Source organism: Daucus carota, chromosome 4, assembly GCF_001625215.2.
Source record: "Daucus carota subsp. sativus chromosome 4, DH1 v3.0, whole genome shotgun sequence".
Lineage (NCBI taxonomy): Eukaryota > Viridiplantae > Streptophyta > Magnoliopsida > Apiales > Apiaceae > Daucus > Daucus carota.
The window spans coordinates 16,632,295-16,698,025 of record NC_030384.2 but is presented as its reverse complement, the minus strand read 5'-3'; the positions used below and the strand labels follow the sequence as shown (position 1 = coordinate 16,698,025).

Below are 65,731 nucleotides of genomic sequence, written 5' to 3'. Positions count from 1 at the left end.
TTGGAGATCAAGGCAAGGCCATCCATCAGCAAAATCGCGATTTCTAACAACGCCTTTTTGTTGGGACCATTTTTACTAGTAAGATGTTCATAGATTTTGCAAGCAATACTATTTAAATGTGGACACATTAAGCATTTTAAAATGAGTTGCCCAAAACTTAAAAAGAATTTTTGCAGTTTCGAAACTAATATATTATGAATAACTTCTTTTGCCTTCTTTGTTTCAATTGAAATTGTACCTTTGTGCATGTTCAAAAAAGTTTTACCATCTCCCATCATAATTTCTGGTAAACTCGTAGCTATTTTTTCTATGACTTTTTATTGGGTGATATCTTCACCTATGTACATAGTTGATTAACTAATTCCATCATCATCAAAACAATCTCTTGCACATCTATGCCCCATCTCGAAATTCAGGGCTCAATGATTGGAGTTTGATGCTCGAAATTCTTGTAGTTTTCTTACTGAAATTATAATTTGTTGCTGTAAATTAGAATTAGAACAGAAAGAAGTGTGATAAGTCAGAATAACAGAGAGAAGATAGCAATGCTAAGATACATCGCACACAAAGACATAGTGAAAACAATCACACAAAACTTGAAAGACATCTTTTCTTCCTAAGCTTTAGGCTCATGATCAGTTATTTTTTTATTTAATATATTTAAAGTGCATGTTTCTATTTGTTGTTCAATATATACCGTTTATATTAAGATGTTAATGTTAGTTATAAAGAATACCTATTTGCTTATAAGAATTTGTCTTACGTTTTAAAATTAATTTGAATTTTAAAATAATAATTAATATTAAATGGATTGTTGTAATGTTTTATTCTTGTTTTCAAATTATTTTTTAGAAAAAATTATGTAAAAAAATAGAATTTTTTAAAGTAACATAACTTATTCCTCTTTAATTTAATTTTACTCCCTAAATAACATTAGATATCATTTAATTAAAATAATATTTTTATTGAATATGTAATATTACTGTGAATTTCTAATGCTGCAACATTATAATTCACTGTCTATATAATTTATTAACTTTGAATAATTATAATTTTATCATATAGGATATAATGAACATGAATATTAAATTTTTCCAACAAAACAAACTAAACACCTAATAAATAATTTTAAAGTGTTTTTTATTTTAAATTATTAGTTTTATCATCCTGACCGTTAAAATCGTAGAAAGATCTAGAATTTGTAATGGACGGCTAAGATCATAAGTAGTAGCTTAAATTCCAGGATTTCCTGGATTTCTCCTATGTCCCTGTGTAGACTATACAAACGTAAATTGTGTGCGGCCAGTGTAGTCATCTGGTGCCAATAAACCCAAATTAATTTTCCAGAACAATTCATTCTTTGTAATTCAATTCATGTAAGATTTTACTAAGAACTCATAAAAATTTTGTTATGATTTTTATTGTAAACTTTAGACGCATTATGTAACCATCTCGTTGTTGTAGATGAGTATTGATGCAAGTCTTCTCACAACAGCGGGTGAGAATGGGGAAGGAGATGTCCCTGATATGTTTGGTTGTGGAGCAGGTATGAACATAGTTGACTATAATTTTTTCGCTAAAGGGATTAATAAATTAATAGTAATAAAACTTGATCCAAAGTACTTTTTATTCAATTATAGATGTAATTGAGAATTAGAAAATTATATATCTAACCATGATTTTTTTTGTTTTGCAAGTGTGTTGATATCATTAGAAATAACTTGGTAAACAATGAAGATTGTGCTCCAATTAATTCAGAGGTATGTGAGATAGATATGACAAAACAAAATATTTTTTTCCACATTTTGGTTGAATCTTATATATCACATGCTTCCTAGTAGTCAGCTTCCAGAATTAAGATGGGTGGTTCAACATCATCTTCCTCCAAGGTTATTGACCACTACTATTAATTGAATACGAGGCAACTAGATCTTTTCCCTTAAACTTGGTCTATTTAAAAACTAAAACAGAATTCATCTACTACATTAAGAATGCAATAGTTTTCAATATCTCAGCATCTGTTTTATTGTTAGTTTTTAAGATTATACTTGGGGACATGTTCTTTAATTTTGAAAGAAATGCTAGTAAATCTCTTGTTGAGAGCATTTCCAAAAAACTTATGATACATGTTCTTTAGAATATAATTTGTTAGTGTGATATTAGAGCTACAAAAGATTCTTAAATGAATAATTCAAAAAATATAGAGCTATTTTTATCACATTGAAATCATGTGCCATGCCAAATTTTGTAGACTCAATCACTGTAGCCGCTCTGCTTAGGCAACGAGTAGAACATCTTGTACCTTACAGCTGCAGGGGAGCTAAAAGTAATGGCAAATGTTGCGGAATAGTGGCGGCGTCCCGTCAGTGCTGCAACTAGGAGGCTCATATTTGAAGTTTCGGGCCATACAGATACGGTCTCACTCCATTCGAAACAACTGCTCAATATTCTCATGGATGGATGTAAGCTTTTACATGTATCTTGTATATAAATTGTTACATGTAACTTGTATACAAATTTTGGTTAGTGTAATATTCTATTATCAGAAATTAGCTAAATTCGTACTCAACCACAAATCATCATGAACATCTCCTTCCACATTCTCACAAGCCTTTGGGGCTATACTGCATCAACAATTATCTATAATAACCATTGAAAATGATGGTTATAAAATTAATCTAAACTTTACATGATAAATCATAACACTTAACATTATTTTGTATATCCGTTTCAATCTAATAACTTTTTAGGATTTTGGACATTTTACAACTTCTCATGTTTAATTTTTCTCTATCAGTTTGATCTCTTGTTCCATGCCTTCCACCAAACTTCTTGCTTTACTTCTTCTTCGAACACTGACAAAATTACATCTCTTATACACATCATATATGTTGACTCTGGGTGTCAACCAAGTCCAAAATAAAGAGTCAAAGTACTCAATTAATATGAAGCCTTTTGGGAGAAGTCCAAAAACAAATCCGTGCACATCAATGATCTGCAGTTGGGGCGAATGACCTGTTGGAGATCAAGGCAAGGCCATCCATCAGCAAAATCGCGATTTCTAACAACGCCTTTTTGTTGGGACCATTTTTACTAGTAAGATGTTCATAGATTTTGCAGCAATACTATTTAAATGTGACACATTAAGCATTTTAAATGAGTTGCCCAAAACTTAAAAAGAATTTTTGCAGTTTCGAAACTAATATATTATGAATAACTTCTTTTGCCTTCTTTGTTTCAATTGAAATTGTACCTTTGTGCATGTTCAAAAAAGTTTTACCATCTCCCATCATAATTTTCTGGTAAACTCGTAGCTATTTTTTCTATGACTTTTTATTGGGTGATATCTTCACCATATGTACATAGTTGATTAACTAATTCCATCATCATCAAAAACAATCTTGCACATCTATGCCCCATCTCGAAATTCAGGGCTCAATGATTGGAGTTTGACGCTCGAAATTCTTGTAGTTTTCTTACTGAAATTATAATTTGTTGCTGTAAATTAGAATTAGAAGCAGAAAGAAGTGTGATAAGTCAGAATAACAGAGAGAAGATAGCAATGCTAAGATACATCGCACACACAGACATAGTGAAAACAATCACACAAAACTTGAAAGACATCTTTTCTTCCTAAGCTTTAGGCTTCATGATCAGTTATTTTTTATTTAATATATTTTAAGTGCATGTTTCTATTTGTTGTTCAATATATACCGTTTATATTAAGATGTTAATGTTAGTTATAAATAATACCTATTTGCTTATAAGAAGTTTGTCTTACGTTTTAAAATTAATTTGAATTTTAAAATAATAATTAATATTAAATGGATTGTTGTAATGTTTTATTCTTGTTTTCAAATTATTTTTTTAGAAAAAATTATGTAAAAGAAATAGAATTTTTTAAAGTAACATAACTTATTCCTCTTTAATTTAATTTTACTCCCTAAATAACATTAGATATCATTTAATTTAAAATAATATTTTATTGAATATGTAATATTACTGTGAATTTCTAATGCTAGCAACATTATAATTCACTGTCTATATTAATTTATTAACTTTTGAATAATTATAATTTTATCAATATTAGGATAATAATGAACATGAATATTAAATTTTTCCAACAAAACTAAACACCTTAATAATAATTTTAAAGTGTTATTTATTTTAAATTATTAGTTTTATCATCCTGACCGTTAAAATCGTAGAAAGATCTAGAATTTGTAATGGACGGCTAAGATCATAAGTAGTGTAGCTTAAATTCCAGGATTTCTCCCTATGTCCCTGTGTAGACTATACAAACCTAAATTGTGTGCGGCAGTGTAGTCATCTGTTGCCAATAAACCCAAATTAATTTTCCAGAACAATTCATTCTTTGTAATTCAATTCATGTAAGATTTTTACTAAGAACTCATAAAATTTTTGTTATGATTTTTATTGTAAACTTTAGACGCATTATGTAACCATCTCGTTGTTGTAGATGAGTATTGATGCAAGTCTTCTCACAACAGCGGATGAGAATGGGGAAGGAGATGTCCCTGATATGTTTGGTTGTGGAGCAGGTATGAACATAGTTGACTATAATTTTTTTCGCTAAAGGGATTAATAAATTAATAGTAATAAAACTTTGATCCAAAGTACTTTTATTCAATTATAGATGTAATTGAGAATTAGAAAATTATATATCTAACCATGATTTTTTTGTTTTGCAAGTGTGTTGATATCATTAGAAATAACTTGGTAAACAATGAAGATTGTGCTCCAATTAATTCAGAGGTATGTGAGATAGATATGACAAAACAAAATATTTTTTTCCACATTTTGGTTGAATCTTATATATCACATGCTTCCTAGTAGTCAGCTTCCAGAATTAAGATGGGTGGTTCAACATCATCTTCCTCCAAGGTTATTGACCACTACTATTAATTGAATACGAGGCAACTAGATCTTTTCCCTTAAACTTGGTCTATTTAAAAACTAAAACAGAATTCATCTACTACATTAAGAATGCAATAGTTTTCAATATCTCAGCATCTGTTTTATTGTTAGTTTTTAAGATTATACTTGGGGACATGTTCTTTAATTTTGAAAGAAATGCTAGTAAATCTCTTGTTGAGAGCATTTCCAAAAAACTTATGATACATGTTCTTTAGAATATAATTTGTTAGTGTGATATTAGAGCTACAAAAGATTCTTAAATGAATAATTCAAAAAATATAGAGCTATTTTTATCACATTGAAATCATGTGCCATGCCAAATTTTGAAGACTCAATCACTGTAGCCGCTCTGCTTAGGCAACGAGTAGAACATCTTGTACCTTACAGCTGCAGGGGAGCTAAAAGTAATGGCAAATGTTGCGGAATAGTGGCGGCGTCGCGTCAGTGCTGATGACGCAACTAGGAGGCTCATATTTGAAGTTTCGGGCCATACAGATACGGTCTCACTCCATTCGAAACAACTGCTAAATATTCTCATGGATGGATGTAAACTTTTACATGTATCTTGTATATTAATTGTTAACTTGTATACAAATTTTGGTTAGTGTAATATTCTATTATCAGAAATTAGCTAAATTCGTACTCAACCACAAATCATCATGAACATCTCCTTCCACATTCTCACAAGCCGTTGGGGCTATACTGCATCAACAATTATCTATAATAACCATTGAAAATGATGGTTATAAAATTAATCTAAACTTTTACATGATAAATCATAACACTAAACATTATTTTGTATATCTGTTTCAATCTAATAACTTTTTAGGATTTTGGACATTTTACAACTTCTCATGTTTAATTTTTCTCTATCAGTTTGATCTCTTCTTCCATGCCTTCCACCAAACTTCTTGCTTTACTTCTTCTTCGAACACTGACAAAATTACATCTCTTATACACATCATATATGTTGACTCTGGGTGTCAACCAAGTCCAAAATAAAGAGTCAAAGTACTCAATTAATATGAAGCCTTTTGGGAGAAGTCCAAAAACAAATCCGTGCACATCAATGATCTGCAGTTGGGGCGAATGACCTGTTGGAGATCAAGGCAAGGCCATCCATCAGCAAAATCGCGATTTCTAACAACGCCTTTTTGTTGGGACCATTTTTACTAGTAAGATGTTCATAGATTTTGCAGCAATACTATTTAAATGTGACACATTAAGCATTTTAAATGAGTTGCCTAAAACTTAAAAGAATTTTTGCAGTTTCGAAACTAATATATTATGAATAACTTCTTTTGCCTTCTTTGTTTCCATTGAAATTGTACCTTTGTGCATGTTCAAACAAGTTTTATCATCTCCCATCATAATTTTCTGGTAAACTCATAGCTATTTTTTCTATGACTTTTTATTGGGTGATATCTTCACCATATGTACATAGTTGATTAACTACTTCCATCATCCTCAAAAACAATCTTGCACATCTATGCCCCATCTCGAAATTCAGGGCTCAACGATTGGAGTTTGATGCTCGAAATTCTTGTAGTTTTCTTACTGAAATCATAATTTGTTGCTGTAAATTAGAATTAGAAGCAGAAAGACGTGTGCTAAGTCAGAATAACAGAGAGAAGATAGCAATGCTAAGATACATCGCAAACAGACATAGTGAAAACAATCACACAAAACTTGAAGACATCTTTTCTTCCTAAGCTTTAGGCTTCATGGTCAGTTATTTTTTATTTAATACTCCCTCCGTCTCAATTTATAGGTCCATTTTGGAAAAAAAATTTGTCCCAAAACACTTGTCCCTCTCTTCTTTCAATACAAATTTACATATTAATTGTGACTTTTTTGAAAATCAACATTATTTTCATTTCTCAATGCACTAAATCCCTATATTTATCGTGATTTTTTTGAAACTCAACTATATTCTCACTTATCAATGCACTAATTAATGATACATGAGATAAGATTCTACCTAACCAACTTTTTTCTTAATATGCGTGTTTATTCCAAATTGGACCTATAAATTGAGACGGAGGGAGTATATTTTAAGTGCATGTTTCTATTTGTTGTTCAATATATACCATTTATATTAAGATGTTAATGTTAGTTATAAATAATACCTATTTGCTTATAAGAAGTTGGTCTTACGTTTTAAAATTAATTTGAATTTTAAAATAATAATTAATATTAAATGGATTGTTGTAATGTATTATTCTTGTTTTCAAATTAAATTTTTATAAAAAATTATGTAAAAGAAATAGATTTTTTTAAAGTAACATAACTTATTGCTCTTTAATTTAATTTTACTCCCTAAATAACATTAGATATCATTTAATTTAAAATAATATTTTATTGAATATGTAATATTAATGTGAATTTCTAATGCTAGCAACATTATAATTCACTGTCTATATTAATTTATTAACTCTTTAAATAATTATAATTTTATCAATATTAGGATAATAATGAACATGAATATTAAATTTTCCAACAAAACTAAACACCTTAATAATAATTTTAAAGTGTTATTTATTTTAAATTATTAGTTTTATCATCCTGACCGTTAAAATCGTAGAAGGATCTAGAATTTGTAATGGACGGCTAAGATCATAAGTAGTGTAGCTTAAATTCCAAGATTTCTCCCTATGTCCCCGTGTAGACTACACAAACCTAAATTGTGTGCGGCAGTGTAGTCATCTGTTTCCAATAAACACCAATTAATTATCCATAACAACTCATTCTTTGTAATTCAATTCATGTAAGATTTTTTCTTGAGAACTCATAAAATTTTTGTTATGATTTTTATTGTAAACTTTAGACGCATTATGAAACCATCTCGTTGTTCTAGATGCGTATTGATGCAAGTCTTCTCACACAGCGGGTGAGAATGGGGAAGGAGATGTCCCTGATATGTTTGGTTGTGGAGCAGGTATGAACATAGTTGACTATAATTTTTTTCGCTAAAGGGATTAATAAATTAATAGTAATAAAATTTTGATCCAAAGTACTTTTTATTCAATTATAGATGTTATTGAGAATTAGAAAATTATATATCTAACCATGATTTTTTTGTTTTGCAAGTGTGTTGATATCATTAGAAATAACTTGGTAAACAATGAAGATTATGCTCCAATTAATTTAGAGGTATGTGAGATAGATATGACAAAACAAAATATTTTTGTCCATTTTTGGTTGAAACTTATATATCACATGCTTCCTAGTAGTCAGCTTCCAGAATTAAGATGGGTGGTTCAACATCATCTTCCTCCAAGGTTATTGACCACTACTATTAATTGAATACGAGGCAACTAGATCTTTTCCCTTAAACCTGGTCTATTTAAAAACTAAAACAGAATTCATCTACTACATTAAGAATGCAATAGTTTTCAATATCTCAGCATCTGTTTTATTGTTATTTTTAACATTATACTTGGGGACATGTTCTTTAATTTTGAAATAAATGCTAGTAAATCTCTTGTTGAGAGCATTTCCAAGAAACTTATGATACATGTTCTTTAGAATATAATTTTTTAGTGTGATATTAGAGCTACAAAAGATTCTTAAATGAATAATTCAAAAAATATAGAGCTATTTTTATCACATTGAAATCATGTTCCATGCAAAATTTTGTAGACTCAATCAATGTAGCCGCTCTACTTAGGCAACGAGTAGAACATCTTGTACCTTACAGCTGCAGGGGAGCTAAAAGTAATGGCAAATGTTGCGGAATAGTGGCGGCGTCCAGTCAGTGCTGATGACGCAACTAGGAGGCTCATATTTGAAGTTTCGGGCCATACAGATACGGTCTCACTCCATTCGAAACAACTGCTCAATATTCTCATGGATGGATGTAAACTTTTACATGTATCTTGTATATAAATTGTTACATATAACTTGTATACAAATTTTGGTTAGTGTAATATTCTATTATCAGAAATTAGCTAAATTCGTACTCAACCACAAATCATCAGGAACATCTCCTTCCACATTCTCACAAGCCGTTGGGGCTATACTGCATCAACAATTATCTATAATAACCATTGAAAATGATGGTTATAAAATTAATCTAAACTTTTACATGATAAATCATAACACTTAACATTATTTTGTATATCCTTTTCAATCTAATAACTTTTTAGGATTTTGGACATTTTACAACTTCTCATGTTTAATTTTTCTCTATCAGTTTGATCTCTTCTTCCATGCCTTCCACCAAACTTCTTGCTTTACTTCTTCTTCGAACACTGACAAAATTACATCTCTTATACACATCATATATGTTGACTCTGGGTGTCAACCAAGTCCAAAAACAAATCCGTGCACATCAATGATCTGCAGTTGGGGCGTATGACCTATTGGAGATCATAGCAAGGCCATTCATCAGCAAAATCGCGATTTCTAACAACGCCTTTTTGTTGGGACCATTTTTACTAGTAAGATGTTCATAGATTTTGCAGCAATACTATTTAAATGTGACACATTAAGCATTTTAAATGAGTTGCCCAAAACTTAAAAAGATTTTTTGCAGATTCGAAACTAATATATTATGAATAACTTCTTTTGCCTTCTTTGTTTCCATTAAAATTGTACCTTTGTGCATGTTCAAACAAGTTTTACCATCTCCCATCATAATTTTCTGGTAAACTCATAGCTATTTTTTTATGACTTTTTATTGGGTGATATCTTCACCATATGTACATATTTGATTAACTACTTCCATCATCCTCAAAAACAATCTTGCATATCTATGCCCCATCTCGAAATTCAGGGCTCAACGATTGGAGTTTGATGCTCGAAATTCTTGTAGTTTTCTTACTGAAATCATAATTTGTTGCTGTAAATTAGAATTTGTTAGGCCGAATAAACTCACTATATAAGATAATATAGTGAACACAATCAAAAACAGAACACCAGTATAAGAGAATAATTCAACTAAACTCTTATTCACAAATCACAGTAGCTTACAAATAATCTCTTGGTGATTTATATTTTATCACTAAGAGCTGCTAGGTTACACGAATGATATTCAATTGATAACTCATATAGAGTAAACCCTAAGCTGTGTTTATATACACAGTTTCATGATATCTACTGATTGATTTACAATTATCTGCTTCCTAAAATAATCTAATCAGTAGCTATCCTTCTGCTGTCCTGATCCGCACAATCTCTCTTGATCTTTATCTTCCTTACTTAGTCAGATATGCTCCTGAAAATCAGCCGCCTGCAAACTCTGATCATTGCTTAAACTCTGATTCAGCTGGCAGTCGTTAAACTCTGATTTCCAGCTAAACTCTGATATTTGCTTCTGCACACTAAACAAGTTAGATACCTGTGACATCATCAAATATGTAACAATCTCCCCCAACTTGTGCATTAGTCAGAATGAACAAGTTCTATATATTTACTGATGATGTCAAAAACAATCAAGGACAAATGCATAACATAAATAATTCACAGACTATTTACAACTTACAGAACCAGCAGAACTATCTATCAAATCAACCTATATCCATAGCTTTCTCTGACAAACTGGTTGATCAGATTTTCTTCCTTCAGCTTCAAAGTCTGGATCATCTGGGCTTTGACATTTCTGAGTTCTTCAGTTTCATCCCCAGTCTGATAGATAGCTGCTCTCAAAGCATTCACTTTGCTTCTCTTCATTGCTTCTCCAAGCTGAATAACTCTAGGCCTGTCTGCTTCATTGTTATAACCCAAGATTCTGGTGTTTGCAATAGTCTCCATCACAGAGCTATTCTTTTCCATGCTAATTTCAGAACCATCATCTTGAGCTATTTGTGGAATATATTCATCATCAGACTTTACTCCATAGAATCTTCTCTTTTCACTGATTGTTCTCTTCATCAGATCTGACCACCTCTGAGTAGCTTCATTCTTGATCTCCAACATGTAGTGAAAATGTTCCAGCTCTCTCAGAGATTTCAGCAATAAATCAGCTTCTGATATTCTATACACTCTGCCAGATTCCAGAAATATAGCAATCTTTTCTTTATCTTCTGGCCCATCATGAGTGTCCATCAAAATCTGTACTGACTCAACTTTGTCAAGATCCTTCTGTGTAACAGCTTCTCCTACTTTTTCAGTCAGGGGATAAGGATCTCTGAAAGTAGTTGCTGAGCCTGTTTGAATCTTTTCTTTTCTGTGACCAAGACCAGTTGAGTCATAAGCTTCTTTCCCTCTGGTACCATGAGTTCTTACTCTGGTGAGCATTGGACTTTCCTTGTATAAATTTGTACCAAGACTCCCATATAAACTCTTTTTCTTCTGATCATCTTGAGTCTTCTCAGAGTTTAATTTCAACCAGGAAACTTTAGTGTCTTCAATCCTTTCTTGAGTTACTGGAACTTTAACTTGAGCAATGTCAGAGGTTAAAGTTTTCTCAGGAATTGACTTGAATTCACCTTTTCTTCTTCTGACCAATCCAGCTTCCTTTCCTTCTGCTTGATCAGAGACATTAGCAATTATGTGTATATTCTTGCTCAGCTTGATCATCCTCTTAGTAGGATTCTCTGGTGCTAATGTGATTATTGACTTCTTTGGCATAGTAGGAACTGGAGGAACTACATCAACTGGTTTCTTTCCTTTGTCTTTTGAGTCAGACTCAGACAGAGTTTGAGATCTGGTTCTTGGTCTGTTGATATCAGTGTAGTTCACCTCACTGATTACTATTCCCTTTTGCTTTGGAATCTTCTGTTTCTGAGAGGAATCAGTAATCTGTCTTTGCTCATCAGACTTTGTTTTGCTGATCTTCTTCTTCTCAGCAGCCAATCTTTCTTCTTCAAGTCTGATGGCCTCAATATCTACTCCTGGATTTTCTTTTTCAAAGATTTTCCTTGCCATAGCTTCATCAATTGCTTGCAAGGAAGGAGATTTATAGAAGAGAGTGGTTTCTCTGCCTCTGAACTTCAGAGTTTGACAAAATTTCTGAGACTCAGGGTCTGCAGCTTCAATCAACTTTTCAGCTTCAGCAATCAATTTTTCTTTCTTCTTTTCCACCTCAGAGTTCACAAGATTTATCTCTTTAGATATAGCATCTGAATCTCTGACTGCTTTGCTTATACTCTGAGCTTGAGTTATAACAGTCAATTTCATAGATTTCTGTTTTTGAGATTCTCTGAGTGGTGGTCTCTCAGAGCTTGCTGCTTCTTTACTACTGTTCTTCTTTGTTTCTTTGATCTGCAGCAGCTTTTGCTGTTTGTTCATCTCCCCTTTTTCTTCCTCATCATCATCTGGCTTTTTCCTTTTTATTTGCTGATCAGGTTTGCATTTGTCTTTGGATGTTTTCTCCCCCTTTTTGACATCAGCAGAGGTGAGAACCTGTACCAGTTGTGCCCCAGAAGCACTCAAATCTGCTAGAGTATAATGCATTGAAGCCTGAGTGGCTTCAATAGAAGTAAGTCTGTCTTCAACAGAAGGTGATGTGGTTCTGCACATCCTGTGATTATAAGATAAGTGGCAGATTCTCCTTCTGGCAGGCTCAGAGGATGGAAGTGGAGAACCTGGAACTGCAGGAGCTATATAAGGAGTGGATTCCCTGACTAGTGACAGTGCCTTGATTGGGGAATCAACCCTTTCTGGTGTAGTTTCTCTGACTGGCTCAGAGATTATAGAGTGTAGACCAGGAGCTTGAAAGGGAGTTGATGTAACTTCTGTTCCTTCATCATCATCAATGTCTGCAAGAAAAACACTCAGAGTATGTGACTCCAGAGCTTCAGTAGCTGCCTCAGAGTTTTCAGCCATGGGAATCTCCTGAGCAGGAGCTGCAATAATATCTTCAGGTTGAACCAGAGAATCCTGGATTAGCTGGAGTACCATTTCTATTTGTGCATCCTCTGATTTGCTTGGTGCATCAGAGGGTTTTTCTGATATATCAGTATCAGCTGCAATTCTTTCTTCAACAGACTTGTTTCCCTCTGTCTGATCATTGTGATCAGAGGTTGACTCTAACATTTGTTTGTCAGCTGCAGCAATATCAAGTGGCATTGCAGAAAGAGGTTCAATCAATAGGGGCTCTGCAGATTGATCAGAGAATGGAATCAAGGCTTGTTCAGGATCCTCTGACTGAGGTGGTTCCACAGTCAGATCAGTAATAGAGGTTGGCTTTATTTTCTTTCTCAGTTTCTTTGCTGGTGGAGGAGGAGGAATATCTTCATCTGATTTAGAGTCTGAAATTTTCTGTAGAAATCTTCTTTTTCTAGGAGGAGGGGAGGGTTTGGTTGGGGTTTTGGTGGATCTGAGTATCCTTTTTGGTGAAGATTTTTCAACTGGTCCTTGTTGAGAAGAACCAGAGGTTGGTTTGGGATCAGATTTTGCTACTGGTTCATGAGCAGGAGATGGAGGCTGTGGGATATTCTCATCAGAGAATAAAGCTTCATACTTGTCGGGTAAAGCTACTTTCAGTTTATCCTGTACAGTCACAGGAATAGCAAATACAGGTACATTGGTTTTCTTACTGTCCTTCTTAATCAGATCAGTAAAAGCTCTTTTGGTGATCTTAAATGGGAGTTCATTTCCATTTTCAGGAATGGGCACATCAGGGAAGCAGTAAGAAAATATGAGCTGACAAAATCTTGAATAATAGACAATATTCATATTTTCTTTTCTCCTATCACCAATAAATCTCAATATAGATGTGGCAATATCAAATTTGAGATTGTGGATTAGAGAATACCCGATCTGCTGACTGAAGATGGGAATGGCATCAAAATTGCTGCATTTGTTACCAAAAGCCCTGGTTATGCAGTCATAGAAAAAGCTCCACTCCTTGCAGAGGTGTGGACGCTTAAGTTCCCCCATCTTGTCTGTACTAGCAGAATACCCAAGAAAAATCATCATGTCTCGCAAGGTCTGAGTGGGTACTGAAGCATCATACTTCTTCTCTTCAGGAAGATGAAGAGCCTTCCTAACAGTCGCTGGTGAGACAACATACTCTTGACCTTCATAATCGCAGGTGAGAGATGGAGAACCATTTTCACCTCCATCATCGTAATTTGTTGTCCTCCAGAAGGTGAGAACCTCGGAAGGAGAGATTAGCTCTGGCTGGGTCAGAGCATACATCAGCTCACTGTGAGCCAAGAAATCTTGAATAAGATGAAACTCTTTGGGGGCTTCATCGTTATCCAGGATGGCGGAGTAGTTGTTGGTGACAAACTTTGCTCCATCGAACTCGAAAGCAGTTGTTGACATGATTTCTGAAAAGAAAATGAGAGTTTGAGGTTATGCAGGTATGTTGTTTGACAAAGTGTTGGAGAGAAAATGAGAAGAGGGTTTGAGAGAGAGAGAGTAAAAATCGTGTGTGAAAAGTGAAGAGTTAAAAATTCAAAATCGATATATATATGAGTGTAAACACGAAATTCTGATCTCTGAGTTAGTGGGGCACGTGGCAGATGCACAGTGGTCAGAGTAAGCGGTAGTGGAGTGTAATCATGACAGGCGTGATAGTGGAGTGTACGCATGTATTACTGTGCACCAATTACCGAGAAAACATAATTATTCACCGTGTTTTTCTCCACTCAGGAATTCAAATGGATTTTATACCGTTTGATAATAAAGACTAATATTTACTCAACCAAAGAATTATTTATTTTAACTCTGACTTCGATCAGAAGCTGACCATTGACCAGAGTTTAAATAAATGACTTATAATATGACAATCCAAAGAGTGATCATAGAATCTTGTAATAATGAGAGATAAATATTCAAGGTCTACATGACACTTGTTCCTCAGGGTTTGCAAATATTTATTTAACTCCAGTCAAAAATTACTCGAAGTCAAAAAAATTGTTAATCACAGAAGTGGAGTGAGGTGTGTGTTAACATGAATTCTCTTGTGTCACAGAGATTGTCAGATTTCTTAAATAATATTAGAAAGAATCAGATAATCAGAAAATGTTTTAAACACCTCATAAGCCGAGTTTCTCATAATATGGATCAGAGTAAACCATTTCTTCTCTTTTGAATCGCACCTGTCTTTTGGAAGGAAACTCCTCATGGTAAGTGAGTCATAACCTTTATCAGACTTTTGTTTTCTCAGAGTATTTCTCCAGTAATCAGAGAATGTGAAAAGTCCCCAAAAATTATTTTAATTTTTGATGCATTTGCTTAATACCAGCAGTGCACTTGGATCTTTCCTTTCACAAATTTTCTAAGATCTCAAAGGAGTACCTGAGATTGTTTTCTATTGTTTTCTTTTTCTGAGAAGAAATATCTTGAGGATCCATAACTGAAACTAATTAACTCTTAGCTCATAAGAGGAGTAAAACAAGTTCTTTACTGAGTACATGTCTAATATTTAAGAAGTAAGACAGTCTAAGTAACAAATTAAATCATGTGTTGTGTGTCAAAAGTTTCCACAGCTGTAATATCACAAAAATCAGACTTTAGAGACGTTTATGACTTAATTCAGGTATTTGCAACATATTCTGCACAGGAGTATCTTTCATCATGAAAAATTCAAGTCATCAGAGTTTGTCGGGTCAGAGTTTAAATATCAGAGTTTATCAAATCAGAGTATAATTATCAGAATCTGATCAGAGAACAACAGATGCAGTTGTAGATCAGATTTATAATAACAAATACTAACAGATAAGGTATCATGCAATGTATCAGAGTTTAGAGAGGACCAGAGATCATCCCTAATTCGTTTACAAGCCTTGTAAATGTTGCTTCAGCCAGAGGTTTGGTGAAGATATCTGCCAACTGCTGATCTGTTGGAACAAAGTGAAGCTCTACTGTTCCTTCCATCACATGTTCTCTGATAAAATGATACCTTATGCTGATGTGCTTGGTCATGGAATGTTGTACTGGATTTCCTGTCATAGCAATAGCACTTTGGTTATCACAATAAATAGGAATTTGAGTCAGAGTTAACCCATAGTCCAGTAGTTGATTCTTCATCCATAAAATCTGAGCACAACAGCTTCCTGCAGCAATATACTCTGCTTCTGCAGTGGATGTGGAGATAGATTTTTGTTTCTTACTGAACCAAGAAACTAATCTTCCTCCTAGAAATTGACAGCTCCCACTAGTACTTTTTCTGTCTATTTTGCACCCTGCAAAATCTGCATCAGAGTAACCAATCAGTGTAAAGTCTGATTCTCTGGGATACCAGAGTCCCATCTCAACTGTTCCTTTGAGATATTTGAAAATCCTTTTGACTGCTACAAGGTGTGGTTCTCTTGGATCTGCTTGAAATCTTGCACAGAGACAGGTTGCAAACATGATATCAGGTCTACTAGCAGTCAGATATAGTAGTGAGCCTATCATACCTCTGTAGTTAGTAATTTCTACTGGTGAACCAGTATCTTTATCTAACTTAGTGGCTGTTGCCATTGGAGTGGTAGCAGCTGAGCTATCCTGCATGCCAAATTTCTTTAGCAGGTTCCTGGTATATTTAGACTGATTAATGAAAATACCCTCATCAGTCTGTTTGACTTGAAGTCCCAGAAAATTGCTCATTTCTCCCATCATGCTCATCTGATATCTGGACTGCATAAGCTTTGAGAATCTCTCACAGAGTTTAGGATTAGTAGATCCAAAAATGATATCATCTACATAGACTTGAACTAAAAGCAGATCATTACCATGGTTGAGATAAAATAAAGTTTTATCAATTGTACCTCTGTTGAAACCACTGTCCAAAAGAAATTGAGCCAGAGTTTCATACCATGCTCTTGGTGCTTGCTTTAGTCCATACAGTGCTTTATCCAATCTGTAGACATGATCTGGAAATTTTGTGTCCACAAATCCTGGAGGTTGTTCAACATATACCTCTTCCTCCAGCTCCCCATTGAGAAAAGCACTTTTTACATCCATCTGGTAAACTCTGAATTTCTTGTGTGCTGCATAAGCCAAGAAAATTCTGATTGCTTCCAATCTGGCAACAGGGGCAAAGGTCTCATCATAGTCAATTCCTTCTTGTTGAGAATATCCCTTAGCTACCAGTCTGGCTTTGTTTCTTGTAATTACACCATCACTGTCTGTTTTGTTTCTGAAAACCCACTTAGTACCAACTTTTGATCTGTTCTTTGGTCTTGGTATAAGTGTCCAGATTTTATTTCTCTCAAATTCATTTAACTCCTCCTGCATTGCTGTTACCCAGTCTGCATCCTGTAAAGCTTCTTCCACTTTCTTTGGTTCTGTCTGAGATAGGAATGAATGGAATAAACACTCATTTGCTGTTGCAGTTCTGGTTTGCACTCCAGCATCTGGATCTCCAATGATCAGATCTGGTGTGTGAGACTTTGTCCACTTCCTTTCATGTGGCAGTTGATTTCTGGAACTAGATCCTCCCCCATAATCCATGCCAGTATTATTTTGATTCTCTGATGTCTCTCCCCCATAATTCATGCTATCTCCATGAGCATTCTGAGTTTCTGATGCTCCCCCTAAAGATGTGTTCTCATGATTCTCTGATGCAGAATGATCAGAGTTTGAGGAGTCAGAATCAGAGTTTGAGTTTTCTGCCGAGTCTGCAACATTTTCATCCAGATTTTCATTTTGAAAGTGCTCCCCCTCAACATGTGCTTGAGGTTGATGAGTTGAAGCGACATGTTCTGATGTTGTCTCAGAGTCAGAGTTTATGGAATCAGAGAATGCATCTTCATCTTCAAATCTCAGTTGCTCATGATCTTCAAAATCTTCCATTCTAGTAATTTTCTTATCATCAAAGGACACATGAATGGATTCCATGATTACCCTTGTTCTCAGATTATAAACTCTGAAGGCTTTTGTTGATAAAGGATAACCAACAAAAATTCCTTCATCAGCTTTTAAATCAAATTTGGTTAGCTGTTCAGGATGATTTTTCAGAACAAAATTACATCCAAAAATATGGAAGTATTTGAGATTTGGTTTTCTGCCTTTAACCATTTCAAATGGAGTTTTCCCATGCTTGTTAATCAGAGTTGCATTCTGTGTGAAACAGGCAGATTGCACAGCTTCAGCCCAGAAGTAGGTTGGTAACTTTGCTTCCTCCAACATGGTTCTAGCAGCTTCAATCAGAGTTCTGTTCTTCCTTTCTACAACACCATTTTGTTGAGGTGTTCCAGGTGCTGAAAATTCCTGTTTAATGCCATTTGCTTTACAGAACTCCTCCATTTTAAAATTCTTGAACTCAGTGCCATTATCACTTCTTATGATCTTTACTGCATCTTTAGAGATTTTGTTCAACTGTCTGACATGCTCAATCAATAAAGATGGTGTCTCATCCTTGCTGTGTAGAAAATATACCCATGTATATCTGGTAAATTCATCAACAATGACCAGAGTATATCTCTTCTTTGCAATGGACATTATATTTACTGGTCCAAAAAGATCAACATGAAGCAGATGATATGGCTCAAGAATTGAGGACTCAGTTTTACTTTTAAATGAAGACTTCCTCTGTTTTGCTTTCTGACAGGAATCACAGAGTCCATCTGGAGTAAAAACTGATTTTGGAAGTCCTTTCACAAGATCTTTCTTCACAAGCTCATTTATATTATTGAAGTTCAGGTGAGATAGTTTCTTGTGCCAGTTCCAGCTTTCTTCAATACTGGCTCTGCCAAGTAGACAGATTGCAGAGCTTTCAGAGTTTAAAGATAGCTTGGCTTCATAGATGTTCCCATGTCTATATCCTTTTAGAACAACTTTTCCAGTGGTTTTACTGATGACCTCACAGTGTTCCTCCAGGAAATCAACATGATATCCTCTGTCACAGATTTGACTTATGCTCAGCAAATTGTGCTTAAGTCCGGAGACCAGAGCTACAGATTGAATGATGACATTTCCAAGATTGATATTGCCATATCCCAAGGTTTTCCCTATGTTGCCATCTCCATAAGAAACATTTGGGCCAGCCTTCTCCACAAAGTCTGATAGCAGGGCTTTATTTCCTGTCATATGTCCTGAGCATCCACTGTCCAGAACTAGGATGTTCTTCCTGTTGCCCTGCAATCACATACACAACTAATGATTAGTTTTAAGGACCCAGACTTGCTTGGATCCTTTGTTCTTGTTAAGTTTGTTAACACTAGCAGCGGAAGATTTATCAGAGTTTAAATCAGAGTTTGTGCTAACAGACTTGTTAACAGATGCTGAACTAGGAGAATCAATCTTTTTCTTCAAAGAAGGTTTTAATTCATAATAATCATAATATAAACTATGGCTTTCCTTACAAGTGTAAATGGAATGCCATAAACTACCACAATGAAAACAAGGATTCTCTGGTCTAAATCTAGTATTCCTAGTCTTAACTTCTGATTTTGGAGACATAGCATTTATGTCCTTATTTTTCCTGCAAAAAGAAGCAAGATGATTAGGATTACCACAATTATGACAAGTTTTCCTAGGAGCATTTGGAATAGGCATATAACTGTTGCTTTTGTTTATTCCAACCTTTCCATTCCTATTTTTCCTAGGTTCCTTAATCCTGTTTTCTTTCTTAACCTCCTTGAGCTTATGCTTAAGTTGTTTCTGAGTCATCAAACCAATGTTAACCTGTTTAGGTATATCAGTCTTTGATTCTGCAACAAATCTTACTGAAACTACCCTAGGTTTTTCAATTTTAATGGTTTCTTGTTTATATGACTCAGCTTCATTTTTATCAGAGTAACCTAACCCTTTCTTCCAGTTCCCACTTTCTAAGATATTCTGAGTAGTCTTCCCTGAGTTAGTCCAAGTTCTGATTATCTCTCTTTCCTTAGCAAGTTCTGATTCAAGAGAAGCATTTTTCTTTAAGAGTTCATTTTTAACAAAGATAGAATCATCTCTTTCCTTCTGAACTTCTAGCATCTGAACTAGTTCCTTTTCAAGATAATCATTCCTTTTCTTAACATCCAAGATCTCAGATTTTAGTCTGTCATTTTCTAAAGTCTGATCTCTATAACTAACATGCAGAGTTTTAAGAAACAATCTTAACTCAGTTATATCCTCAGTATCAAAAGCAAGAGTGGAATGAGGTACCTTAGTTTCAACAGTCTCAGTGCTGTTGTCCATGTTTGCCATCAAGGCATAGTTGACTTCTTCCTCTGATTCTGATGAGTCTGCCCAACTCCCCTTCTTTGTGATAAAGGCCTGTTCCTTTTCTTTCTTAGATTTCTTGCACTCAGTTGCAAAATGTCCTTTCTCTCCACAATTGAAGCAGGTGTATTTAGACTTATCAGATTTTCCAGATTTTTCTTCTTTGCCTTCATTCCTTTTGAAGACCTTCTTATCAGAGTTTCTGTCTTTCCTTGAGAACTTCTTCCCTTTGTTGAAGTTCTTGTAAGCCATCTTCTTGAAGCTTTTTACCATTAGTGCTGCCAGCTGCATCATCTCAGTATCACTGTCATCAGAGTCTGACAGTATATCAGAGTTTGAGTCATCATCAGAGTTTGATGACTCAGTATCAGACTTTTTGACATGAGCTTTTCCTTTGCTTTTCACAACTGTTTGTTCTTGAACTTTTAGAGCAACTGGTTTGGGTTTGCCACCATGTCGTTTGCTTCTTTGCTCCATTTCAAGTTCATGAGTTTTCAACCTTCCAAAGATGTCATCCAGAGACATCTCTTCAAGGTCATGTGTTAGGTCCTATAAACTCACTATATAATATGATATAGTGAACACAATCTGTAACACAGTAAGACAATATAAGAAATTGTAATCAATAAACTCTTATATTCACAAAGCTTTGATGGTTACAAAAACTCTCTCAGTGATTTATATTGTATCACTAAGAGCTGCTAGGGTTCTAAACAATGTACTCGATAACTCAACTCCTATAGAGTAACCCTAATCTGTGTTTATATAGACACAGTTACAAAATCAATCTCTGATTTGATATCCTATAAATCTGCTAATAAATTCTATCAATCAAAGATTGCTCCAGTTTTCTGTTTAGTTTCCATAGTCAGCAAATCACTCCTCCGCTTCTATCCTTCCTTGAAGTATATCCGCTTCTGAGCTCTTTCCACGTGTAAACTCTGACGAGTCTTGACTATGTAAACTCTGGTCAGACTTTATCAAACTCTGTCAGACTTTACTAAACTCTGTCAGACTTTACTAAACTCTGATCAGCTTCCAGATTAAACTCTGATGATTCCTGTTCTAAAACAAACTTTAAGAACATTAGTAATCATCAATTATATCTAACAATCTCCCCCAACTTGTGCATAAATACATTATGTGCAAGTTAATAGATAATTGATGATGTCAAAACATTTAAGTCAAATGCAACAGAGTTTAACTATAAAACAGAAAACTTTTAAAACTTACAGATACTTTACTCCTTAGCTTCATAGACACCATTTGCTGTCTGTAGATACCCTCTGAGGAGTTCTCTTTCAGCTTCTTCAAGTACTGTAATCATTTGTCTCTTGATCTCTCTCAGCTCTGGATCTGAAACTCCAGTTTGATAAATTGCAGCTCTGAGATAATAAATCTTGTTCTTCTTCAAGTCTCTATCCAGCCTGATATTGTAAGCTTTATCAGACTCTTCATTAAATGCAAGAGTTCTGATTCCACCTATTGTTTCAATTTTTGCTGAATTTTTCTTCATCTCAACCAGCTGTCCTTTATGATTGAGGTATTTAGGAATGAAAGGTCCAGCATTTTTGTTTCCTGTAATACCCATCTTTCTTCTGATTTGATCCTTGAGCAGGTTGGAGATGTGTTGGCATGACTTGTTCTTTACAAGAAATATGTGTGAGACATATCTCAATTCTTCCCAGTGTTTAGCATATAGATCTGCTTCAAGTACTCTAAACACTATTCCATCAGACATGAAGTAGATAAGAATATTATCTCCTCTGTCATTCTTCACCAACTGGACTGAATCAAGTTTATCCATTTTGTCTTGCAATACTCCAGTCCTGGGAGCACAGAGAGATGAGGGGTCATCTGGTCTTGATCCTATACTCTGATCAAATTTTTCATATTTGGATCCCAGCCCTCCTTTATCTCTTCCTGCCTTACGATGAGAGATTGGTTGAATTGAGCCCTTTTCAAAGCTTATCTCAGTCATCAGAGTAGGCTTAGCAAATCCAGCCAGTGGAGTAGTTGTTGGTTTGAACACAGCTTGAGCCTTGTCAGAGGTTGTGTCCTTCTTTGCATCCTTATTAACATGAGCTATGTCAGAGGTTAATCTTTCTTTTTGAGGTTCTGCAACATGAGCTTTGTCAGAGATTGCAGCTTCTGTTTTCTTTTCCTTTACAACTTGATCCTTGTCAGAGGTTGTAGACTTCTTCTTTTCCCAGCCTTTTTCCAGATGTTCATCTACTTTGCTTTTGCCCTTGGAAGTATATTCATCTTCAGAGTATACCCTTTTGACTGGTAAACTCTGATCAGCAACAGTAGCTTCCTTGATCAATATCCCTTTCTCTTTTGGCTTGGTAGTTGACTTTGCAGGTTTTTGGATCTTTCCAGAGTTTATAGCTTCAACATGTTCCTTTTTCAGCTCAGCTTCCTCTGCAGCAATCAACTCCAAATCCAAATTGGCTTCTGGATTTTCTTGTTCAAAAATCAATCTAGCAAGCTCTTCATCAGTCATGGGTTTATCTGATCCAGTCACTGGTCTTTGCTTAGATCCAGATGTGAAATTATATGTTGGAGCAGACTTTGTGCTTTGCTTAGATTGTTTCTGACTGTCAGAGTTTGAAACTCTTCCACCAGTCCCTGATTGAAATCTTTTGTGCTTTGTGAAATCATCAACATCATCATCATCATCATCCTTCTTCTTTCTCTTCAGAGTTTGAGTAGTAGACTTGCATTTGACTTTAGCTACTCTCTCCCCCTTTTTGACATCATCCTCATCAGGAATCAGTATTGATGTGATTAGAGAAAGTGAGGATTGGATGGCTTCCAGCTGCTTGGACATCTTTTCTTGATTGGATTCAATCATGATCATCCGTTTGTCCAGAGATTCATTGGCAGTCACCAGCTTCTGTACATTTTCTTTCAGAGGTAGCATGGTCCTTTTCTTTTCCAGATCATTTGTCTCCTTGACTTTGGCCACCTCTGTTCTTAGACCATCTATTGATTTAGATGTCTGGGCATGAGCAGGATGAAATGTCTTCAGATAGAGAATTGTGCCTTTGAGGCTTGACATAACATCAGAGTTTGAAATTTTATTCTCTGCCATAGATAAGAATTCTTCAGCTTTAGTTGGCTCCAGAGAATGTTGATGGCTCAACCAGAGTTTGTCCCAGACTTCATTTGGTGGATCAACCTGAAGATCCCTGGGAAGTGGCTCAGAGTCTGTATTCAGAGTTTGTAGCCTTGCATTGTACTGGCTAGTAGACTCCCACTTTTGTTGTGTCAGAGGAACTCCATCATCTTCATCCTTGTCAGTATCTGAACTGTCATTATCATCAGTATCAGCATCAGAGTTTGCTTTGTCAGTTTCAGGAACAGGATCAGCAACTTTCTCCACAGTATCTTGAGCAGATTTTTCTTGAGCTTCAGACTGTGATTTGATAGGCTCTTCACCAGTCTGAGCAAGAGACTGTAGAGCTTCCATAGCTACTCTGTCAGATTCATCAACTACATCAGACCTGTAGTTTTCTGGAGCTGTATCATGAACTATGGCACCCTCTGGAATTTTCATTGGAGAAGTAGGAATTGGAGTGGAGGGTCCATGATCAGATACTGGAGTATGAGGATCAGACATATTTGCTCCAGCTTCAGTTGTAGCTTGTTCCTTGCAAACAATTTCTTCATCTACTTCAGATGAAGTAGAAGAAGCTGTAGGAGATGTTAGTGGAACAGCTTGGATAGGAAGCACCATCAGAGCTTGAGACTGTTCAGCAACTTGAGTTGATGGTGTTTGCTCTTCCTCAACTGTGAAGTCTGTTATGTCAGTGACTGGAACTTTTGCCCTTGCAGGCTTTTGAGCCCTTAATTTGAATCTGGCTGACTTCTGAGGACTGGCTTGAACAGGTTCAGAGGCTGTTGTAGGAGTAGGTTCAGAGTTTGCATCTTGTGCAGGTTCTAGATCATCATATTCATATGCTGCAACAAGTCTTCTTCTTTTCTTCTGCTTTTGAGGAGTAGCAGCTTCAGTGTGTACTGGGATCTCAGAGTTTGGAGCATCAGAGTTTAAGTGAGCTTCAGAGTTTACTGGCTCATCAGTGTTTGTCTGCTCATCAGTGTTTGGTTTCAGAACATGTGTAGCAACAGAGGTTCTTGTTCTTTTTGCAGTAGAAGGGGCTGCATCAGACTTTGCAGCCCTTTTGGACTTGGATGCAGAAGTTCTGGGTTGATTGGGAATTGTAGGAGAGACTAGAGGTTGAGGTTGTTGTGGTTGTTGTACTGGGGGCATGTCCATCCTAGCTCTAACTTGAGCTGGAATCAGAAGAGGTCTCTGAATTGGATACTTCTCATCCTTGGAGATGAGGTCCTTAAACACTCTTTTGTGAAGCTTAAATGGCTTGATCTCATCATCAACACCAAAATCTACCTCACCAACAGTAGCATTGAACAATAATTGACAGAATCGTGAGAAATATATGACTTGTTTATTCTCATGCATTCTTTCACCAATATTTCTAAGAACTAATCTACCAAAATCAAAATTAGTAGAGTAGATCAGAGAATACCCAATCTGCAGCATGTCCATTGGAATGGCATCCCAGTTTGTAGACTTCTTTTGAAAAGCCCTGGTGATGCAGTCGAAGAAGAAACTCCATTCTCTTCTGAGCCCTGGGCGCTTTAGTTGTCCCAATTTGTCTAGTGATTCACTGTAACCCAAATCAGTCATCATTGTTCTCAGATTTGCATCTCCATTTGTAATATAAGCAGTGTCAAGCTCTGGAAGATTGAAAGCAGTTCTGACTGTGGCTGGAGTAACAAAATACTCCTCCCCTTCATATGAAAACACAATCGATGGTGATCCCTCTTCACCACCATTGTCATACTTACCCGTCCTCCAGAAGTTTATGATCTGGCTTCCTGAGAGTCTGGCAGGAGCTGTGAGAGCGGTAGCAATGGCACTCTGTGCCAGAAATTGCTGCATAGGATGATAATCCCTTGGAGCGTCGGCAGTGTTTAGGATAGCAGCATGGTTATTGGTGACAAATTCCACACCTGCAAAGATGAATGCTGTAGTTGCCATTTTAACAGAGAATGTGAGTAGAGAGATGTGTTTGAGAAAATGTGTGTGAGAGAATTTGAATTTCAGAGAGAAGAGAGTAAGAGTTTGTGTGTAAAGATTAAGTGTAGAAGTGAAGAAGAAGCAATAAAATCTGATGATAAACTCTTCAGATTTTGTTTAGCTGTACACGCTTGGACTCTTTGTTCACTTGGACACCTGTCAGATTTTAACTGGTAGTTGAATGTTAGTGGGATAGAGAAAAGAGAGTGATAATCATGAGCGCAGTAAAACATGTGCAGTAATAAATGCTGATTACACGTTCTCCTATTAAAATGTTTTTTATGTAAACCCACTAACAATACATCCGTTTGAAATACTCCCTTCATATTCTCTGAATATTTGTACTCCTGAAATGTACAAAATTTAAAAATCAAGATTAAATCTCTCGAATTTTAAACTCTGAGATTTACATCAAAGAAAATAAATTTCTAAGTACCTCAGAATAAAGACATAATTTTCAGAATATTCATCAATAAATCAGAGTTTGTCATAGAATCCATAGCTCAATAATATGCTTGTGACATTATGTGTGTGATTTAACATATTAAATCAGAGACTAGAGAATTTCACAATTTCGTAATTATAAGGTAGACAAGAATAATTTATTTAAACTCTCAAGACATAGACAAAAGATATACTCTGATGGAGAAATATAAAAAATAAACCAACCCCCCCCCCCCCTTTTTTTTTTTTTTTTTTCAAAGGACGCTTTTCAGTGTAAATGAATCACGACCTTTAAATATTATTTTGCAACAGTATTTCTCCAGTAATCAGAGATTGTGACTGGTCACCATAGATTACAAAATCTTGGCAATTACTTAATACCAGTAAGTGTTTGGGTCTTCCCAGTCACTTTCATATATCTAAGATCTCAAAGGAGTACTATGCTTATTTGCAGGGGTATTTATATGGCATCAGAGTTTATAATCACTGTCTAATTTACTGAGAGAAAATGCAAATTAGTCAGTCTCACTTATAATTAAGATATGTGAAGTAATAGAGTCTCAATGATATCAACATGCATATAGTGTAAAGTAGTAGCACAAAATTGAGATCATGATTTAAGGAACTGAACTGAGATTCATGATTACTAATTCATATCATGCTTCATAGTATCTTCACAGGTTTGTTTTCTCAGAAAAAAATGAGATTATTAATCAAGATTCAGAGTTTACAAACATCAGAGAATATCGTCAGAGAATGACGATCAGAGAATATCGTCAGAGTATAGCTCACAGAGTATATCAGAAGAGAATGTCATCAGAGTTTAACAATCAGAGTATATCATGGCAAATGTGTAATACATATGGTAATTTGACAGTTTAAATTTGAAAGATCTGACCATTATATTTACTCAGTTCCTGATATCATTCCTAGCTCATTCACCAGTCTAGTAAAGGTTGCTTCACCTAGTGGTTTGGTGAATATGTCTGCTAGCTGCTGATCAGTAGGAACAAAGTGAAGTTCAATGGTTCCTTCCTCCACATGTTCCCTTATAAAATGATATCTAATACTGATGTGCTTTGTCAGAGAATGTTGAACTGGGTTTCCTGTCATAGCAATAGCACTTTGGTTATCACAATAAATAGGAATTTTAGAAAAGGATAACCCATAGTCCAACAGTTGATTCTTCATCCAAAGAATTTGAGCACAGCAGCTGCCTGCAGCTATATACTCTGATTCTGCTGTTGATGTTGAAATGGACTTTTGTTTCTTGCTATACCAAGAGACAAGTCTTCCACCCAGAAATTGACAACTCCCACTTGTGCTTTTCCTGTCAATTTTGCAACCTGTAAAATCTGCATCAGAGTATCCAATTAGACTAAAATCTGATTCTCTAGGATACCATAATCCCAATGATGTGGTTCCTTTGAGATATCTGAATATCCTCTTTACTGCAATCAGATGAGGTTCTCTTGGATCTGCCTGAAATCTTGCACATAGACATGTGGCATACATGATGTCTGGCCTACTTGCAGTTAGATAAAGCAAGGATCCAATCATTCCTCTATAGTTTGTGATATCCACTGATGCACCAGTATCTTTGTCTAGTTTTGTTGCTGTTGCCATAGGAGTAGTTGCAGCTGAACTGTCTTGCATACCAAATTTCTTCAAAAGATTTCTGGTATACTTGGCTTGATTTATAAAAATCCCATCTTCAGTCTGTTTAACTTGTAAACCCAGAAAATAGCTGAGTTCCCCCATCATGCTCATTTAGTACCTAGACTGCATGAGCTTGGCAAATCTTTGACAGAGTTTAGCATTAGTGGAGCCAAAAATAATGTCATCAACATAGATTTGAACTAAAAGCAGATCATTACCATGATTCAAATAAAACAGGGTTTTATCTATGGTACCTCTAGTAAATCCACTTTCAAGAAGAAATTGTGCCAGAGTTTCATACCATGCCCTTGGAGCCTGCTTTAGTCCATAAAGTGCTTTGTCCAACCTGTAGACATAGTCTGGATGTTTTGGATCCACAAATCCTGGAGGTTGTTCAACATATACTTCCTCATCCAGTTTCCCATTTAGAAAAGCACTTTTGACATCCATCTGAAATACCTTGAATTTCTTGTGAGCAGCATAGGCCAGAAAGATTCTGATTGCCTCCAATCTTGCAACTGGAGCAAATGTCTCATCATAATCAATACCTTCCTGTTGTGAATACCCTTTTGCTACAAGCCTTGCTTTATTCCTTGTGATGACACCCTCACTGTCAGTTTTGTTTCTGAACAGCCATTTTGCACCAACTATGGATCTATCTTTAGGTCTTGGTACTAGGGTCCATACTTTGTTTCTCTCAAACTCATTCAGCTCTTCTTGCATTGCTTGTATCCAGTCAGCATCTTGAAGAGCTTCCTCCACCTTTTTAGGTTCTGTTTGTGACAGAAAGCAATGATGTAAACACTCATTTGCTGTAGCTGTCCTTGTTTGCACACCTGCTTCTGGATTGCCAATTATTAAATCAGGTGTGTGAGATTTTGTCCACTTCCTAGCATGTGGAAGTTGACCATTTTCATCATTGGATCCTCCCCCTTGATCCATGCTCTCCTGATTCTGTTGATTATTCTCTGTAGCTCCCCTTAAGTTTGTGCTATCAGAGTTTGAATCAGTATTCTCTGATGAGTTTGAGTCAGCATTCTCTGATGAGTCTTGGGTAGAGCCTGAAACATTCTGATGCTCCCCCTCAGCAATTGCTTCATCATTATTAACTTGTAAAGTTTCACCAGAGTTTGCTGTATTTTGGTCACAGTCAGAGTTTGACTGTTCATCAGAGTTTGTTGAATCAGAGAATATTTCTTCATTCTCAAAATGCAGTTCTTCATGATCATCCATATCTGCTAAGCCCATAATTCTTTTGTCATCAAATGACACATGTATGGATTCCATGATCACCTTGGTTCTCAGATTATAGACTCTGAAGGCCTTTGTTATCAGAGGATAACCTACAAAAATACCTTCATCAGCTTTTAAATCAAACTTGGTAAGCTGTTCTGGATGAGTCTTCAATACAAAGTATTTGCACCCAAATATATGAAAATACTTCAGATTTGGCTTCTTTTTCTTCACCATCTCATATGGGGTCTTGCCATGCTTATTAATCAAGGTTGCATTTTGAGTGAAACAAGCTGTTTGAACAGCTTCTGCCCAGAAATAAGTAGGCAATTTAGCCTCATCAAGCATAGTTCTGGCAGCTTCTATAAGAGTCCTGTTTTTCCTTTCAACTACACCATTTTGCTGTGGTGTACCAGGTGCAGAAAATTGTTGCACTACACCTCTTTCTTTGCAGAACTCTTCCATTGTTGAATTTCTGAACTCAGTTCCATTATCACTTCTAATGATCTTCACTTTGTCTTCAGATCCATGATCCAGTTGCTTCACATGATCCATCAGATGCAAGGCTGTTTCATCTTTAGAGTGAAGAAAATATACCCAAGTGTATCTGGTATACTCATCAACAATGACAAGAGCATATTTCTTCCTTGCAATGGATGGTACATTTACTGGTCCAAATAGATCAACATGTAGAAGATGATATGGTTTCTTTATTGAGAATTCAGTCTTACTCTTGAAAGATGTCTTTCTCTGCTTGGCTTTTTGACATGAATCACATAATCCATCAGATGTAAGTAGTGATTCAGGGAGTCCTCTCACAAGCTTTTTCTTTATAAGCTCATTTATGGAGTTGAAATTCAGGTGTGAGAGCTTCTTGTGCCACTTCCAACTTTCTTCTGCAGAGATTCTTGTAGACAAGCAGATTGCTTTTCCTTCAGAGTTTGTAGGCAAGTGGATTTCATAAATATTCCCATGTCTGTGAGCAGTCACTGCCACTTTGCCTGTTGACTTGCTTACTATCTCACTGTGTTCTTCATAGAAATCAACATGATATCCTCTGTCACAGATCTGACTGACAGAGAGTAAATTGTGTTTCAGCCCTTGAACAAGAGCTACATTTGATATGATGACATTTCCAAGATTGATGTTGCCATATCCCAGAGTCCTTCCTATGTTGCCATCTCCATAAGAAACACTTGGGCCAGCCTTCTCCACAAACTCTGACAGCAGGGCCTTATTTCCAGTCATGTGTCCTGAACATCCACTGTCCAAGACTAGAATATTCTTCCTGTTGCCCTGCAATCACAAAGACCACTAATTGTTAGTTTTAAGGACCCAGACTTGCTAGGATCCCTTGGCCTTATTAAGTTTGTTAGCTTTTGCAGCGGAATTATCATTATTATCAGAGTTTGAGCTAACAGACTTTGTAACAGAGTTTGTACTAGAAACAGAGTTTGTACTTGCAGAGCTTTTATTAACCTTTAAAGAAGGTTTCAATTGATAATAATCATAATACAAACTATGATATTCTTTGCAAGTATAAATAGAATGCCATAAACTACCACAATGAAAACATGGATCTTGTGGTATATATCTAATACTACGTTTTCTAACTCCAGACTTTGTAGGTAAAGAGTTAATGTCCTTGTTCTTCCTGCAAAAATTAGCAAGATGATTAGTATTACCACAGTTATGGCATGTCTTCCTAGGTGCATTTGGAACAGGCATGTAGTTATTACTCTTGTCTATACCAATCTTGCCATTTCTATTTTTCCTAGGCTCCTTGTTTTTGTCATCAGACTTTACTTCTTTAAGCTTATGTTTAAGCTGTTTCTGAGTCATCAGTCCTATGTTAACCTGTTTGGGCTTATCAGATTTTAAATTGTTGTTAATCTCTGATTTTGGTCTACTCTGTTTAGACTTAGAGGATTCAACAACAAATTTGACAGGTTTAACCTTAGGTTTTTGAGTTTTGACAAACTCTGTTTTTGATGACTCAGCTTCAGAGTTATCAGTGTAACCTAGTCCTTTCTTCCAGTTTCCACTACCTAAGATATCTTGAGTAGTTTTGCCTGAATTGGTCCATGTCTTTATGATCTCCCTTTCCTTAGCAAGTTCTGATTGAAGAGATGCATACCTCTTTAATAATTCATCTTTGACAATGACAGCATCATCTCTTTCTTTCTGAACTTCCAACATCTGAACTAATTCTTTTTCTAGAAAATCATTCCTTTTCTTTACACTCAGAGTTTCAGATTTTAATCTTTCATTTTCTAAAGTGCTCATATGCAACGCGTATTCCTAGTGTTGCATGGAAAGTATTGCAATAGACCCTTGGTTTTCTATCTTCTGCAACAGAACTCAAACGGCGTTGCATTATAGGAGTTTGTAGTGTTGCATTATAGCAGTAGACATTGCTAGACCAATTTTTGCTGACGTGGCAGTGGGTCCCACGTGCTGACGTGGCAGTGGGGCCCACTGCTGGACCCATTTTTGCTGACGTGGCAGTGGGTCCCACGTGCTGACGTGGCAGTGGTCCCACTGCTGGACCCACTTTGGTGATGTGGCAGTGGGTCCCACGTGCTGACGTGGCAGTGGTCCCCGCTGCTGGACCCACTTTGGTGACGTGGCAGTGGGTCCCACGTGCTGACGTGGCAGAGGTCCCCACTGCTGGACCCAGTTTGGTGATGTGGCAGTGGGTCCCACGTGCTGACGTGGCAGTGGGCCCCTGTTCTGGACCCATTCAGGTGACGTGGCAGTGGGCCCTAGAGGCTGACGTGGCAGTGGGGCCCACCTCCGGACCCATTTTGTTGACATGGCAGTGGGTCCTACTGACCCATTTTGATATAAAAATCTCTGAAAATTTTTGAAGGCCAAGGGAATTGAACCCCTGACCTCTCATGTATCAAAACATGTCACACACCACTCCACCAACCTTTCATTTATGTTGTGTGTTGCATAACTAAAATATAATAGCTATATGTGGTCAAAGTGGGTAGTCCAATTAACCTACGTTGTCCCGAACACGAATTCTATTTTTTTTAAATTTGTTTTCGACGATCCAACCGTACGGATGTTAATATCTATCAAATTTAATAATATGAAATTTTTTTCAAAAATTTTCATATTTAGAAGGTGTGAGTTTATAATAGTAAAAGCGGTCCAAGAAGGTAGTCCAATTAACTAGTGTTGTCTCGAAAGTGAATTTTTTTTTTTTTTTTAAATTCATTTTCGACGATCCAACCGTACGGATTTTAATATCTATCAAATTTAGCAATAAGAATTTTTTTTCAAAAATTTCCATATTTAGAAGGTGTGAGTTTATAATAGTCAAAACGGTCCAAGAAGGTAGTCAATTAATTAGCAATGTTGTCCCGAATACAAATTCTATTTTTTTAAAATTCAATCTTGACGATCCAACCGTACGGATGTTAATATCAATCAAATTTAGCAATAAGAAATTTCTTTCAAAAATTTCCATATCTAGAAGGTGTGAGTTTATAATAGTCAAAGCGGTCCAAGAAGGTAGTCAATTAAGCAGTGTTGTCCCGAATACAAATTCTATTTTTTTTAAAATTCAATCTTGACGATCCAACCGTACGGATGTTAATATCTATCAAATTTAGCAATAAGAAATTTTTTTCAAAAATTTCCATATTTAGAAGGTGTGAGTTTATAATAGTCAAAGCGGTCCAAGAAGGTAGTCAATTAAGCAGTGTTGTCCCGAATACAAATTCTATTTTTTTTAAAATTCAATCTTGACGATCCAACCGTACGGATGTTAATATCTATCAAATTTAGTAATAGGAAACTTTTTTCAAAAATTTCCATATTTAGAAAGTGTGAGTTTATAATAGTCAAAGCGGTCCAAGAAGGTAGTCCAATTAATCAGTGTTGTCCTGAATACGAATTATAAGATGTGAATTATTGTATTAATTTTTAATTTAATTTAAAGTAAGTATTTCTCACCTATATCATTTAATTTAAATTAAAAATCTAAAATAAAATATATAAATAATAAATATATAAAATAAAATAAAACATATATTAATCCACGTCAGCTGTTGAAATGTTAAGCGGGTAAAACTCCCCCCAAATAATTTCAGACAAACAAACACTCATATTTCAAACAAACACTCAGAAACTCCATTTCCCGACCTCGGCACTCTCACCTCCATTTCCCGACCTCGCCGCGCCACAGTCCCGACCACGCCGCTCTCACAGTCCCGACCTCGCCTCTCTCAACTTCCTCACCTCACAATCTCGACCTTCATTCTCACCTCACTGCAGTCTCGACCTCAATATCAAATTAGGGTTTCGGTGTTCACGATTTGGGGATTTTGCTCAGTTCTCAGTTCTTCATCCCAGTTCTCCCTCACGGTGCTCAATTTGGGGATTCTGGTGTTCTCAGCTCTCGATTTGTGGATTTGGGCATCTGCAATTAGGGTTTCGGTGTTCTCGATTTAGGGATTTCAACTTCTCGGTTGTGGTTTTAGTTGTGGGTTCAAGTTCTCCATTCTTCAGTTAGCTCTGGTAATTCCTCTTTTTTATTTAAGATATAGATTTTGCATATAGGGCTTCTTGTGATTAAGATTATGATTTTTTTAGTTGCTATCTGCTTGTAATTTGTATTTTTAATTGATATTAGCTAGGTTGGGTGTTGCATGCTTGTAATTCATGCTGAGTTGTTTTGTTTTTTTAGTCTAAGAGAGAGAGAGTGACAGAGAGAGAGAGTAGGGAGGGAGAGAGTGGGGGAGAGAGAGAGAGAGAGAGAGAGAGAGAGAGACAGGGAGGGAGGGGGAGAGAGATAGAGAGAGAGAGACAGGGAGAGAAGGAGGGAGAGAGTGACAGAGAGGGGGGACAGAGAGAGAGAGAGAGTAGGGAGGGAGAGAGTGGGAGAGAGAGAGAGAGAGAGAGAGAGAGAAGGGAGGGAGAGAGAGACAAAACCAAAAACAATCGAAAGTAGTAACAGCATAAGAAGATATAAAATACCACCAAATTACCGCTCCCCGCTAAATTCGGAAATGCAAGTATACCAACTATATACACTTAAAACCTCCATAAATGCATTGTATTTGTTTATCAAGATTGTTCATTTATCAAGTTTAAAGATATATTACTGTAACAATTAACTTATCCAGATTCCCACTGCATATATAATGTGATCAAACATAAAAGCGCTTGATAGTGTGTTAAAGAGTGACACTGTTGTTGCATGTGCATCCCCTCCCCCAGAACATTTGCATGATATCTATAACAATATTGAAATATGTAAGATTATTAAAAACTGAACAATATTCAGAATGGTAATTATATGAATTACCTCACAGGAAATCTTGTTAATAGTGTAGGCTAAAAGTTCAAGAATGTCAGAGAAGCCACTGTGGAGAGCTTTCTCATCCACTGCATCCAACTGGGCTTGAGTTCCCTGAAAAATCATGATAGAAAATTTGTTTAATTATTTAATGAACCAATGTGGTTCATTTGATTGTGATGTTGCTATTTTATGTGATGTTGGTGTAATTTGGATCACTCGGAAGATCTTTGATTTCGGGAGGGAGGGGGAGAGAGACACTGTATTTTCATCTTAATTTTCATTTCTGATTTAAATGGAAATCACTTGTACCATATTGTTCTAGTACAAAATTATTTAGGAAGTGTCAAGCATACCGAATGACATAATTAATAATATATAATATATAATTGATGGTCAGGCTTTTGCCGAAAGGAAGCATGGTGATTGGTGAGTAACAAAGTGTTGTCTGTAGTCTATTTATGTCATTACTGAGTTGGCATTTTTAATAGGTGGCATTTGTCCATTAGATGTGATGTGGATAGAAGTTTAGTTTTTTGTTTTGACCATCTCCCAAATCTTTGATTGCTCTTTTCTGGCTACATTTGGTGATTATGTTCCATATTTAGTTATAATGAAACTCAGTATATTATTTCACATCAACATAATATATTGAGTTTCATTATAACTAAATATTGAAGACATGATTTAAGTTTTCTTTTTCCTGTAAACACCGAATACTTGCTTTTCAAATAATTAATGAATAATATGAAAAGAGTCTGTTTGTCTTTTTAGTGTGTCTGATTAAGTGTTAAAACCTAATGCAAAGTTCTGTCGTAATAATTTCCTAGCAGAATGGGATGTTGACATGTTTAGAATTTTAGATGCCATTATGAAGTTATATACATTAAGGAATTTCTTAGTCTGAAACTGGTAATCACGAGTAATCTGCTGCTATGCTAAGTGAATTAGTAAATATGTGTTTTTCTCTGAAATATAAACATGTTAACTAGTTTTGTATGTTGATTAACATGTTAATTAGTAAATATGTGTTTTGTATGCTGCTATGTTAACTTATTAGAATTTTGTTTTTATGTCAACCACTGATTTTATATATTTATACTATATTTCAGTATAACTGCTGGATTGCGGTGAAGAGGGCCACATAAGACAAGCTGAGATACAGGGCTGCATTCACACAAGAAGTTGTTAGAATTTTGTGCTTTATAAGGTATATCACATGCCTCCAAATACAACTCTCATTTTTTTTGTCTCGATTATTTACTTGCTTAGTTGATGTGATTGTATGCTTAAGGAATATAATTTACATACATACATATATATATCTCGATTATTTACTTGCTTAGTTGATGTGATTGTATGCTTAAGGAATATAATTTACATACATACATACATATATATGTCTTTAGAGAAAGCATGCATATGTACATGATCTTAATGATATATCTGATTGTAAAACTAAATTTTTATGTGTCTTTTTTTAGTTTTTCTCAGATATTAAGTATAGCAGGGCTGATAATCATAATAAATAAAATATTTAATATATTATACTAAATGCTTAATACAGATAACTGATAAGTTTAATATAGAGATTATGTTTAATATATTCAAACATTCCAGGTTGGCTCTTACTCCTTTTTCGGAATCGTTAGTGGCACCTAGGTTGGTTGTTAGTAAAGTAGAAGTGGGAATGGATGATCAATACTCCATTTGGATAGGTCTCCCGAGATACAGTGTAGAATATGTAAATGGAATAAAATCATTTCTACAAAATGCTTTTCCGATTTACAGCAAAGGGGATGAGATGAAGTGCCCCTGCAGAAATTGTATGGATCGTAAATGGCATCGTCAAGATGTAATTTATGATCATTTAATATGCAGTGGGCCTTCCCCTGGACACATCAAATGGATTTGTCAAGTTTCACAAACAAAAGTAGGACCTAGTGCAACTGATATGGACTGTGAAATAGGGATGGATTTTGGGGACAACTTAGATGCAATGTTTAATTGTACCGGGAAGAAGTTTGAAAACTTAGGAGAGTGCGAAGAAGGGCCTAATGCAGAGGCTAAAAGGTTTTATGACCGTGTAAAAGAGGGCAAACAACCATTGTATCCTGGTTGCACTAATTTTTCACGCTTAAGTTTTTTGATAAAACTTTATTGTTTGAAATGTGAAAACGGAATTAGTGAGTCTGCCTTCGGGGAATTACTAAAGCTGATAAAAGAAGCTTTCCCAGAGGCCCACCTACCTTTATCGTTCAATGCTGCGAAGTCTACAATTAGGGATTTAGGTTTAGATTATCAAAAAATACATGCATGTCCTAATAGTTGCATGTTATATTGGGCCGAAAATAAGGATAAAGATGTGTGTCAGATTTGTGGGGCATCGAGGTGGGTTATACACGAGAAGGAAGGCAACGCTGCTAATAATGATCCGGAGAAGTTAGTTCATAAAGTTCCAGCATCTGTTATGCGGTACTTTCCACTAAAATCAAGACTGCAAAGAATATTTATGTGTAGTGAAACCTCCAAACTGATGACATGGCATGCATCGAGTCGAAAGGATGATGGGAAATTAAGACATCCGGCAGATGCGGAGGCGTGGAAGACGATGGATGCTCGTTATCCTGATTTTGCTTCCGAAAAACGTAATATCAGGCTAGGGGTAGCAGCTGATGGTTTTAACCCATACGGATCAATGAATTTAAGCCACAGTACTTGGCCAATCATACTAGTGAACTACAACTTGCCCCCCTGGTTATGCATGAAACCAGAAAACCTGATTCTTTCCACATTAATATCGGGTCCAGAATCTCCATCGAATAATATTGATGTGTATATGCAGCCTTTGGTTGCTGAGCTGAAAGAATTATGGGATTCTGGTATTGAAACTTTTGATGCCTTGACTAATAAGAATTTCAATTTACGTGCAATGGTGTTGTGGACCATTAGTGATTTTCCGGGTTATTCCATGTTGTCAGGGTGGAGCACGAAGGGGTACTTAGCGTGTCCAGTATGCCATTACGAGACTTCTTCTGAATATTTAAAACATAGCAGAAAAATATGTTATATGAACCATAGGAAGTTTCTTGATCCTACACACAAGTGGAGGTTTGATAAGAAAAGATTTAATGGCCAAATTGAAACTGGACAGCCTCCTTCAATTTTATCCGGGTTGGATATTTTAACGGTGTTGAAGGATTATGAAAATAAATTTGGGGAGGCTGAGAAAAAGGGTAAAAAAAGTGACTGCCCTTTTAATAAGAAATCAATATTTTTTGATTTGCCCTATTGGCGTTATAATCCCCTTCGACATAACCTTGATGCAATGCATATCGAAAAAAACCTTTGCGACAACATATTAGGCACATTGCTTAATATTAGTGGCAAATCAAAGGATCATATAAATGCCCGTTTAGATTTACAGGAATTAGGTATAAGAAAGGACTTGCATCCTGTTGAATCTAGTGACGGGAAGCATCTTGAAATTAAGGCAGCAATATTTGATATGACTAACAAGGAGAAAGAAATTTTCTGCTCAGTATTAAAGAATGCCAAACTACCTTATGGTTCTGCTTCTAATATTAGCCGATATGTACACACAAATTTAAGAAAGATATCAGGGTATAAAAGCCATGATGCACATTTTATACTTCATTATCTCTTACAATTTGCTGTGAAAAAATCGCTAAGAGCCGAAGTTGCCTTGCCATTGATTAGACTGAGTGCATTTCTTAGGGGATTATGGAACAAGGTTATTGACTTGGATGAACTTCCGAGGTTGGAAAAAGAAATTGTGGAGATACTATGTCAATTTGAGATGATTTTTCCACATTCTTTTTTTGATGTGATGGTACACTTGCCTATCCATTTATCCAGAGAAGTCAGATTAGGTGGACCACTACCCGATCGCAACATGTTTCCAATTGAGCGTTATCTCGGTAAGTTGAAAAAATATGTTCGCAATAGAAGTAGACCGGAAGGTTCAATTGCAGAGGGTTATCTAGCAGAAGAGTGTCTGACTTTTTGTTCGAGATTTTTGGGTGGAGGAATAGAAAACAGCATGTATTCATCTTGTCCAGCAGCTGTTGAGTATCACATTGGCACCAAAAAAAACAAAGATGGAAAAATTTTTAAATTAGGAGAAAGCGATTGGAAGGCATGCCATCGCTATGTTTTGTTTAATTCTGGTAATGAGGAAGTAGAGAATCTAATCAAGTAAGCTTCTTATATTACCCATATTTCATTCTACTTTTTTCTATAATGTTTCAATATTTGTCTTCCTTATCAGCTTTTTTGAACTTGGTGTTTATTTAGGGAGCATCGAGCTTTACTAGACAGTTGTGGCACTTCAAAAAAATTTAAAAGGGAACGAGCACACACTGAAGAATTCTGGAAATGGTTAACCGAACAGATTGTAACAAAAGATCTGATTTCAACAGATTTGGAGGTGTTTTCATTAGGTCCTAACAGAAGAGCTAGGAAATTCAGTGGCTACGTTATAAATGGATATAGATTTCATACGAAATCTAGGGATTCCCAATGTGTCACACAAAACAGCGGTGTTTTTTTAACAGCTGAAACAACTAGTTTTGCAAGTTCGCGAGATGAAAACCCCATAGTTGGCAATGTCAACTATTTTGGTTCAATTGAAGAAATATTTGAACTAGATTATTGGGGGGCTTTTACCGTGGTACTTTTTAAATGTAGTTGGTATCAAGAAGGCAAAGACTTATATGGCCTTACTCAAGTAAACTTCAGCAGGTTGTGCCATAAGGCCGACCCTTATGTCATGGCTTCACAAGTTAGACAAGTGTTTTATGTCGAGGATCCGATTGAAAAGAATGTTCACTATGTCATTAAAAAATTACCGAGAGATTGGTGTGATGCTGATAACCAAAATGCAGTTGAAGATTACAAAAATGCAACTTTTGATGATATTGACTACAATTGCAGAATACAAAGTGAAGTTGGTCATGAGAGCTGCTTTAGAGATGACATCCCGACAACTCATATTCCTTTTCCATCTTAGTATTTAAATAGTTGTAAAATCAGACTTTTCAGTGCATTTCTGTAACTTGGTGTTTATTTAGTTAATATATGGATCATTATCACTGTTTTTTCATTTATTCTTTATTTTTCATTCAAACTGCTGTAATATTCCTTGCACTGTTGCTTCATTTATACTTTATTTTTCATTCAAACTGCTGTAATATTCCTTGCACTGTTGCTTCATTTATACTTTATTTTTCATTCAAACTGCTGTAATATTCTTTATTTCTCACTTTTATTTATTTATTCTGGTATATTCTTTAAGTTTGTGTATTTTTGTGCAAATATGGTTGTACTAATGTTTGTGTTTTTTGTACAGGATGGAAGATAAGGAGATCAATATTAGGTTCAATTACAATGGCCGATTTCAGAAAAGTACTTATGTCGGTGGACAAACTTTCGTTGTAACACGGGTTGAGGTGGACCTGTTTTCTTATACAGTGCTTATGGAATATGTGAGAGACTACCTCCGTTACACTGAAGTTGGAGGAGTGTATATGAGCAAAGGAAAGGCTGGTTGGGAGCTTTTGACAGATGACAAAGACTTAATCGGACTCTTAGAAGCCTGCAAAGATGGTGAAGAAATTGAGTTTTTTGTTGACACTATTGTCGACAAGGAAATTGAGCCCATGACTCAGATGCAACCACATGTAGTGGTGCGGCCAAGAAAAAATATAATTGGAGGTATACATATACATATACATACATATATATATATATATATATATATTTATATATATTTATATTTATATATAATGTTTCACCTTCCCTGGCATATATAATGTACATATTATCTTTTTGATTTTACAGTGTCTCCAAAGAAGCTTGTGTCTCCGAAGAAGCCCGTAAAGCGTACATTTGTCACAAGACAACAACTCCAGCAGCATAATCAATTACTTAGGAGGTCACCTAGGGGGAGCAAGCGAAATAAGGAAGAACAACTGGAGAAGGAGGAAGAAAGAACAACAGTGAGAAGGAAATTAAATCTTCAAAAGGATACAAGCAGATGCGAAACTACTGGAGAAATCGAGGCTGTTGTACAGGTTTCATTTAAAATTAAGAATTTTTCCTAATTTTCTTAATTTCTAAACATAGTCAAGCCTTGTTAGTTGGATCTATTTTTTGCTGCAGAATCCGCCATTGACAAACTATGAGAAAGAAAGACTCGATCGTATGAAACGAAATGAAGGCGTTCTTCAAGCTTATGGGGTTCGTAGACTAGCTGCTAGTCTTAAAGAGGGTGCTGGACAGAATAGCACGACAGAACCCCGTCATTCTAAGGATCCTGATGAGGACGATGTGTACGTTCCTGAAAAAGAGCCTCAAGTTGAGAGTGATGAAGATATATCAGAGATGGAGGTACCATGTATTTGTTTAATTTTTTAATTATAGCAAAATACATTTCCTTCTTTCTAAAATGATTTTCCTGATTTACAATAATGCTTCCACTCCACAAAAGGAATCTTACTTTGAATTTAGCCTGATTGGCCATCCCTTATAGTTTATTATTATAAATTACGAAAGTTCAGAATATAATGGCTGTTTGTATTTACAAATAAACCTTCTGTGTAGTCAGCTATACCTCACATTTTGAATTTTACGATTTTGTGGGCACTTAAGGTATCAAAATTGGAGATAGAACAAGTGGTAGATTGTTAAATACATATCTCTTAAAAAATGTAGTACTGTCAAGCTGCCACTTAGAGCACCTACTTCTGAATAGTTATAAAATTCTCACGGAGCTGATTTATTGTATTCAGGGACAAAGATAGTGAGTCCAGACCAGCATGTGCCTTTTCGACCTAAAACAAGGATATACATATATATATATATATATATATATATATATATATATATATATATATATATATAGACCAAAACTAAGTATAGTAAGAATGTTGAAAATTGTCTAAGTGTTACAATAGGTTTGTTATTTACCTAGACAATATATCACCGCCTTACTGTAGTATGACAATAATTATTAAATTACATGCCAGAACTAAAAGTTAAACTTAAGGTCATATAAAAAGGCTATGTCTGACAAGGGTGTGGATGGGAGCCAGATTCGTACTTTTATGATAATCAGGATTCTTGGAAATGTATCTGAAATTAGACACGGGGCCGAGGACTCAGGAATTAAGCTTAATGCGAGTAAAAGTTTATATAGACTGATTTATTTTACATTCATAAAAGTAGCGTCTATTGCACATAAATTAATTACATGTTATATTATAGTATAAAACTAATAAAATAACATCGAAACAAGTCAATCATGGACCTTGATCTCTATAAACAAGTTGCAAGACCTTAATGTTCATTTGATACAATTAATCACTTTGTATATTTTCAAATTTAGAGATAAAATGATAATAATGATACAATTGCATGATTACAGAGAAAAAGAGTTGCCAAGGCAAATAAGACAGGGGTGGGACGTAGGACTCGTGCACAAGCAAAAGCACAAGAGCCTGCTGACATTGAAAGAGAATCGACACATGTCGCCACTCCCGTCAGGAACAAAGGGAAGAAAGCTGCAGTTGAGAAGGAGGTGACAAGTTCTTATCGTGCACCTACTGTAAAACCAACTTGTTCCAAATTGTTGAACAAGGCAGTCAATGGAGTACCTCCCGGTTCCATAAATGCTTATCTAGCACTGCGGGAACAACAAAAATTGAGTACTGCACCTCAATTACAAGAGGATGATGTTCCTGAACTTAATGTGGACCAAGCTACAGATGAGGAGGAAGCTGTTAAAGGTACTGTGTACATGCATTTTTACTCTATTTAATTAGCCTGGGAATCTGGATTTATTGATCTACCTCGTGTTTTCATTTTTAATGCATTCTTTGTTTTTTGTTTCCTATTTCACTATGAGCCGTAGTGAATTAATATATATTAAATATAAATATGTTCCTCTGACAGTAATTAAGAAATTGACTTTATGCTCCATTTTTACTCTATTTAATTAGCCTGGCAATCTGGATTTATTGATCTACCTCGTGTTTCCATTTTTAATGCATTCTTTGTTTTTTGTTTCCTATTGCACTATGAGCCGTAGTGAATTAATTTTTTTTTATTTGTTCTGTGCATGGAATATGATATGCTAGCTCCTAGAAAACCCAGGGGACCTACAAAAATGATTAAAGTTCATGCAAGGACGGCTGAAAATAAAGTTGTCATTACGTTGAATGAAGATCATCAACCCGTTTCGGATAATCAGAAAATTATCACAGAGCTCAGTAATTTTGTGGGAACACTAGCAAGGGATAACGTGTCACTTACGTACGTAAATTGGCATGTAGTTCCTGACAGCCTGAAGAAACAATTGTGGGAACAAACTCTGGTACATTTTATTAGTTGATTGTCATGTAGTTCAGACTTATGAATTATATTGTAATTGGTATGTAGTCCACACAATTGCATTAGTTCATACTTAATTTTGCATTATATCGTAACAGTATAAATAACTGATTTTATGTTCGATATTTACATTTTTAGGCTAAGTATGTCATTCCTGAACAAGGTAGAAAATGGGTGTACAACACACTCAATGCTGCTTGGAGGCTTCACAAAAGTCGTTTTAAGACCAAGTACTATACCAGCCTTGAAACTGACGCGGAGAGGTTGGAAAAAAGGCCTCAAGAAATTTCACTAGAGGACTTTAAACTGCTCCTGGCATACTGGGGAGATGATGAAGTTAAGGTATTATATCTACTATGTTGGATGCTAATTTAATTACATTTAATTAGCATGCTATTTAAAAAATTATGTAATCTGCATAATCTATGTTCTGCCTGATTTACAAGGATAACTACAAGATTAATGTAAATTTTATTATTTTTCTCTTTTATTTTCTAGAAACTGGCAAGGAACAATACTGCCCGTCGTAGTAATTTAACTGAGACACACACTATGGGTCCAAAAACACTAGCACAAGTTCGGGAGGAGATGGTATATATCCTTATCTTATAATATACTGTGAAAGTGAATTTTGGATAACAGTACATGTCCATTAATTGATCATTTTCAGATGCAATTGATGCCCATTAACTTCTACTGAATTCAAATTGAGCTAAATTGTTTTCCTTTTCTTCAATAATTGCAGAAAAAGAAAAGCCCCGACCTTGCCTCGCCAACAGATGCGGAAGTGTTTCTGGAAACCCGTAAGCGAAAACCCGGGCAAGAGTACAAGTCAAATACTGAAAAAGTGGAAAAAAGATTGGTAAGGACATTTCAAGTAGTATTAAATCTATCTTCATAATTCATTTTATAATCTGGTGTATCATTTTCTTGTAGACCACGATCAAGAAACTAGTTACTTCTGGACAAGAAGTTGAAGCAAATTTAATGGTTAGCGGCGACAAGGAACATTCACGTGATTGGCTAGTAGGAAGAGCCTGTACAAAGGAAACTGGTCAATGCTCTGGTTCGGCAGCAATTCCTACGGAACAATATGTGCAGGAGTTGACCACAAAGATCAAGCATGACATAGAAATTGAACTGGAAGCCAAAGTTAACCGCAAAGTGCAGGAAAATTTAACTTGGGTACTGAAAAAACTAGGGGATGCAAATCCTGATCTAAAATTAAATATCGGGGACTTTTGTGCTACGGTGTCCAGTGATCAAGATGACAACGGCACTCCTGTGACTCAAGGAGGGGCCACATCATAGTCCTGTTATTCTGCTATTATCTAGAACTATTAAGAGTTGGTTATTTTGAACTTAATCTATGTAGTATGGCAGATTTGTTACTGTCTTAAGCCATTGAAAGATTCAGTACTTAGCTATTTTGTTGGTTGTTGGGATTGGTAGTTAGTTGGATTTTGTGACTGTTGGTTTGGTAGAAGATTATGACAGGGTTGCTTTGTTGGTTGATGGCTTGTTTAATTAGGAAGGGATTTATGAATGTCCAAAACTGCTATTGCAAAATTTTTATAAAAAGTGTTGCATTTTACTTTTTCCAGTGTTGCAATTTTGAATTTATTTAGTGTTTCATATATCATTTATCAGTGTTGCCAGTGTTGCATATTACAATATTTAGTGTTGCAAAAGCTATGTGGGACCCACTAAAAATTCGGATCATGTGGGGCCCAACTATGACATGGCAAGTGACTCATCAATGACATGGCAAGTGACTCATCAATGACGTGGCAGATGGACCCAGCTTACGTGCCAGGTGACGTGTCAGGAGGGACCCAGCTGACGTGGCAGATGAAGTGGGACCCACCTTTGTTGCGTGTCCATCTTTAGGGGCAACACCAATAAGTGTTGCCTTTATGAAATTGGGGTGTTGCATTATAGGTATAATGCAATGGATAGTCGTGTTGCATTAGATAGCCATAAGCGTTGCCTTATAGGTCAAAGGCAAGGCTCGCATATGCAACGCTCAGGAAGTGTTGCATATCTCGATTTTGTGCCTAAGGCAACACCATTTGGGGTATAAGGCAACACTCCTGAGCGTTGCATATGAGCACTTATGGCGTAGTGCAAGTGGATTTCATAAATATTCCCATGTCTGTGAGCAGTCACTGCCACTTTGCCTGTTGACTTGCTTACTATCTCACTGTGTTCTTCATAGAAATCAACATGATATCCTCTGTCACAGATCTGACTGACAGAGAGTAAATTGTGTTTCAGCCCTTGAACAAGAGCTACATTTGATATGATGACATTTCCAAGATTGATGTTGCCATATCCCAGAGTCCTTCCTATGTTGCCATCTCCATAAGAAACACTTGGGCCAGCCTTCTCCACAAACTCTGACAGCAGGGCCTTATTTCCAGTCATGTGTCCTGAACATCCACTGTCCAAGACTAGAATATTCTTCCTGTTGCCCTGCAATCACAAAGACCACTAATTGTTAGTTTTAAGGACCCAGACTTGCTTGGATCCCTTGGCCTTATTAAGTTTGTTAGCTTTTGCAGCGGAATTATCATTATTATCAGAGTTTGAGCTAACAGACTTTGTAACAGAGTTTGTACTAGAAACAGAGTTTGTACTTGCAGAGCTTTTATTAACCTTTAAAGAAGGTTTCAATTGATAATAATCATAATACAAACTATGATATTCTTTGCAAGTATAAATAGAATGCCATAAACTACCACAATGAAAACATGGATCTTGTGGTATATATCTAATACTACGTTTTCTAACTCCAGACTTTGTAGGTAAAGAGTTAATGTCCTTGTTCTTCCTGCAAAAATTAGCAAGATGATTAGTATTACCACAGTTATGGCATGTCTTCCTAGGTGCATTTGGAACAGGCATGTAGTTATTACTCTTGTCTATACCAATCTTGCCATTTCTATTTTTCCTAGGCTCCTTGTTTTTGTCATCAGACTTTACTTCTTTAAGCTTATGTTTAAGCTGTTTCTGAGTCATCAGTCCTATGTTAACCTGTTTGGGCTTATCAGATTTTAAATTGTTGTTAATCTCTGATTTTGGTCTACTCTGTTTAGACTTAGAGGATTCAACAACAAATTTGACAGGTTTAACCTTAGGTTTTTGAGTTTTGACAAACTCTGTTTTTGATGACTCAGCTTCAGAGTTATCAGTGTAACCTAGTCCTTTCTTCCAGTTTCCACTACCTAAGATATCTTGAGTAGTTTTGCCTGAATTGGTCCATGTCTTTATGATCTCCCTTTCCTTAGCAAGTTCTGATTGAAGAGATGCATACCTCTTTAATAATTCATCTTTGACAATGACAGCATCATCTCTTTCTTTCTGAACTTCCAACATCTGAACTAATTCTTTTTCTAGAAAATCATTCCTTTTCTTTACACTCAGAGTTTCAGATTTTAATCTTTCATTTTCTAAAGTCTGATCTCTAAAGCTGATATGCAAAGTTTTAAGAAACAATCTTAACTCAGTTATATCTTCAGTATCAAAGGCAAGAGTAGAATGAGGTACCTTAGCAGGAGATTCAGAGTTGTTGTCAGTGTTTGCCATCAGAGCATAATTGACTTCTTCTTCTGAATCAGATGTATCTGTCCAGTTTCCTTTCTTGGTGATAAAGGCTTTTTCTTTTTCCTTCTTAGCTTTCTTGCATTCAGATGCAAAGTGTCCCTTTTCACCACAGTTGAAACAAGTATACTTGTCAGCTTTTCCAGCTTTCCCTTCTTTGCCCTCATTCTTCTTGAAGTTCTTCTTGTCATAAACTCTGTCAGAGTTTCTGTCTTTCCTTGAAAAACTTTTGCCTTTGTTGAACTTTTTGTAGGCCAACTTCTTGAAGCTTTTCACCATCAATGCTGCTAACTGCATCATCTCATCATCACTTTCTTCAGAGTCTGAGGGAACATCAGAGTTTGAGTCATCAGAGTTTGATGACTCAATGTCAGACTTTGTGACATGAGCTTTTCCCTTGCTCTTAGCAGCTTCCTCTTGAACTTTCAGAGCAACAGACTTTGATTTTCCTCCATGTCGTTTGCTCCTTTGCTCCATTTCAAGTTCATGAGTTTTTAGTCTTCCATAAACATCATCAAGAGACATTTCTCCAAGATCAAGATTGTCTCTTATTGTAGTGACTTTCAAATCCCATTTTTCAGGAAGAGCTAGAAGGAATTTGAGGTTTGAGTCTTCAAGATCATATTCCTTGTCCACCAGAGATAAGTCATTCAACAGTTTGACAAATCTGTCATACAGATCTGTCAGAGACTCACCAGATTTTGAGTCAAAGTGCTCATACTCCTGTGTAAGGATTGTTTTTCTGTTTTTCTTAATGGCCTGAGTTCCTTGACATCTGGTTTCCAGAGCATCCCAGATTTGTTTGGCAGTTTTGCACCCAATCACCCTATTAGACATTGCATTATCAAGGGCACTATGCAACAGATGCTTCACCTTTGCATCTTTAATGATAGATGAGATGTCCTCTGGAGTATAATCTTTCTTTTCTTTTGGAACCATCTTTTGAGGTTCATCTGCAATCCCAACAGAGAGCTTGGTGGGCATATGTGGTCCATCATAAATCCTGTCAAGGTATTCTGGATCAACAGAGTCTAAGAATATGATCATTCTTTCTTTCCAGACTGGATATTCAGATGCCTTAAGGATTGGAACTCTAAAGGATGAAGCTTGTGATTTTTCAGACATGATTGTGTTTAAGATCTCACTGTAGTAATCTTAACAGACCTCGCTCTGATACCACTTGTTAGGTCCTATAAACTCACTATATAATATGATATAGTGAACACAATCTGTAACACAGTAAGACAATATAAGAAATTGTAATCAATAAACTCTTATATTCACAAAGCTTTGATGGTTACAAAAACTCTCTCAGTGATTTATATTGTATCACTAAGAGCTGCTAGGGTTCTAAACAATGTACTCGATAACTCAACTCCTATAGAGTAACCCTAATCTGTGTGTATATAGACACAGTTACAAAATCAATCTCTGATTTGATATCCTATAAATCTGCTAATAAATTCTATCAATCAAAGATTGCTCCAGTTTTCTGTTTAGTTTCCATAGTCAGCAAATCACTCCTCCGCTTCTATCCTTCCTTGAAGTATATCCGCTTCTGAGCTCTTTCCACGTGTAAACTCTGACGAGTCTTGACTATGTAAACTCTGGTCAGACTTTATCAAACTCTGTCAGACTTTACTAAACTCTGTCAGACTTTACTAAACTCTGATCAGCTTCCAGATTAAACTCTGATGATTCCTGTTCTAAAACAAACTTTAAGAACATTAGTAATCATCAATTATATCTAACATCATGGTTGTCTCTTATAGTGGTTACCTTCAAATCCCACTTTTCAGGAAGAACAAGCAAAAATTTGAGATTTGAATCTTCTAAATCATACTCTTTATCCACTAGAGACAGATCATTCAGCAGCTTGACAAATCTGTCATAAAGATCAGTCAGTGATTCACCAGACTTTGCATCAAAGTGTTCATACTCTTGAGTAAGTATGGTTCTTCTATTTTTCTTGATGGCTTTGGTTCCCTGACATCTGACTTCCAAAGCATCCCATATTTCTTTTGCAGTTCTACAGCCAATCACTCTATTTGACATAGCATTATCAAGAGCACTGTGCAACAAGTGCTTCACTTTTGCATCTTTACTGATTGATAAGATGTCCTCAGGAGTATAGTCTTTCTTCTCTTTGGGAATCATCTTCTGAGGTTCATCTCCAACTGCAACAGAGAGCTTTGTTGGCATGTGTGGGCCATCATAAATCCTGTCCAAGTATTCTGGATCTGTAGACTCCAAAAACATAGTCATTCTGACCTTCCAGATAGGATACTCAGATGCCTTAAGGATCGGAACCCTAAGTGACTCATATCTACTGGTTTGTGATTTCTCAGACATGATTGTGTGATTAAGATCTCACTGTAGGTATATCAACAGAGCTGGCTCTGATACCACTTGTTAGGCCGAATAAACTCACTATATAAGATAATATAGTGAACACAATCAAAAACAGAACACCAGTATAAGAGAATAATTCAACTAAACTCTTATTCACAAATCACAGTAGCTTACAAATAATCTCTTAGTGATTTATATTTTATCACTAAGAGCTGCTAGGTTACACGAATGATATTCAATTGATAACTCATATAGAGTAAACCCTAAGCTGTGTTTATATACACAGTTTCATGATATCTACTGATTGATTTACAATTATCTGCTTCCTAAAATAATCTAATCAGTAGCTATCCTTCTGCTGTCCTGATCCGCACAATCTCTCTTGATCTTTATCTTCCTTACTTAGTCAGATATGCTCCTGAAAATCAGCCGCCTGCAAACTCTGATCATTGCTTAAACTCTGATTCAGCTGGCAGTCGTTAAACTCTGATTTCCAGCTAAACTCTGATATTTGCTTCTGCACACTAAACAAGTTAGATACCTGTGACATCATCAAATATGTAACAGAATTAGAAGCAGAAAGACGTGTGATAAGTCAGAAGAACAGTGAGAAGATAGCAATGCTAAGATACATCGCACACAGACATAGTGAAAACAATCACACAAAACTTGAAAGACATCTTTTCTTCCTAAGCTTTAGGCTTCATGATCAGTTATTTTTTATTTAATATATTTTAAGTGCATGTTTCTATTTGTTGTTCAATATATACCGTTTATATTAAGATGTTAATGTTAGTTATAAATAATGCCTATTTGCTTATAAGAAGTTTGTCTTATGTTTTAAAATTAATTTGAATTTTAAAATAATAATTAATATTAAATGGATTGTTGTAATGTATTATTCTTGTTTTCAAATTAAATTTTTATAAAAAATTATGTAAAAGAAATAGATTTTTTTTAAAGTAACATAACTTACTGCTCATTAATTTAATTTTACTCCCTAAATAACATTAGATATCATTTAATTTAAAATAATATTTTATTGAATATGTAATATTAATGTGAATTTCTAATGCTAGCAACATTATAATTCACCGTCTATATTAATTTATTAACTTTTTAATAATTATAATTTTATCAATATTAGGATAATAATGAACATGAATATTAAATTTTTCCAACAAAACTAAACACCTTAATAATAATTTTAAAGTGTTATTTATTTTAAATTATTAGTTTTATCATCCTGACCGTTAAAATCGTAGAAGGATCTAGAATTTGTAATGGACGGCTCAGATCATAAGTTGTGTAGCTTAAATTCCAGGATTTCTCCCTATGTCCCCGTGTAGACCATACAAACCTAAATTGTGTGCGGCAGTGTAGTCATCTGTTTCCAATAAACACCAATTAATTATCCATAACAACTCATTCTTTGTAATTCAATTCATGTAAGATTTTTTCTTGAGAACTCATAAAATTTTTGTTATGATTTTTATTGTAAACTTTAGACGCATTATGTAACCATCTCGTTGTTGTAGATGCGTATTGATGCAAGTCTTCTCACAACAGCGGGTGAGAATGGGGAAGGAGATGTCCCTGATATGTTTGGTTGTGGAGCAGGTATGAACATAGTTGACTATGTTTAATTCATGTTTAATTTTTCTCTATCAGTTTGATCTCTTCTTCCATGCCTTCCACCAAACTTCTTGCTTTACTTCTTCTTCGAACACTGACAAAATTACATCTCTTATACACATCATATATGTTGACTCTGGGTGTCAACCAAGTCCAAAATAAAGAGTCAAAATACTCAATTAGAATGAAGCCTTTTGGGAGAAGTCCAAAAACAAATCCGTGCACATCAATGATCTGCAGTTGGGTCGTATGACCTGTTGGAGATCATAGCAAGGCCATCCATCAGCAAAATCGCCATTTCTAACAACGCCTTTTTGTTGGGACCATTTTTACTAGTAAGATGTTCATAGATTTTGCAGCAATACTATTTAAATGTGACACATTAAGCATTTTAAATGAGTTGCCCAAAACTTAAAAAGAATTTTTGCAGATTCGAAACTAATATATTATGAATAACTTCTTTTGCATTCTTTGTTTCCATTAAAATTGTACCTTCGTGCATGTTCAAACAAGTTTTACCATCTCCCATCATAATTTTCTCGTAAACTCATAGCTATTTTTTCTATGACTTTTTATTGGGTGATATCTTCACCATATGTACATAGTTGATTAACTACTTCCATCATCCTCAAAAACAATCTTGCATATCTATGCCCCATCTCGAAATTCAGGGCTCAACGATTGGAGTTTGATGCTCGAAATTCTTGTAGTTTTCTTACTCAAATCATAATTTGTTGGTGTAAATTAGAATTAGAAGCAGAAAGACGTGTGATAAGTCAGAAGAACAGAGACAAGATAGCAATGCTAAGATACATCGCACACAGACATAGTGAAAACAATCACATAAAACTTGAAAGACATCTTTTCTTCCTAAGCTTTAGGCTTCATGATCAGTTATTTTTTATTTAATATATTTTAAGTGCATGTTTCTATTTGTTGTTTAATATATACGGTTTATATTAAGATGTTAATGTTAGTTATAAATAATACCTATTTGCTTATAAGAAGTTTGTCTTACGTTTTAAAATTAATTTGAATTTTAAAATAATAATTAATATTAAATGGATTGTTGTAATGTATTATTCTTGTTTTCAAATTAAATTTTTATAAAAAATTATGTAAAAGAAATAGATTTTTTTTAAAGTAACATAACTTATTGCTTGTTAATTTAATTTTACTCCCTAAATAACATTAGATATCATTTAATTTAAAATAATATTTTATTGAATATGTAATATTAATGTGAATTTCTAATGCTAGCAACATTATAAATCACTGTCTATATTAATTTTATTAACTCTTTAAATAATTATAATTTTATCAATATTAGGATAATAATGAACATGAATATTAAATTTTTCCAACAAAACTAAACACCTTAATAATAATTTTAAAGTGTTATTTATTTTAAATTATTAGTTTTATCATCCTGACCGTTAAAATCATAGAAGGATCTAGAATTTGTAATGGACGGCTAAGATCATAAGTAGTGTAGTTTAAATTCCTGGATTTCTCCCTATGTCCCCGTGTAGACTATACAAACCTAAATTGTGTGCAGTGTAGTCATCTGTTTCCAATAAACACCAATTAATTATCCATAACAACTCATTCTTTGTAATTCAATTCATGTAAGATTTTTTCTTGAGAACTCATAAAATTTTTGTTATGATTTTTATTGTAAACTTTAGACGCATTATGTAACCATCTCGTTGTTGTAGATGAGTATTGATGCAAGTCTTCTCACAACATTGGGTGAGAATGGGGAAGGAGATGTCCCTGATATGTTTGGTTGTGGAGCAGGTATGAACATAGTTGACTATAATTTTTTTCGCTAAAGGGATTAATAAAGTAATAGTAATAAAATTTTGATCCAAAGTACTTTTTATTCAATTATAGATGTTATTGAGAATTAGAAAATTATATATCTAACCATGATTTTTTTTTGTTTTGCAAGTGTGTTGATATCATTAGAAATAATTTGGTAAACAATGAAGATTATGCTCCAATTAATTCAGAGGTATGTGAGATAGATATGACAAAACAAAATATTTTTGTCCATTTTTTGGTTGAATCTTATATATCACATGCTTCCTAGTAGTCAGCTTCCAGAATTAAGATGGGTGGTTCAATATCATCTTCCTCCAAGGTTATTGACCACTACTATTAATTGAATACGAGGCAACTAGATCTTTTCCCTTATACTTGGTCTATTTAAAAACTAAAACAGAATTCATCTACTACATTAAGAATGCAATAGTTTTCAATAATGTAGCCGCTCTGCTTAGGCAACAAGTAGAACATCTTGTACCTTACAGCTGTAGAGGAGCTAAAAGTAATGGCAAATGTTTCGGAATAGTGGCGGCGTCCCGTCAGTGCTGCAACTAGGAGGCTCATATTTGAAGTTTCGGGCCATACAGATACGGTCTCACTCCATTCGAAACAACTGCTCAATATTCTCATGGATGGATGTAAGCTTTTACATGTATCTTGTATATAAATTGTTACATGTAACTTGTATACAAATTTTGGTTAGTGTAATATTCTATTATCAGAAATTAGCTAAATTCGTACTCAACCACAAATCATCATGAACATCTCCTTCCACATTCTCACAAGCCATTGGGGCTATACTGCATCAACAATTATCTATAATAACCATTGAAAATGATGGTTATAAAATTAATCTAAACTTTACAAGATAAATCATAACACTTAACATTATTTTGTATATCCGTTTCAATCTAATAACTTTTTAGGATTTTGGACATTTTACAACTTCTCATGTTTAATTTTTCTCTATAAGTTTGATCTCTTCTTCCATGCCTTCCACCAAACTTCTTGCTTTACTTCTTCTTCGAACACTGACAAAATTACATCTCTTATACACATCATATATGTTGACTCTAGGTGTCAACCAAGTCCAAAAACAAATCCGTGCACATCAATGATCTGCAGTTGGGGCGTATGACCTATTGGAGATCATAGCAAGGCCATTCATGAGCAAAATCGCGATTTCTAACAACGCCTTTTTGTTGGGACCATTTTTACTAGTAAGATGTTCATAGATTTTGCAGCAATACTATTTAAATGTGACACATTAGGCATTTTAAATGAGTTGCCCAAAACTTAAAAAGAATTTTTGCAGATTCGAAACTAATATATTATGAATAACTTCTTTTGCCTTCTTTGTTTCCATTAAAAATGTTAGGTCCTATAAACTCACTATATAAACAGATATAGTGAACACAATCAATAACACAATTCGACAATATAAGAGATTGAAAGCAGTAAACTCTTATTCACACAGCTTAGTAGGTTACAAAAACTCTCTCAGTGATTTATATATTATCACTAAGAGCTGCTAGGGTTCTTAACAATGTACTCGATAACTCAACTCATATAGAGTAACCCTAATCTGTGTTTATATAGACACAGTTACAAAATCAATCTCTGATTTGATATTCTATAAATCAGCTAATAAATCTATCAATCAAAGATTGCTCCAGTTTTCTGTTTAGTTTCCATAGTCAGCAAATCACTCCTCAGCTTCTATCCTTCCTTGAAGTATATCCGCTTCTGAGCTCTTTCCACGTGTAAACTCTGTCGAGTCTTGACTATGTAAACTCTGATCAGACTTTATCAAACTCTGTCAGACTTTACTAAACTCTGATCAGCTTCCAGTTTAAACTCTGATGATTCCTGTTCTAAAACAAACCTTAAGAACATTAGTAATCATCAATTATATCTAACAATCTCCCCCAACTTGTGCATAAATAAGTTATGTGCAAGTTAACAGATAATTGATGATGTCAAAACATTTAAGTCAAATGCAACAGAGTTTAACTATATAACAGAAAACTTTTAAGACTTACAGATACTTTACTCCTTAGCTGCATAGACACCATTTGCTGTCTTTAGATACCCTCTGAGGAGTTCTTTTTCAGCTTCTTCAAGCACTGTAATCATTTGTCTCTTGATCTCTCTCAGCTCTGGATCTGAAACTCCAGTTTGATAAATTGCAGCTCTGAGATCATAAATCTTGTTCTTCTTCAAGTCCCTATCCAGCCTGATATTGTAAGCTTTATCAGACTCTTCATTAAATGCAAGAGTTCTGATTCCACCTATTGTTTCAATCTTTGCTGAATTTTTCTTCATCTCCACTAGCTGTCCTTTATGATTGAGGTATTTAGGAATAAAAGGTCCAGCATTTTTGTTTCCTGTAATCCCCATCTTTCTTCTGATCTGATCCTTTAGCAGGTTGGAGATGTGTTGTCCTGACTTGTTTTTCACTTGAAATATGTGTGATACATATCTCAATTCCTCCCAGTGTTTAGCATAGAGATCTGCTTCAAGTACTCTAAACACTGTTCCATCAGACATGAAGTAGATAAGAATATTATCTCCTCTGTCATTCTTTGCCAACTGGACTGAATCAAGTTTTTCAATTTTGTCTTGCAATACTCCAGTCTTGGGAGCACAGAGAGATGAGGGGTCATCTGGTCTTGATCCTATACTCTGATCAAATTTTTCATACTTGGATCCCAGCCCTCCTTTATCTCTTCCTGCCTTTTGATGAGAAAATGGTTTAATTGAGCCTTTTTCAAAACTTATTTCAGTCATCAGAGTAGGCTTTGCAAATCCAGCCAGTGGAGTAGTTGTTGGTTTGAACACAGCTTGAGCTTTGTCAGAGACTGTGTCTTTCTTTGCCTCCTTATTGACTTGAGCTGTGTCAGAGGTCAATCTTTCTTTTTGAGGTTCTGCAACATGAGCTTTGTCAGAGATTGCAGCTTCTGTTTTCTTTTCCCTCACAACTTGATCCTTGTCAGAGGTTGTAGGCTTCTTCTTTTCCCAGCCTTTCTCAAGATTTTCATCTACTTTGCTTTTACCCTTGGAGGTGTATTCATCTTCAGAGTATACCTTTTTGACTGGTAAACTCTGATCAGCAACAGTAGCTTCCTTGATCAGTATTCCTTTTTCTTTTGGCTTGGTAGTTGACTTTGCAGGCTTTTGGATCTTTCCAGAGTTTATGGCTTTAATATGTTCCTTTTTCAGCTCAGCTTCCTCTGCAGCAATCAACTCCAAATCCAAATTTGCTTCTGGATTTTCTTGTTCAAAAACCAATCTAGCAAGCTCTTCATCAGTCATGGGTTTGTCTGATCCAGTCACTGGTCTTTGCTTAGATCCAGATGTGATGTTGTGAGTTGGATCAGACTTTGTGCTTTGCTTAGATTGTTTCTGACTGTCAGAGTTTGAAACTCTTCCACCAGTTCCTGCTTGAAATCTCTTGTGCTTTGTGAAGTCATCCACATCATCATCATCATCCTTCTTCTTTCTCTTCAGAGTTTGATTAGTAGACTTGCATTTGACTTTAGCTACTCTCTCCCCCTTTTTGACATCATCCTCATCAGGTATCAGAATTGATGTGATCAGAGAAAGTGAAGTTTGAATGGCTTCAAGCTGTTTGGACATCTTTTCTTGATTTGATTCAATCATGGTCATCCTTTGGTCCAGAGATTCATTTGCAGTCACCAGCTTCTGTACATTTTCTTTCATAGGATTGATGGTCCTTTTCTTTTCTAGTTCATTTGTCTCCTTGACTTTTGCCATCTCTGTTCTTAGACCATCTATTGATTTAGATGTCTGGGCATGAGCAGGATGAAATGTCTTCAGATATAGAATTGTGCCCTTGAGGCTTGACATAACATCAGAGTTTGTAATTTTCTTCTCTGCCATAGATAAGAACTCTTCAGCTTTAGGTGTTTCCAAGGAATGCTGGTGACTCAACCAGAGTTTATCCCATACTTCAGTTGGAGGATCAACCTGAAGATCCCTGGGAAGTGGCTCAGAGTCTGTGGTCAGAGTTTGTAGCCTGGCATTGTACTGGCTAGTTGACTCCCACTTCTGTTGTGTCAGAGGAACTCCATCAGTTTCATCTTTGGCAGTATCTGAACTTGCATCATCCTCAGTATCAGAGTTTGCTTTTTCATCTGCAGGAACAGGATTAGCAACTTTCTCCACATTATCCGGAGCAGATTTTTCTTGAACTTCAGACTGTGACTTGATGGGCTTTTCACCAGTCTGAGCAAGAGATTGTAAAGCTTCCACAGCTACTTTGTCAGTTTCCTCAACTACATCAGACCTGTAGTTCTCTGGAGCTGTATCATGAACAATGGCATCCTCAGGAATTTTCATTGGAGATTGAGGAATTGAACCATGATCAGATAATGGAGTCTGAGAATCAGACAAATTTGCTCCAGCTTCAGTTGTAGCTTGTGCATCACACTCTATTTCTTCATCTACTGCAGATGCTGTAGGAGATGCTTTAGGAGATGTTGTAGGAGATACTGTAGGAGATATCAGAGGAACAGCTTGAATAGGAAGCACCATCAGAGCTTGGGAAGTTTCTGGTAGTGTGGTAGATGGTGTTTGGTCTTCCTCAACAGTGAAGTCTGTGATGTCAGTTTCTGGGATTTTTGCCTTTGCAGGTTTTTGAGCCCGTAACTTGAATCTGGCTGTCTTCTGAGGACTTGTGTGAACTGGTTCAGAGACTGTTGTTGGAGTAGGTTCAGAGTTTGCAACTTGTGCAGTTTCTAGATCATCATATTCATATGCTGCAACAAGTTTTCTTCTTTTCTTCTGCTTTGGAGGAGAAGCAGCTTCATTGTGGACATTATCAGAGTTTGCAGCATCAGAGTGTGCTAGTTTATCAGACTTTGTCTTTAGAACTTGTGTATCAACAGAGGTTCTGGTTTTGGTTGTAGAGGGTTGGTCATCAGACTTTGTAGATTTGGATGGTTTTGTAGTTGATGATCTTGGTTTTCTGGTGACTGTGGGAGAGGTTTGATGTTGTGGTTGAGGTTGTTGAGGCTGTTGTTGTGGTTCCTGAGGAAGGTTCAGCCTTGCTCTGAATGGAGCTGGGATTTGCAGAGGCCTGAGAACTGGTCTCTTCTCATCTTTAGATATGAGATCCTTAAAAGCCCTTTTATGAAGTTTAAAAGGTTTGATCTCATCTGCAGCATCAAAATCCACTTCTCCAACAGTGGCATTAAACAACAATTGGCAAAATCTTGAGAAATATATGACTTTCCTGTTCTCAAGCATTCTTTCACCAATATTTCTAAGAACTAATCTACCAAAATCAAAAGCAGTAGAATAGATCAGAGAATACCCGATCTGTAGCATGTCCATTGGAATAGCATCCCAGTTTGTAGATTTCTTCTGGAAAGCTCTGGTAATGCAATCAAAGAAAAAACTCCACTCCTTATTGAGCCATGGACGCTTCAACTGACCCAGTTTATCCAGAGATTCGTAGTACCCCAATTCAAGCATCATTGTTCTGAGATTTGCATCTCCATTGGTAATGTACGCAGAATGTTCTGGCAAGTTGAGTGCCTGACGAATTGTTGCTGGAGTAACTGCATACTCCTCCCCTTCATAGGAAAACACAATTGATGGTGATCCATCTGCACCACCATTGTCATATGTACCCGACTGCCAAAAGCTGATGATTTGGCTTCCTGAAAGTCTTGCAGGAGCGGTGAGAGCGGTACCGATGACACTCTGTGCCAAGAATCGCTGAAAGGGATGATAATCCCTTGGGGCTTCAGCAGTGTCAAGGATGGCTGCATAGTTATTAGGAACGAATTCAACACCTGCCAAGATAAAAGTTGTAGTGGCCATTAGAACAGAGATTATGAAAAGAAGATGTTTGAGGAAGTGTGTAGACGAAGATTTGAATTGCAGAGAACAGAGTGTAAGAGTTTTTGTTTAGAAGGTGAATGTAGAGAGTAAGTGTAAAATTGAATAATAAGCAATAAAATCTGATCTGAAAAACTCTTCAGATTTTGTTGAACTGAGCACGCATGGGCTTTTTGTTCAATCAGACACCTGTCAAAATGTAACTGGTAGATGAGTGTTAGTGGGATGGAGAAACGAGAGTAATAATCATGAGTGCAGTAAAACATGCGCAGTAATAAATGCTGATTACACGTTCTCCTATTAAAATGTTTTGCATGTAAACCCACTAATAATACATCCGTTTGAAACACATTCTCTTCACATTCTCTGTATATTTGAAAAAAAATCACGATCAAATCTCTCGAATTTTTAAACTCTGAGATTTAAGACAAAGAAAATAAATTTCTGCGAACCTCAGAATAAAGACATAATTTTCAGAATATTCATCAATAAATCAGAGTTTGTTCTAAAATCCATAGCTCAATAATGTGCTTGTGAAATGTGTGTGTGGTCATGTTAAATCAGAGAATATAAAATTTCACAATTTCGTAATTATAAGGTAGACTTTGAATAATTTATTTAAACTCTCAAAACTTAGACTAGGACATACTCTGAAGATAATCAATAAAATAATCTACCCCCCCCTCTTTTTTTTTTTTTTTTTTTTTTTTTTTTTTTCAGGACGCTTCTCAGTGTGAGTGAGGCACGACCTTTAAATATACTATTGCATTAGTATTTCTCCAGTAATCAGAGATTGTGACTGGTCACCATAGATTATAAAATCTTAGCAGTTACTTAATACCAGCAAATGTTTGGTTCTTCCCAGTCACTGTCATATTAACATCTAAGATCTCAAAGGAGTACCATGCTTATTTTTCAGGGGGTTTTGTCTCAGGTAACAAAAACATCAGAGTTTATAATCACTGTCTAGTAGATGAGAGAAAATTTAAATTAATCAGTCTCACTTATAATTAAGATATGTGAAGTAGTAGAGTCTCAATGATATCAGCATGCATAGTGTGAACTAGTGTAGCACAAAATTGAGATCAGGATTAAGGAACTTAGCTGAGATTCATGATTACTCATTCAGAACATGCTTCATGGTATCTTCATAGGTGTTTTGTCTCAGAGAAGATAAAAATGAGATCATTTATCAAGATTCAGAGTTTTATAAGCATCAGAGAATATTATCAGAGAATGTTATCAGAGTATGTTATCAGAGTAAAGCAAACAGAGTATATTATCAGAGAATGTCATCAGATTTTATCAATCAGAGTATATCATGGCAGATGTGTGAGTAATACATATGGTAAATTTGACAAGTTAAATTTTAAAGATCTAACCAATATGTTTACTCAGTTCCTGATATCATTCCTAGCTCATTCACCAGCCTAGTAAAAGTTGCTTCACTTAATGGCTTGGTGAAAATGTCTGCTAGCTGCTGTTCAGTAGGAACAAAGTGAAGTTCAATGGTTCCTTCCTCCACATGCTCCCTTATAAAATGATATCTTATACTGATGTGCTTTGTCAGAGAATGTTGAACTGGATTTCCTGTCATAGCAATAGCACTTTGGTTATCACAATAAATAGGAATTTTAGAGAAGGATAACCCATAGTCCAACAGTTGATTCTTCATCCAAAGAATTTGAGCACAACAGCTGCCTGCAGCAATATACTCTGATTCTGCTGTTGATGTTGAGATGGACTTCTGCTTCTTACTGTACCAAGAAACTAGTCTTCCACCCAGAAATTGACAACTCCCACTTGTGCTTTTTCTGTCAATTTTGCAACCTGCAAAATCTGCATCAGAGTATCCAATAAGACTAAAATCTGATTCTCTAGGGTACCATAGTCCCAATGATGTGGTTCCCTTGAGATATCTGAATATCCTCTTTACTGCAATCAGATGAGGTTCTCTTGGATCTGCCTGAAATCTTGCACATAGACATGTGGCATACATAATGTCTGGTCTACTTGCAGTCAGATAAAGCAATGATCCAATCATTCCTCTATAGTTTGTGATATCCACTGATGCACCAGTATCTTTGTCTAGTTTTGTTGCTGTTGCCATAGGAGTAGTTGCAGCAGAACTGTCTTGCATACCAAATTTCTTTAAAAGATTTCTGGTATACTTGGCTTGATTTATAAAAATCCCATCTTCAGTCTGTTCAACTTGTAAACCCAGAAAATAACTGAGTTCCCCCATCATGCTCATTTGGTACCTAGACTGCATGAGCTTGGCAAATCTTTGACAGAGTTTAGCATTAGTGGAGCCAAAAATAATGTCATCAACATAGATTTGAACTAAAAGCAGATCATTACCATGATTCAAATAAAACAGAGTTTTATCTATGGTACCTCTAGTAAATCCACTTTCAAGAAGAAATTGAGCCAGAGTTTCATACCATGCCCTTGGAGCCTGCTTTAGTCCATAAAGTGCTTTGTCCAACCTGTAGACATAGTCTGGATGTTTTGGATCCACAAAACCTGGAGGTTGTTCAACATATACCTCTTCATCCAGTTTTCCATTTAGAAAAGCACTTTTGACATCCATCTGAAATACTTTGAATTTCTTGTGTGCAGCATAGGCCAGAAAGATTCTAATTGCCTCCAATCTTGCAACTGGAGCAAATGTCTCATCATAATCAATACCTTCCTGTTGTGAGTACCCTTTTGCCACAAGCCTTGCTTTATTCCTTGTAATGACACCCTCACTGTCAGTTTTGTTTCTGAACACCCATTTTGCACCAACTATGGATCTGTCTTTAGGTCTTGGTACTAGGGTCCAGACTTTATTTCTTTCAAATTCATTTAACTCTTCTTGCATTGCTTGAATCCAATCAGGATCTTGAAGAGCTTCCTCCACCTTTTTGGGTTCTGTTTGTGACAGAAAGCAATGATGTAAACATTCATTTGCTGTAGCTGTCCTTGTTTGCACACCTGCTTCTGGATTGCCAATTATTAAATCAGGTGTGTGAGATTTTGTCCACTTCCTAGCATGTGGAAGCTGACCATTTTCATCATTGGATCCTCCCCCTTGATCCATGCTCTCCTGATTCTGTTGATCATTCTCTGTAGCTCCCCCTAAGTCTGTGCTATCAGAGTTTGAATCAGTATTCTCTGATGAGTTTAAGTCAGCATTCTCTGATGAGGCTTGGGTAGAGTCTGGAACATTCTGATGCTCCCCCTCAGCAATTGCTTCATCATCATGAACTTGTGAATTTTTACTAGAGTTTGCTGTATTTTGTTCACAGTCAGAGTTTGACTGTTCATCAGAGTTTGTTGAATCAGAGAATATTTCTTCATTTTCAAAATGCAGTTCTTCATGATCACCCATATCTGCTAAGCCCATAATTCTTTTGTCATCAAATGACACATGTATGGATTCCATGATGACCTTGGTTCTCAGATTATAGACTCTGAAGGCCTTTGTTATCAGAGGATAACCTACAAAAATACCTTCATCAGCTTTTAAATCAAACTTGGTAAGCTGTTCTGGATGAGTCTTCAATACAAAGCATTTGCACCCAAATATATGAAAATACTTCAGATTTGGCTTCTTTTTCTTCACCATCTCATATGGGGTTTTGCCAAGCTTATTAATCAAGGTTGCATTTTGAGTGAAACAAGCTGTTTGAACAGCTTCTGCCCAGAAATAAGTGGGCAATTTAGCCTCATCTAGCATAGTTCTGGCAGCTTCTATAAGAGTTCTGTTTTTCCTTTCAACTACACCATTTTGCTGTGGTGTACCAGGTGCAGAGAACTGTTGCACTACACCTCTTTCTTTGCAGAACTCTTCCATTGTTGAATTTCTAAACTCAGTTCCATTATCACTTCTAATGATTTTCACTTTGTTTTCAGATCCATGATCCAGTTGTGTCACATGATCCATCAGATGCAAGGCTGTTTCATCTTTAGAGTGAAGAAAATATACCCAAGTGTATCTAGTATACTCATCAACAATGACAAGAGCATATTTCTTCCTTGCAATGGATGGTACATTGACTGGTCCAAATAGATCAACATGTAGAAGATGATATGGTTTGTTTATTGAGAATTCAGTCTTACTCTTGAAAGATGTCTTTCTCTGCTTGGCTTTTTGACATGAATCACACAATCCATCAGATGTCAGTAGTGATTCAGGGAGTCCTCTCACAAGCTTTTTCTTTATAAGCTCATTTATGGAATTGAAATTTAGATGTGAAAGCTTCTTGTGCCATTTCCAGCTTTCTTCTGCAGAGATTCTTGTAGACAAGCAAATTGCTTTTTCTTCAGAGTTTGTAGGCAAGTGGATTTCATAAATATTCCCATGTCTGTGAGCAGTTACTGCCACTTTGCCTGTTGACTTGCTTACTATCTCACTGTGTTCTTCATAGAAATCAACATGATATCCTCTGTCACAGATCTGACTGACAGAGAGTAAATTGTGTTTCAGCCCTTGAACAAGAGCTACATTTGATATGATGACATTTCCAAGATTGATGTTGCCATATCCCAGAGTCCTTCCTATGTTGCCATCTCCATAAGAAACACTTGGGCCAGCCTTCTCCACAAACTCTGACAGCAGGGTCTTATTTCCAGTCATGTGTCCTGAACATCCACTGTCCAAGACTAGGATATTCTTCCTGTTGCCCTGCAATCATAAAGACCACTAGTTGTTAGTTTTAAGGACCCAGACTTGCTTGGATCCCTTGGCCTTATTAAGTTTGTTAGCTTTTGCAGCGGTATTATTATCAGAGTTTGAGCTAACAGACTTTGCAACAGAGTTTGTACTGGAAACAGAGTTTGTACTTGCAGAGTTTTTATTAACCTTTAAAGAAGGTTTCAATTGATAATAATCATAATACAAACTATGATATTCTTTGCAAGTATAAATAGAATGCCATAAACTACCACAATGAAAACAAGGATCTTGTGGTTTATATCTAATACTACTTTTTCTAACTCCAGACTTTGTAGGTAAAGAGTTAATGTCCTTGTTCTTCCTGCAAAAATTAGCAAGATGATTAGTATTACCACAGTTATGGCATGTCTTCCTAGGTGCATTTGGAACAGGCATGTAGTTATTACTCTTGTCTATGCCAATTTTGCCATTTCTATTTTTCCTAGGCTCCTTGTTTCTGTTATCAGACTTTACCTCTTTAAGCTTATGTTTAAGCTGTTTCTGAGTCATCAGTCCTATGTTAACCTGTTTGGGCTTTTCAGATTTTAAATTGTTGTTAATCTCTGATTTTGGTCTGCATTGTTTAGGCTTAGAGGATTCAACAACAAATTTAACAGGTTTAACCTTAGGTTTTTGAGTTTTAACAAACTCTGTTTTTGATGACTCAGCTTCTGAGTTATCAGTGTAACCTAGTCCCTTCTTCCAGTTTCCACTACCTAAGATATCCTGAGTAGTTTTGCCTGAATTAGTCCATGTTTTAATGATCTCTCTTTCCTTGGCAAGTTCTGATTGAAGAGATGCATACCTCTTTGATAATTCATCTTTGACAATGACAACATCATCTCTTTCTTTTTGAACTTCCAACATTTGAACTAATTCTTTTTCTAGAAAATCATTCCTTTTCTTTACACTCAGAGTTTCAGATTTTAATCTTTCATTCTCTAAAGTCTGATCTCTAAAACTGATATGTAAAGTTTTAAGAAACAATCTTAACTCAGTTATATCTTCAGTATCAAAGGCAAGAGTAGAGTGAGGTACCTTAGCAGGAGATTCAGTGTTGTTGTCAGTGTTTGCCATTAGAGCATAATTGACTTCTTCTTCTGAATCAGATGTATCTGTCCAGTTTCCTTTCTTGGTGATAAAGGCTTTTTCTTTTTCCTTCTTGGCTTTCTTGCATTCAGATGCAAAGTGTCCCTTTTCACCACAGTTGAAACAGGTATACTTGTCAGCTTTTCCAGCTTTTCCTTCTTTGCCCTCATTCTTCTTAAAGTTTTTCTTGTCATAAACTCTGTCAGAGTTTCTGTCTTTCCTTGAAAAACTTTTGCCTTTGTTGAACTTTTTGTAGGCCAACTTCTTGAAGCTCTTCACCATCAATGCTGCTAACTGCATCATCTCATCATCACTTTCTTCAGAGTCTGAGGGAACATCAGAGTTTGAGTCATCAGAGTTTGATGTTTCAATGTCAGACTTTGTGACATGAGCTTTTCCCTTGCTCTTAGCAGCTTCCTCTTGAACTTTCAGAGCAACAGACTTTGATTTTCCTCCATGTCGTTTGCTTCTCTGTTCCATCTCAAGTTCATGAGTCTTCAGTCTTCCATAAACATCATCAAGAGACATTTCTCCAAGATCAAGATTGTCTCTTATTGTAGTGACTTTCAAATCCCATTTTTCAGGAAGAGCTAGAAGGAATTTGAGGTTTGAGTCTTCAAGATCATATTCCTTGTCCACCAGAGATAAGTCATTCAGCAGTTTGACAAATCTGTCATACAGATCTGTCAGGGACTCACCAGATTTTGAGTCAAAGTGCTCATACTCCTGTGTAAGGATTGTTTTTTTGTTTTTCTTAATGGCCTGAGTTCCTTGACATCTGGTTTCCAGAGCATCCCAGATTTGTTTAGCAGTTTTGCACCCAATCACCCTATTAGACATTGCATTATCAAGGGCACTATGCAACAGATGCTTCACCTTTGCATCTTTACTGATAGATGAGATGTCCTCTGGAGTATAATCTTTCTTTTCTTTTGGAACCATCTTTTGAGGTTCATCTGCAATCCCAACAGAGAGCTTGGTGGGCATATGTGGTCCATCATAAATCCGGTCAAGGTATTCTGGATCAACAGAGTCTAAGAATATGATCATTCTTTCTTTCCAGACTGGATATTCAGATGCCTTAAGGGTTGGGACTCTAAAGGATGAAGCTTGTGATTTTTCAGACATGATTGTGTTTAAGATCTCACTGTAGTAATCTTAACAGAGCTGGCTCTGATACCACTTGTTAGGTCCTATAAACTCACTATATAAACAGATATAGTGAACACAATCAATAACACAATTCGACAATATAAGAGATTGAAAGCAGTAAACTCTTATTCACACAGCTTAGTAGGTTACAAAAACTCTCTCAGTGATTTATATATTATCACTAAGAGCTGCTAGGGTTCTTAACAATGTACTCGATAACTCAACTCATATAGAGTAACCCTAATCTGTGTTTATATAGACACAGTTACAAAATCAATCTCTGATTTGATATTCTATAAATCAGCTAATAAATCTATCAATCAAAGATTGCTCCAGTTTTCTGTTTAGTTTCCATAGTCAGCAAATCACTCCTCAGCTTCTATCCTTCCTTGAAGTATATCCGCTTCTGAGCTCTTTCCACGTGTAAACTCTGTCGAGTCTTGACTATGTAAACTCTGATCAGACTTTATCAAACTCTGTCAGACTTTACTAAACTCTGATCAGCTTCCAGTTTAAACTCTGATGATTCCTGTTCTAAAACAAACCTTAAGAACATTAGTAATCATCAATTATATCTAACAAAAAATATTGTACCTTTGTGCATGTTCAAACAAGTTTTACCATCTCCCATCATAATTTTCTGGTAAACTCATAGCTATTTTTTCTATGACTTTTTATTGGGTGATATCTTCACCATATGTACATAGTTGATTAACTACTTCCATCATCCTCAAAAACAATCTTGCATATCTATGCCCCATCTCGAAATTCAGGGCTCAACGATTGGAGTTTGATGCTCGAAATTCTTGTAGTTTTCTTACTGAAATCATAATTTGTTGCTAATTCGTGTGATAAGTCAGAAGAACAGTGAGAAGATAGCAATGCTAAGATACATCGCACACAGACATAGTGAAAACAATCACACAAAACTTGAAAGACATCTTTTCTTCCTAAGCTTTAGGCTTCATGATCAGTTATTTTTTATTTAATATATTTTAAGTGCATGTTTCTATTTGTTGTTCAATATATACCGTTTATATTAAGATGTTAATGTTAGTTATAAATAATACCTATTTGCTTATAAGAAGTTTGTCTTACATTTTAAAATTAATTTGAATTTTAAAATAATAATAAATATTAAATGGATTGTTGTAATGTATTATTCTTGTTTTCAAATTAAATTTTTATAAAAAATTATGTAAAAGAAATAGAATTTTTTAAAGTAACATAACTTATTGCTCTTTAATTTAATTTTACTCCCTAAATAACATTAGATATCATTTAATTTAAAATAATATTTTATTGAATATGTAATATTAATGTGAATTTCTAATGCTAGCAACATTATAATTCACTGTCTATA

General features: G+C 35.6%; 2 protein-coding genes across 2 annotated transcripts; one reads left to right on the top strand and one right to left on the bottom strand.

Moving 5' to 3' along the window:
* Positions 1 to 10,443: 10,443 nt before the first annotated feature.
* LOC135152216 (flocculation protein FLO11-like) lies at positions 10,444 to 25,036 on the bottom strand. Its single transcript, XM_064092058.1, has 6 exons — positions 25,009 to 25,036; positions 23,515 to 23,913; positions 13,828 to 14,159; positions 11,965 to 13,374; positions 11,205 to 11,658; positions 10,444 to 10,643 (listed from the first exon to the last, which is right to left on the bottom strand). The coding sequence occupies exons 1-6, from the start codon at positions 25,034 to 25,036 to the stop codon at positions 10,444 to 10,446; spliced, it is 2,823 nt and encodes a 940-aa protein (XP_063948128.1).
* Positions 25,037 to 35,415: 10,379 nt separating this feature from the next.
* LOC135152215 (uncharacterized) lies at positions 35,416 to 38,757 on the top strand. The gene is made up of 2 exons (XM_064092057.1): positions 35,416 to 37,943; positions 38,043 to 38,757. The coding sequence occupies exons 1-2, from the start codon at positions 35,416 to 35,418 to the stop codon at positions 38,755 to 38,757; spliced, it is 3,243 nt and encodes a 1,080-aa protein (XP_063948127.1).
* Positions 38,758 to 65,731: the final 26,974 nt, after the last annotated feature.

Coding starts and splice junctions, on each gene's coding strand:
- LOC135152216 (XM_064092058.1), bottom strand. CDS start 25,036: ATGGCAACTACAGCATTCATCTTTGCAG. Junction 23,914..25,008: donor TACAGCATTCATCTTTGCAG/GTGTGGAATTTG, acceptor ATGATGATCTAG/AACCTGCACAAGATGCAAAC. Junction 10,644..11,204: donor GAGTTTATATGGGAGTCTTG/GTACAAATTTAT, acceptor ACAATGAAGCAG/ACAGGCCTAGAGTTATTCAG.
- LOC135152215 (XM_064092057.1), top strand. CDS start 35,416: ATGGATGATCAATACTCCATTTGGATAGGTCTCCCGAGATACAGTGTA. Junction 37,944..38,042: donor GAAGTAGAGAATCTAATCAA/GTAAGCTTCTTA, acceptor GTGTTTATTTAG/GGAGCATCGAGCTTTACTAG.